At 37.1% G+C, this 72,089-nt stretch overlaps 5 protein-coding genes, 1 long non-coding RNA gene and 1 pseudogene across 7 annotated transcripts; 2 read left to right on the top strand and 5 right to left on the bottom strand.

Moving 5' to 3' along the window:
* Positions 1–26,199: 26,199 nt before the first annotated feature.
* On the bottom strand, positions 26,200–31,484 carry LOC114193661 (pentatricopeptide repeat-containing protein At1g09820-like). Of its 2 annotated transcripts, none has more exons than XM_028083546.1 (3): positions 31,216–31,484; positions 28,553–28,656; positions 26,200–28,218 (listed from the first exon to the last, which is right to left on the bottom strand). In XM_028083546.1, exons 2-3 carry the CDS (start codon positions 28,584–28,586, stop codon positions 26,504–26,506), a joined length of 1,749 nt encoding a protein of 582 aa, XP_027939347.1. In that variant the 5' UTR covers positions 28,587–28,656; positions 31,216–31,484; the 3' UTR covers positions 26,200–26,503. The 2 variants fall into 2 exon arrangements, with proteins under 2 accessions (XP_027939347.1, XP_027939348.1); XM_028083547.1 differs by lacking the exon at positions 31,216–31,484 and adding an exon at positions 29,221–29,308.
* LOC114193662 lies at positions 28,678–31,112 on the bottom strand (annotated as a pseudogene).
* A 920-nt stretch (positions 31,485–32,404) lies between the features above and the next one.
* On the bottom strand, positions 32,405–35,145 carry LOC114194852 (amino acid permease 2-like). The gene is made up of 4 exons (XM_028085261.1): positions 35,024–35,145; positions 33,300–33,409; positions 33,087–33,214; positions 32,405–32,980 (listed from the first exon to the last, which is right to left on the bottom strand). Exons 1-4 carry the CDS (start codon positions 35,143–35,145, stop codon positions 32,405–32,407), a joined length of 936 nt encoding a protein of 311 aa, XP_027941062.1.
* An 11,671-nt stretch (positions 35,146–46,816) lies between these two features.
* On the bottom strand, positions 46,817–47,917 carry LOC114193086. The gene is made up of 4 exons (XR_003606223.1): positions 47,659–47,917; positions 47,460–47,511; positions 47,337–47,381; positions 46,817–46,963 (listed from the first exon to the last, which is right to left on the bottom strand). It is a non-coding gene; the product is annotated as an uncharacterized LOC114193086 (long non-coding RNA).
* Positions 47,918–49,524: 1,607 nt separating this feature from the next.
* LOC114194049 (probable receptor-like protein kinase At1g11050) lies at positions 49,525–51,430 on the top strand. The gene has a single exon (XM_028084085.1). It carries the CDS (start codon positions 49,530–49,532, stop codon positions 51,357–51,359), a length of 1,830 nt encoding a protein of 609 aa, XP_027939886.1. The 5' UTR covers positions 49,525–49,529; the 3' UTR covers positions 51,360–51,430.
* Positions 51,431–52,611: 1,181 nt separating this feature from the next.
* LOC114194851 (acidic repeat-containing protein-like) lies at positions 52,612–53,667 on the top strand. Its single transcript, XM_028085260.1, has 2 exons — positions 52,612–52,623; positions 52,792–53,667. Exons 1-2 carry the CDS (start codon positions 52,612–52,614, stop codon positions 53,665–53,667), a joined length of 888 nt encoding a protein of 295 aa, XP_027941061.1.
* Positions 53,668–60,673: 7,006 nt separating this feature from the next.
* On the bottom strand, positions 60,674–61,822 carry LOC114194850. The gene has a single exon (XM_028085259.1). The coding sequence runs from the start codon at positions 61,820–61,822 to the stop codon at positions 60,674–60,676; it is 1,149 nt and encodes a 382-aa protein (XP_027941060.1).
* Positions 61,823–72,089: the final 10,267 nt, after the last annotated feature.

Below are 72,089 nucleotides of genomic sequence, written 5' to 3'. Positions count from 1 at the left end.
ATTATAATTGTTGGTATTACTAATGGTTGTTTATGCCATTTGTTTTTTGCTATTGGTATTCCTTTACTGATTGTTGGTGCTCAATGTATGCTATGTTATTAAATGTTTTTCTAAATATATTTGTTGCGTTATGTTATTTTTTTCTGTTTAATAATACTCAGAAATGTTGACCGTATTTTTAGGAATAATATCTGAATTTTAATTGCAGTTAGGAAATTTTACGAAACTAGTAGTGGGTCAGTTTTTTTTTTTTTTTTCATTTAATTTGTTAGTCCTAAGAGGTATGTTAATGTACTCTGCTATGAAGTATTTAACATAATACAAGGGGAAATTTGAGAGGAAAAATAGAGCCATTATGAATATGGTTCGGTCCATGTTGATAGGGATATGTGTTCCAAAAACTTTCTGGCCAGAGACAACTAAGTGGTGTGTTCATGTCCTAAACAAAGACCCTACAACAACAGTGCAAGATAAAACTTCTGAAGAAGTATGGAGTGGAGTGAAGCCATTTGTGGATTATTTAGGCTGTTTGGATGCATTGCTCACGTCCATACACCAGACCAACTACAGATTAAGTTGGATGGTAAAAGCAAGAGATGTGTTCTTCTTGGAGTTAGTGATGAATCAAAATCCTACAGATTATTGTGTTCGAAGAAGGAAAGTCCTGGAACTAGCAGAAAATTGACGACACAAACCACTAAGAGAATTTGAATGATAATGAGGCACAACAACAGGATGTTGAGGAGAATGAGCCAAACAATGCAAAACATGTAGCACAACAAATTGTAGAGCAATCTACATAACCACCGAGTGCAGGTAATGCTGGAAACAACTGTTCTAACTCTAGTGATAATGCAGGAGATATAGAAGAGAACCAGTTTGGATGGCTGACTATGAAGGGGAGATGGTCTATCAGATAATGAAAATAATGCTATGATGGTGACAAAAGATGATCATGTGACTTATGAAGAAGCTACCAAGAGTAAGACATGGAGAGATGCAATGAAAAAGGAGATGGAAGCCATAGAGAAGAACAATACTTGGGAATTAACAAAATTGGCAACAAGTATTGCCAAAATGGACACTATACGCATTTTATTATCCCTATCTGCTCAACACAGTTGGAGTATTTATCAACTTGATGTGAAAAGTGCATTCCTTCATGGAGAACTCAAAGAAGAGGTATATATACAACAACCCATTGGCTTCGTGAAATTAGGTGAAGAGGGAAAGGTTTGCAGATTAAGAAAGGTATTGTATGGGCTTAAGCAAGCACCAAGAGCATGGTACAACAAAATAGAGACATACTTTCTACACTAGAAATGATGAAAACATGTGCAATGATTTTAGATAATCTATGATGCTAGAATTTGACATGTCGGATCTAGGGAGGATGAGATATTTTCTTGGTATAGAAATCTTGCAAAACAATCATGGGATCTTTGTGTCAAAGAAAGTATGCTAGAGATATTTTAACATGATTTGGTATGCAAGATTGCAATGTAGTAAAAAACCCAATTGTGACGGGAATAAAGCCATTCATAAATGATGTGGCACCTAAAGTGGATGCCACACAATTCAAACAAGTAGTTGGAAGTCTAATGTATTTCACAACAACTAGGTCAAATTTAATGTTTGGAGTCTAATTAGCATATTTATGGCCAATCCTATAGAGACACATTGGTTCGCGACCAAGCAGATACTAAGATATTTGAAGGGAACAACATAGCTTGGTATATACTACAAAGAGAGGGAGAATACTAGAATAGTAGCATACATAAACAGTGATTTTGCTAGAGATATTGATGATAGGAAAAATACATCAGGTTTTGTATTGTTCTTAGGGAGTGGAGCAGTATCATGGTCATCGAAAAAGCAACTAGTACTAACATTGTCTACGACGAAAGCTGAATACATAGCAGCTGCCTCTTGCGCGTGCCAATGCATATGGATTAAGAGAATCATGGAGACTATCGATTTTAGTGATGATCATATGTTAGTTCTATGTGATGACAATTATATAATTCAATTATCAAAGAATCCAGTTTTCCACGGAAGAAGTAAACATATAGACGTACACTTTCATTTTTTAAGAGATGTTGTTAAAGATGGGAGCATTGAACTGAAGTATTGCAATTCACAGTCTTAAATCGCTGATATTATGACTAAGCCGTTGAAGCTGGATCAATTTTTAAACCTCAGAAGTATGCTGGGTTTGATTGAAGCATCAAAAGTAAACTAGATGCCAAGCAATTAGTTTAAGGGAGGGATTGTTAGTAGATGTTTTTCTGAATATATTTGTTGCGTTCTGTTATTTATTCTGTTTAATAATGGTCAGAAATGTTGACCGTGTTTTTAGGAAGAATAGCTAAATTTTAGCTATCAGATACTGCAGTTAGGAAATCCTACGAAACTAGTAGTTGGTCAGTTTTTTTTTTCCGCTTAATTTGCTAGTCCTAAGGGTTATATTAATGTACTCTGCTATGTAGTATTCAACATAATACAGGTAAGCATTTTCATAGCGGAAATTGATTCTTGCAGAAATGTCAATCTTTCGGAACCACTTACTTGTTTAGTTCAAACTTCAATAACTTTCAAGAATCTTGCTCTAGATACCAATTGTTAGATTTAAATGGTGATTTAAGTCAAGAAGGGTGGGTTTGAATTGGGTTTTAAAACTTTTTCAAAAGCTTAAAAACTCTTTTGGTTGAATCAAATAGACCACAAAATTCAAATACAAAAGTTGCAGAGTAGTACATTTTCAATCGGTAGAAAAATAAAACACCAGACTAATTTGTTCTTGAGCCTATGAATCAATTGATTAAAATTTCAAATCAATCGGCTAAAATCTTGGGAAATTATGCAAAATGCAGAATTCACAGATTTAACTCAAACAAAAAACTTTTACACACAAGACTTGTTCCAGCAAAGAATGATTTACTTGGTTTTCTTGAGTTTTTAAAGTGAATTAAAGTGAGTGAGATGAAGGGAAGCGGATGACACAATTGTTTTATACTGGTTCACTCAATCACAGAGCTACATCCAATTACCAGGACAACCTGAGCCTGGTTTCCATTATATTAAAAAATTTTACAAATCACACACCAAGATTACACTTTTGAACAAAGAAACACACCAAGATTTTTGACTCACACAAAAATCTAGCCTAACACCTTGCAAGAATCACACTCATAAACTTGGACTCACACTAGGTAAACAACCAGAGCCACAAGAACTACAAAACCTGATGGTGGCTCTCCCTAGCCAACCATACACGAGTTCTTCAAGCTAATCCCAAGCCAAAATGCCTCCAAGATCAACCAAGATCTTCAATTTTCACCTTGCAGCTATGTAATGTAGAGAGAGTTTTCTAGTGATGAATGACAAGTTTTCGCCCTAAAAAACTCAAAATCGTGCCTCTGCTCTCGAAAACACAACTTATATAGTCTGGTCTTAAGTTAAATCAATCAGTTGAATTTTTCGTACAATTTATTGATTTTACTTGACTTAAGTGAAATCAGTCGATTGGAAAATAATTCAACTGATTGAATACATTCAAACTAGAAATTATATACAACAAACCTTTTAACCTCTTAAAACTCATTTTAACAGATTAAAAAGAATACACTAAGACTAACAAAACATCTAATTTATGTCATAAAGCTTACCAACATGATTTAACACATCATTTACAAATTTAATACAATTGAAACATAATCTTCAAGCGGATCTTCATCAATTTTCATCAATCACATGAGATCTTCATGCACTTGCCTTTATCAAATCTTTGCTTCAGGCTTGCTTCTGCCAACAATTTCCCCTTGGTTTGATGAAGCCAACATCCCCGAGTTGAATTGATGAGCTAAGATCCATTGAGAAACCTAAAAAAGATTTTGCATACAAGATACCAACATACAAATACATATCCAAGCAAAAACACAAAAGCATTCAGATCCAGTTTGTAGTATTATTAAGTTCCAGTAGATTTAATTCCAGGTTTTCCATTTTACCCAATGTTACTCATTTTTAACTTAACTTTACTCATTTTTCTTCCCCTTTGGATTCATCAAATTAAAGATAATACATATATCATTTTGGAAAGAGTAAAATTTTCATTAATGCATCAAATATAGATACTATCAGAGCATCTGATAGTGGATACAAACACTGTAGAAACAAAACAGAAATAGAAAATACAATATGAAGTTGAGACTGATATAATCAGTCGATTGAAAGCGAAAAACAACCGATTAAAATACTGGAACAGACGAAAAAACACACAAATGCAATAGTAATATGCAATGTATGACCTATGAGTCATCCCCTTCACTCATCCCTGGGGTTGTCTCTATTGTAGACAGTGGAGAGGAGGTCATGAACATTATGGAGTTGATCATCCAAGTCTTGAAACCTTGTGCAATATGCATGGTGTGCATTTTGTGACATGTTCAAGTCTTGAAGTTGGTTGAGAACCACCCTTTCAAACTGGGAATATGCAGGTCCAGTGTTCTTAGGAGGTTGGTAGATCTCATTGGCCATGGGTTGTGGATCATCTTCTCCTTGGTTTGTTCCACTAGTTTTAGCCTCATGATCATTTGCTCCAACTTCAATGTTTGCAGCTTCTTCTCCTTCAACCAGCCATGGGTTGCCTATCTTGTGCATATTGAGTGTAGAAACATGGTTCAATAGGCCAGTGGACTCCTCAATCTCTCCTTCCAAATCAACACCAAAATGATCAATGAACTTGGATATGAGAACCACATATGGAAGCTTGAAATTATTTAGCCTCTTGAACTTCAATATATGGTCACGGATGGTGTATGTCCAATCAACTACCATACCATTTTGGATGCAATACATCACCACCAAGTCACCTTCATTTAAGGTTGCATGATTGCTCCCCCTAGGCATGATAATATTGGTCACCACCATGGCTAGCAACCTTTCCTCCACACGAAGCTTTCCCACATGGAAATTTTGAGTTTGCTCACCTTGATTGTTCACACATTGGTTGAAATATAGGACCTTATTGAATTCATCCATTGTAGTAGTTTCTCCTTTGCGAACTTGTATACCTCTTTGCCTTAGGCCAGCCACATCCTTCCATGTGTGCCTTTTGATCTCCATATCAACACCCTTGACACTTGATTTTAGGATGTCATTGTTGAACTTGAGGTTGGCATAGAAGACCTTCACTAAGTCCGAATATATCTTGCCCGAAAGTTTAACAAAAGTCTTTAATTTTTTAGACTCGAGGTGTTGCTCTAGAGTCCCAAAGTTTTCTGCCCTCAGCCATGATAGACGCAACACCTTAGGAAGGATCATTTGCTTCCTAGTAATCTCAATCAAGAAGGTTTGGATCCTATCTTCATACCCTTTGAATCATGCTTCAAGCCTTCCACGATTTAAGGCAATGAGAGAGGATGGTGTAGGTGGGGTGGAGTTTTCTTCATTTGAAGGGGTTGTTCTCTATCTGCGAGGCATGTTGAATCTAGGTCTGGCTCTTACTAGTAGATATAAGTGCCAATGCATGATGCTTATGCACGTATTTATAGAATCAACGTGTTAAATTTTGAAATCAATCAATTAATTTGCACAAATATTATGGATTCAATGCAGTATAAGGAATCACAACCAATTAAATGTAATGAAATTTGTATCAAAGCATTCAATAATGTGTTTCCCATGCGTTCTATGTTCTATCCACTAAAAAACAGTTCACAACACATGCATGGACATTGAAAATTGTAATATCCCGACCAGATATTATGGATTTTTATAATAAAATAAAGAAATAAATAATAAAACTTAATTTATTATAACTTATGTTCCCAAAACGCAGGAAAATTAAAACCTTATAGTAGTAATAAATAATCTCAAAACCTATACTATTACTCAAACATAAAATCCATAATAAAAACCAAGTTTAATAATATAAAATATTACAACTGTTCCAAAACATAATAAAAACTCTGATAAAAATTTTCTCCCAATACTAGCCCTGTTCCGCTTCTAGACCTCACCAGATCCACCTGCAATATAATCTGCTACAGTGTACCGCGTACACGATCATCGCCAAACACAAGCAAATAAGTTGAGCTAACAGAATAAACATATAAATAAACCATATATTTTCATCAGATAGTCACACAAGTACACCAAAGGAATTTCTATCCTTTGATTCCATAACACATAGTCATTACCATGTCAACCATGTTTTACGTCTTCTAGTGACTACCTAAAGATGTCTTGCTGCCATACCTATTGGCCACAACCGATAGAGCACGTACGGAAAACCATGCTACGGATCACACACCGTAACGCTAGATGGAGTTTTGAAATACAAACATAGTTCGTAACATCCCAAGACTACCAAACTCGTTAGCTAATCACTAAGGAGGGCAATCCATCTGGACCCATCCGTACTGGCCACAACCAGTACACTCACACCGGCAACACTCGCCAACCCGAGCTCAACTCAAAGGTTCCTTGTGTTCATTCGCCATCCTGAGCTCAACTCGAGGGATGTCATTTCGAGCTATACTTGAGGAATGCCACGTGCTTAACCCCTATCCCGAGCTCAACTCAAGGGATACGTTCTAAGCCATAACTCAAGGAACACCAACAAGCCGACCTTTAAGGCATTATTAAAGCTTTGTAGATCACGCACATCAAGAGTAAGAACACCAATACTGTTGCAGTAAAATCGCTTGGCGGGGGACGTGTACCGCCAAGCGCTGCCCGCTTCCAGACCGCCTAGAGGGTATGATGGGTCGAACCTTTGCTCTCATTAAGTGTTTAAATTTTGGGGATTTATTATCATTTTTGCTCTTAAGAATTGTATTTAGTTGCATACTTTATTATTGGATATTCTTGAGTTTAATAATGCAATTGTAATTTAATTTAAGTCCTTAAGAGTGTAAATTGTGAATATTTCAAGTCATAAAATAAGTCCCAAAATCAGAATTTTGGAGAGGAATAGTTTAGGTGCTAAATGCATCCCCAATTTTCATTTTGACACCCCCTTCTACAATTGGGATATCTATTTCTGAAAAGGAATATTTCTGGAGCTAAATGCACCTCCAATTTTCATTTTGTACACCCCTTTCTACAATTGGGTTATAACTTCTAAAAGGGATATTTCTGGAGCTAAATGAACCTCCAGTTTTCATTTTCACACCCACTTCTGCAAATAGCCATTTAATTATGAAAAGGAATATTTATGGAGCTAAATGCACCTCCAGTTTTTATTTTCCACACCCCTCCTGGAATTAGGTGTTCTGACTCTGTTTTGCATCCCTTATTTTTACTAATTTGCACTCCTAATATCACTTAACCTCCACTCAACCAGATTACACCACGTGGCAATCCTCCATTTACTAAAATAACCAATTAAAGTTTCCCATGTCCTCAATCCTCCACTCATTAACATAACCACTTATAATTTGTCGCGTCATCAATCCTCCACTTACTAAAATACCTAAAAAAACATGACACCTCATCACTTTCTCTTCATCACACCATCAGAAACCCTAACCCTAATTTCTTCTTCTTTCTTACCCTCACCATGCCGCAGCCACCGCGCCTAAGGCCAACCGTCACTGCACCGTCGTCAACTTCCTCCTCCACGCCTACAACTCGCCGGGATAGCCTCCTTTTCGTCAAGGTCATCCACCACAACCCAAATGACCTCCATTTCTTATAAGACCCGAGAAAATTAAATAATTAATTAAATAATTATTTAATAAATGTGGGTAATAGGAGCCTTTATGGCATTTAATACAAATATTTCTGATGTGGAAAAGTACTATCTCAAGTGGTTGAGAGTACTTTGATTGTGTGAAAGGACTTGGGTTTGAGTCCTATGTATGCTAATTGTATGTTTTTTTAATGGTGCAATTTTTTGTTATATATTGAATGGGATTAGTGATAATGTAATTCTAAGATTAGAGGAATTATCACGAAACATGACTTGGTTGAATTGGTTATGCCTTTACTTTGTAATTGCAGGGGTGTGTGTTCAAACCTTGTTCAGAACGAAATTAACCCTTTTATTTTTGCTAATATAATTGCGATGTGAATGTGAAAGGGTGGAAAACCCTAGAGGCAGCCAAGGGAGTTGGGAAAAAATAGCCCATAATGGTCTATGAAAGGCAATTATAGAGATTAAAAGGGCATTTTCGTTTTTTTTCATTAACCACAAATAGGGATCATATACAAAGGCAAAATAAACAATTAAAAGGGTTTTTGAGACTGAGAACTGAGATAGTGGTGAGGAGCACGAGTTTTGAGTGGAAAAGGGGTTTTTATAGAAAACTTGTGTGTGCCTTACACATGTGAGAGCTGAACTGTGGTAAGTAGCCAAAAAGGGAGGCTTTGGGAATCTTAAAGCAAAGGTTAGAAGATCATTATGAGCAAGGAATTTCCAGGTAAGGGGATCTATTTTTGTGTATTAGGTTATGTATATGATTAAGAGTTCTATTCTCATAATTTTATGCTTGCTTGCCATGAATTCTCGTGCCTATGTGTTGTGAATCGAAAAGATTGTTATTTGGATGTTTGTTGAACAATACCTTATACCTTGGTATGAATATGATAAAGGTATTATTTGTGTTGTATGATATGTTATGTTCAATCACAAAATTGGTGGTCAAATTGGGTTTAAATAATGTCCATACGATTTGTGCATTGTTTTGGATTGCTTGGTAAGGATTGAATGTGGTTTGGGTATAGGTTTTTTTGGTGTTTTTGTGCGTAAATAGAGGAGATGTTTGATATTTTCGCTCAGGCAAGTGAGGCTCGCCTAGGCGAAAATAGCAGAGACTCAACTCTGAAACTGCTCGAGCGTCTCGCTCAAGCGGAGATCCTAGGTTTTGGGCGACAAACCAGCTCGCTCAGGTGAGAGTTACTCGCCTCAGCGAGAAATCGTGAAGTTTGTGTGGTGATGTCGATTCGCCGCCTAGGCGAGGGAAGAGTGTTCTGGGCAAGGTGTATTCTCGCCTAAGCGACAAAGGTCTCGCCTAAGCGAGAATTCATACACTGTCACTGTCACCTGCTCGCCCAGGCGAGAAAGCCTAGCTTAAGCGAGTCAGGCTTGATCGCTTGAGCTAAAGCTTCTAGCCTAAGCGAGATTTGTGGTTTGTGGGTGTGGTTTGGATGCATTGGATGTGAACTTGGGTCAGGAGGTACTGTGCCATGAGCGGGTAAGTTCATGGATGATGGTGAACACGTGATGATATGGACGGGGAGGTTCATATCATGTTACTCTCATGTGAGGATACGAGCAAGGTAGGTTCGTATGGTTCAGCTCACACTTGAGAGATGTTGCGTGCGGGGAGGTACGTAGCTGGTGAATCACGTGTGTTGGACTACGGGCAGGTAGGTCCGTAGAGTAGGACTACGAGCGAGGAGGTTCGTAGAAGCAGGACCATGAGTGGGCAGGTTCTTGTGAGCATCATAAATCCTGAGTCCAAGGCTAACTATGTTATGTGAATTGAAGGTTGAAAAGCCTTGGGGAATTAGGAACTTGGCCAAGAACTAACTAGAATAGAATAAATGGGTGTACTATTGTTATTTCTGATATATTATATGTTATTTAATTATTTATAAGCTCACCCTTTTTGTTTGTGCTTGGCAATGATCATGTAATTCTTTACACGGGACCAGTTGATGATACAGGTGATGCTGCTAACACTTGAGACAGAGATAGGGGATAGCTTGGGATTTGAGCTAGGAACCTATTTATGTTTTTTGTTATTTTTATTTGATTTTGGAAATTGTAATATGACTATTTCTTTTTATGTAGCTTTAATTGAGTTTTTTTGCGCTTGAATAATTTATGAATTTTCCCGCGTTTGGGAATAATAAAAGTTTGATGTTCTTTTCTTAATTATTTATTTTAAATAAGTAATATCTAGTAGGGATGTTACATTTCTTCTTCATCGCGCCTCCCTCTTCCTCTGCCATTCATGCTGTCGGAAAACCTCCATTGACGTGTCACTCGAGCTCGCAAAGCCTTCATGCTCCGTGTTTGCAACTCGCCGGAGCAACCCAAAACCACCGGCAGCACCGCACCAACGCGCACCAGCACCTACGACAACCTCCATTGATGGAGCACGAGACCTTGAAGCGCGCATCAGCACTTGCACTCGCGCCACACCTTCTTCCTTGCAGGAACCGTCGTGCTCGACGTTGCCACCACACGAAACCACCACATCCGCACCTGTGCTCGCCAGAAAATACAGCCACCACTGCTGCATCATCGGAGTTCGCGAGCGTCATCTTCTCCGTGCATCACGTTGGGATCGCCATGGATGCACCTTCATCTTTGCGGTAGTGTTCATCGTAGCACCATGCTCGAACGCGAAGTCACCGCACTCGATCCCTCAATGGTAGCACCACCTTGACCTGCAGCCGCGAGCCATTCATGCGACCACCACTGCGTTTCTGGAACGTGAACCCATCCCCACCTTTTCACAACAGCCATGGACCCAGCCCCTCCGGCATTTCCGCCGCCACCGCGTCAACCACCGTAACCTTTGCACAGCCACGCACGACAGTCAAAGCCTAATGGAGAGAAAGGGACTACTCTGACACGTGACAACCTGTCAATGGTTTGTCAAAGAGTCAAGACTGGTCAACCAGTCAACTCTGGGCAAGGGCGGGTCAATGTTGGTCAAACATGCTATTTTACACTATACTTGGTAGGTGGTTCCTCTACAGGAACCCTAAATGGCCAGAAAAGGAAAGAATCATCTGGCAGCAGTTCATTGTCGGCCAGACAGTTCTGGAAAATTCCAGAAATACTAACTTAATGGAATAAAATCTTAGGCATAATCATACTAAATTTAGCATGCCAATCAGACTTAATCGTAAAATTAACACATAAAGTTACTCTATTTAGCATTTCAGACTTAAAATCAAATTAACGCGTAGAGTTACTCTATTTAGCATTTTAGACTTAAAATCAAATTAACACGTAGGGTTACTCTATTTAGCATTTCACACTTAAAATCAAATTAACGCGTAGAGTTACTCTATTTAGCATGCCAATCAGATTTAAACATGGAATTAATGCGTAAGGTTACTTTATTTAGCATGTTAATCAAACTTAAAATAAAATTAACGCGTAAAGCTCTTCTAACTTGGATTTCTTTGCTAAAAATGGAGATTCTTGGGAGTTCCTCTTTGATCACTCTCCAATTTCGTATTCCTTTGACTATGACACAAAGACAAGCACATAAACCCTTCATCTCACCCAAAATTTGTCTTTTAATGACACCTTAATGCACTAAAACGAAAATTGCCATTAACTAGAGTTTAATTACCATTCAAGGTCCATTTAATGGCTATTTTCCAACCTCCCTTCGCTGCCCATTGTCAACTAGGGTTTCTCTACCCTTTCACCTTCATGCCAAACTAATTTTAGCAAATTACAGAAATCATGCAATTAAAGTTTTTTATGATCAATGCAATCTGAAAAGTTGGTTTTTAGCTGATGTAATAGTTGTTATTTGATGTTACAACAGTCCAAACAAGGTCATGTGATTGATAATTTGACTGGGTCAATCAATTAAAATCAATTCGAGCAAATCCACATCAGCATAAGTGAAACCAATACATAAAAATATAGAGTCAGTCGATTAAAAATGCACTAGGTCACATTTTTTGTGTAATGACAGTTCTAAGTGAAATCTATATGTCATTTTCACAAATTTAACTGACTAAAAATTTCAGATCACAGGAAATTCACACTATAACAGTTTAAGTGAAATTTTTGTGTTGTTTTTTGAGGATTAGTTTATTGAAACAGTGTCAGAACACAAATTATGCAAATTTTGACAGTTGAAGTGAAATCTATGTACTGATTTTGACACTGGTAGTTCACATATTATGCATAATTTAACACTTTAAATGCAACAAGCACATGGTCTAATAAAAATAACAATCCAAATAGATATCAACACACATTCTTCATGTTTAGAAAACTTAATTTAGTTCTAAGCTTGTTGAATCTATCATGTGCAAGTTGTTTAGCGAATAAGTCAACTAATTTGTTTTTAGTTTTCACAAACTTTATTTCAATTTCACCTCTTTGAATATGATCCCTTATGAAATGATACTTGATTTCAATTTGTTTAGTTTTGGAATGCTAAATTGGATTCTTAGTTAGGTTGATTGCACTTGTATTATCACAATATAGTGGTACCTTTTCTTACTTTATGTATGACCCGAGAAAATTAAATAATTATTTAATAAATGCGGGTATATGAGCCTTTATGGCATTTAATATAAATGTGTGTGACGTGGAAAAGTACTAGCTCAAATGGTTGGGAGTAGTTGGTTGTGTGTGAAAGGACTTGGGTTCGAGTCCTATGTATGCCAATTATGTGTTATTTATTTGTTATATATTGAATGAGATTAGTGATAATGTAATTCTAAGATTAGAGGAATTATCACAAAACATGACTTGGTTGAATTGGTTGTGTCTTGACTTTGTAATTGCAGGGGTGTGTGAAAACCATAAAGGCCATGGGCAGCCAGAGAAGCTGAATTTTGAGTGGGAAGGTGAGTTTTGGGATTGAAAGCAAAGCTGAATTTTGTTTTGGGGGAAAGTAGAGGAGGGTTCTTAGTTATCACAAAGACAAGGTTAGACAATCATTTGGAGCAAGGATTTCCAAGTAAGGGGAGCTAATTTCGTGTCTTATGTATGCATATGAATGAGAATTCTGTTCTCATGATGTTTCTGATTGTGGTCTTGAATTTTCGTGCTCAATGTGAGTGATTTTGAGTATTATTATTTTAGATGGTTGCTGGAACAATAACTCATGCAATTGTATGGAAATAACGAGGGTTTCACTATATTGTATGATTGCTTGCACTAATCTTGATTTTGAGTGGTTTATTTGAGTTAGAACATGTTTATGCGAATTGCCATTGCTATAGAATTATTTTGTGATGTTGGGAAAGTGGTTTGGCAATTGTTTCTGGTGTGGTGAGTGCGTAAACAGGGAAAACCTCTGATATTCTTGCCCAAGCGAGCTAGGCTCGCCTAGGCGAAAGTGGCAGCGGCTCAACTTTGATTATGCTCGAGCCTCTCGCTCAAGCGGAGAGCCCAACGTTTTGGACGATAGAGTATCTCGCTTAGGCGAGAGTCACTCGCCTAAGTGAGAAATCGTGTGGGACTGGCTTGTTTTGCTCGAATCGTTGCCTAAGCGATGGATTTCGGTTGTGGGCGAGGAGTAATCTCGCCTAAGCGAGGGAGGTCTCGCCTAAGCCAGCCTTCGTGAATTTTCAATGTGGTGCATTCGCTCAGGCGAGAAAGCCAGCTTAAGCGAGTCAGGCCTGATCGCTTGAGTGAAGACTTTTAGCCTAAGCGAGATTAGTGCACTTTGTATGTTGTTGAACGCATTGATTCGGGCTTGGATAAGGAGATGTTGTGCCATGAGCGGGTATGTTCATGGATGGTTGTGAACATGTGATGATATGGGCAGGGAGGTTCATATCCAGTTATTCTTGTGTGAGGATACGGGCGAGGTAGGTTCGTATGGTTCGGCTCACACTTGAGAGATGTTGCGTTCGGGGAGGTACGTAACTGGTGGATCACGTGTGTTGGACTATGGACGTGTAGGTCCGTAGAGTAGGACTACGAGCGGGGAGGTTCGTAGAAGCAGGACCACGAGCGGGCAGGTTCGTATGAGCATCATAAATCCTGAGTCCAAGGCTAACTATGTTATGTGAATTAAAGGTTGAAAAACCTTGGGAAAATAGGAACTTGGCCAAGAACTAACTAGAATAGAACAAATGGGTGTACGGTTGTTATATTTGATATATTATATGTTGTTTAATCATTTATAAGCTCATCCTTTTTGTTTGTGCTTGGCGATGATCGTGTAATTCTTCACACAGGAGCAGTTGATGATAGAAGTGATGCTGCTAACACTTAAGACGGAGAGAAGGGCTAGCTTGGGATTTGAACTAGGAATCTATTTATGTTTTCTGTTCTTTTATTTGTTTTTTTTTTTTGAAATTATAATAAGACTATTTCTTTTGTATAACTTTAATTGTTGTTTAGCGCTTGAATAATGTTTTAAATTTTCCCGCGTTTGGGAATAATAAAAGTTTGATGTTCTTTTCTTAATTATTTATTTTAAATAAGTAATATCTAGTAGGGATGTTACACTTTACACCATAATTCTTGAGTTAATGCTTAAGCCAAATTATTTGTGCACATCCATGTCAAGTGATGAAGGAATGACCCCAACCAAGAATGGAGGCACATGCTTAAGAAGACTAAGCATGTTTAGAGAGGAAGTTCACTAATCATTCATCCCTTTCATTTGTGTGTGTTATTTTTGATTCCCTAAGTTGACTTAGTTGAATCAACTTTAGTTGACTTGTTGACCTTTGACTAGGTTTGACTTGTTGACTATAGTTGACTTGACTTAAGCCAACATGCTAATCTCTCATTTTTTGTAACCTTATTTGACCTAGTTTCTAGAAGCTAGGGTTAGGTTTTTATAGAGCCATCCTTATGTATCTTTTATTTGCTTAGAAGCCCCTAAGTTCTTCTATATAAGGGGTGCTCCTAGACATGTAAAAGGGTTAAACATTTTGAAGTAAAAACACTCTTGTGTCTCAACCATTTGTGAGAGTTTCCTCCCTTGGGAGTGAAACTTTTAAGCCTTATCTTGCATAGCAAGTGGCGGCACACATCCATTCATCTTCAAGGTTGCCATGGCTTCTAGCCTAGCCTTGTAGTGGCGTGCTTCTCACATTTTTACCATTTCTTTCTTTTCCATTTTATGTTTTCTTCTTCCTTTAATTGTTCTTGCTTTTCTATGGTTTATATGCTTTCCATTTCCTTTTTGTTTTGAATCAATCCATCATCTTCTTCTCATGAGCTTTGTGAAATGAACCTTCACATCTAGATAGCTTGCTATCTTAATGTCTAGTGGGGATTTCACTTAGCTTTTTTAATCAACTCACACCATATTCAATAATCTTAAAAAGGAATAAGATAATCCTTCATCATTTGGTATCAGAGCTAGGTTATCTTGAATATGATGTTTTTCATGTGCTAACCTTGTCTTGTTGTAGCTATCTTTGTATGGTTCAAATCCACTTCCATTACACACAAAAACAGTGCTGTTAGAAAACGTGACGATTTTAAAACATTAAACTGCACCAGTTTAGTGGTCCACAAATTACGTTTTGGGTGTCAAAAGAAAGCTCTTTGAGTCTAGTTTCCAGAAAAAAAGAACCAACGCATTTGGAGTTTTGTGGAGAAAGTTATGATCAAATTAGTAAGCAAAGGTCAGATCTGCCAAGAATACGTGAGTCAGCGTTTTCAGGTTCTGTTGTGGCAGTTTGGCTACGGTTGGATAACATGTCTTTGGATGCTTAGTCTTTGAGCCTCAAATCCATGAGTTTAAATGCATGATAGCTACATGTTTGTGTCTTTGTGTATGTCATGTTGAGTCTTTAAATGTGTTTAACTTTTGCTTGAGTCATATGTCATATGTTAACTTGAAGTTTTCTTATTCTTGTTTTTCCAAGTATTTGAATCTTGCTTTCACTTTATGTCTTGCTTGATGTATGCTCCATGAAATTGATTTTGGCCTAAAACTTGAGGAACTAAGTGTCCAAGCCACCTAAAATTCTTTCTCTCTATTTTATGAAACTAGTTGTGGATAGAAAAAAATTTTGCACCAATTTTTGCCTAAAAACCGAGAGCAACCTTGCTCCTTGGTGAACTAAAAATGTGTTTTTCACTAGGTGTTATGCTACTAGTTTTTCATACTTGAGAATTTGGTGATATTGGCTAATTAGTTCCATGCTTTAACTTGGTTATGATCTTTCTTGGTGTATGCATGATTTAAGACTTCAAGATGCTTGTCAAGTACTTTCCATAGAGTCTTTAAAATGTGTTTTTCTTATTTTAGTCTTGTTAAAGGTTGTCTCAAACTTTTCTTCTTTAGAGTTTAGCTTTCCTTGTTTTTATGCTTTTCTTTCTTGTTACTAGGTGTTCTTTGTTTTGTCTTAATAGTTTTCTTTTCTTGAAACTCTTGGGGTGTTATGGCCGAATCACTTGTCTTGCATTTGAAAGGTTTTGAACAAGTTTTTAAAAGTTGCTTCACTCCTTTGGTGGATTTTGAGTGCTATCCTTGCCTTGTTACTCTGGGAGAGTGATCTAAACACTTGGGTTACATTTTGGATTGGATTTGGTCTTGGTTTTCATGTTGTCTAACCTCTAATCCATTTATTTTGTCTCGGATTTGAGTGTTTTTGTTGTAGGAATCATGGCAAGTTCATCAAATGCACCTACTCCAAACAAAAACAATACATTGATGAGATTGCTTCGAGATTTGAAGTTATCTAGGAAGGAGTCCTTTGAACAATTGAGAAAAGAAAAGGACCACAATGACCTAAGAATCCAAGAGCACATTCAAAGGCTTGAAGCTAAAGAGCAAGAAAGAGAGGCTAGGAAAAGAAGGCATTCTAGGCACAACCCAACACAAGAGAAGCAAACTCCAAAGATTCCTAAGTTCTATGGTGGAAGTGATCCCAAAATCTTCCTTGATTGGGAAGCTAAAGTTGATCCAATTTTCAATGAAAATCATGTAAATGATCAAGCACAAGTTGATCTAGTAGTTTTAGGATTTTTGGAGTATGCCAATACTTGGTGGCATAAAGTTTGTAAGAATTATGACCAAGGGCCACCTGCGGCTTCTTGGATGGGCATTAAAACTCTTATGCACGCTAGATTTGTTCCTCCCTCTTATAGGAAGGAACTTCTTTTGAAGCTCCAAAGGCTTCACCAAGGTCCTATGAGTGTGAGTGAGTACTTTAAAGAATTAGAGTCTCAAATGCGTAGGGTTGAAATAAAAGAAACTAACAAAGAGAAAATAAAAAGATTTGTGAGTGGTCTTAGGAGAGACATACAAGACCAAGTAGAGTTGTATGAGTACTCCACTCTTGAAGATGTTTTCACACTTGCCCTTGGGATTGAAATTCAATTGAAAAGAAAAAAAGGGCAAAGAAGAGTTACTCACCCAACCACTACTTTAGTCACTCATGGAAGGGAAATGATATAAAGAAACATGATAAATTCCCTTCTAACTCATCAAGAACCACCAAGTAAAAATAAGTCACCAAGTGATCACATTCACCATTCCACTTCTCAAAGATCAAGTTCCATTAAATGTTTTAAATGTTTGGGTTATAATCATATTGCTTTAAATTGCCCAACCAAAAGGATCATGATCTTAAAGAAGAGTAATGATGTTGAAAGTGAACACTCATCTCCCCTTTCTCTTTCAAAAGAATCTTCTTCCTCTTGTAAAACTAAAATTTTTTAGAAAGACCCTATGTTATTAAGGCGCATGATAGGTCAAGATCAATGTGAGCTTGAGCCAACTCAAAGAGAAAACATTTTTCAATCTAGATGCAGAATTAACAAATGGGTTTGCTCTCTAATTATTGATGGAGGAAGTAGTACCAATGTAACTAGCACAAGGTTGGTGGAAAAGCTTAGCTTAGAGACCATTCCTCATGCTAAGCCCTACAAGCTTGCTTGGATAAGTAAAGAGGGAGAAATAGATGTCAATAAACAAGTCCTAATTAACTTCTCTATAGGAAGCTACAAAGATGAAGTGTTATGTGATGTTGTTCCCAGGGAAGTCACACATATCTTACTAGGTAGGCCATGGCAATTTGATAAACAAACTTTACATGATGGTCATACCAACCAATACATTTTCTTCATAAATGGGAAAAAGACCACTTTACAACCTCTATCACCTCAAGAAGTTAATAAGGATAGAAATATAATAAGAAAAGATAAAGAAGAAAAACAAAAGGGGCAAGCTTTCACCAAGGTGTTACTTGCCTACAAAAAAAATTTTCCAAAGCAAGATGTGCATCACCCTTCCTTCTCTTCCCAAGCCAAAAAAAAAGGCCCAAAACACAAGCAAGAGAGGAAGAGTACTCTAGAAAATAAAAATGACCTAACCAAAGCTAGGGGTAATACCCTTAGAAAGAATCGAACAAGAGCTCATAAAAGGGAGGTGCAAATCCTCCCCCAAATCAAGTTAAGCTCCATCTACAAAGGCTTAAAGAATTTCTGGTCAAATTCTCTCCAAGGAGGGGAGGATGATGAAGGATTGACCCCAACCAAGGATGGAGGCACATGCTTAAGAAGACTAAGCATGTTTAGAAAGGAAGTTCACTAATCATTCATCCATTTCATTTGTGTGTGTTAATTTTTATTCCCTAAGTTGACTTAGTTGAATCAACTTTAGTTGACTTGTTGACCTTTGACTAGGTTTGACTTGTTGACTATAGTTGACTTGACTTAAGCCAACATGCTAATCTATGTTTATTTGCTTTGTAGGTTAATTAGGAGTAAGAAAGCAATGCTAGGTGGCGCATAGTGATTGGGGAGCATAAATGATGTGGAAGATAGAGTAAAGCAAAGGCATAAAGCATAAAGTAAAAAGCATGAAGCAAGTGTAGCTATGTACCTTTGGTCTCCTTTGTTTTTAGCACACTTTGGCCACTTTTTTGGAGACATATGAGACACATTCTTTGTCTCCTTTTGTGCTAGAACGAAATTAGCCTTGCACACACCATAGTTAGCTCTTTTGTCTCTCATTTTTTGTAACCTTATTTGACCTAGTTTCTAGAAGCTAGGGTTAGGTTTTTGTAGAGTCATCCTTATGTATCTTTTATTTGCTTAGAAGCCCCTAAGTTCTTCTATATAAGGGGTGCTCCTAGACATGTAAAAGGGTTGAACATTTTGAAGTAAAAACACTCTTGTGTCTCAACCATTTGTGAGAGTTTCCTCCCTTGGGAGTGAAACTTTTAAGCCTTATCTTGCATAGCAAGTGGCGGTACACATCCACTCATCTTCAAGGTTGCCATGGCTTCTATCCTAGCCTTGTAGTGGCGTGCTTCTCACATTTTTACCATTTCTTTCCTTTCCATTTTATGTTTTCTTCTTCCTTTAATTGTTCTTGGTTTTCTATGGTTTATATGCTTTCCATTTCCTTTTTGTTTTGAATCAATCCATCATCTTCTTCTCTTGAGCTTTGTGAAAGGAACCTTAACATTTAGATAGCTTGATATCTTAATGTCCAGCGGGGATTTCACTTAGCTTTCTTAATCAACTCACACCATATTCAATAATTTTAAAAAGGAACAAGATAATCCTTCATCATCAAGCTACTATATACTCAATTTCAGTAATAGAGAGTGTTGCACATACTTGAGTCTTACTATTCCATGAGATTAGAGTTGATTCAAGTAGATGACATGTACCATTGGTGCTTTTCCAATCCAATTTGCATCCTGCATAGTTAGAATCTGAAAAACCACTAAGAACAATTTTAGAATCACTAGGATACCATAATCCAACATTGGTTTTCCCTTTTAGATAATTAAGAATCCTCTTTGCAGCTTTAAAGTACGATTCCTTTGGATTGGATTGAAACCTTGCACACAAGCATACACTAAATTGAATATATGGCCTACTAGCTATTTGATATAGCAAAGAACCAATCAATCCTCTATATTTGGTTGAATCAACTTGTTGTCCAACTTCATCTACATCCATAAGGAAATTCATGGCAGTTGGAGTGGCAGCCTCTTTGCAATCCTCCATTTTGAACTTTTTCAGCAGGTCAAAACAGTATTTTGACTAGCTCAAAAATGTCCCATGCTTGAGTTGCTTCACTTGCAGCCCTAGGAAGTAGGTTAGCTCACCCATCATAGACATTTCAAATTCCTCATGCATAGCTAAACAAACTCTTCACACATGGAGTTATTATTTGAGCCAAAGGTTATATCATCAACATACACTTGAACAAGTATCACATCACTTGCATTTTTTTAATGAAAATTGTTTTATCAACAACACCTCTAGCATAACCTTTTGATAAATAAAAATTTCTTAGCCTCTCATACCATTGTCGCAGTGCTTATTCAAACCATACAAGGCATTTTTCAATTTGAAGACATGGTTAGTATAAAGGTGATCTTCAAAGGCAAGAGGTTATGATACATACACTTCTTCATTTAAGAAACCATTCAAGAAGGCACTTTTCACATGCATTTGAGAAAATTTTGAAATTACATATGCAAGCATATGCCAATAATAATCTCACAGCTTCTAGCCTAGCTACATGTGCATATGTTTCATCAAAATCAATACGTTCCTCTGGATTATAACCTTTAGCATCTAGCCTAGCTTTAATCCTAACTATGTTACCATCTTCATCCATTTTATTCCTAAACAACCATTTAGTACCAATCACATTCATTACATTAGTTCTAGGAACAAGAGACCATACATCATTTCTTGTGAATTGATTAAGACCATCTTGAATAGCAACAACCCAGTTACTATCACCTAATGCATCATTCACATTCTTAGGTTCAATTTGAGACACAAATGCAACATGGTCAAAGAATACAAGCTTGCGTCTAATGGATACTCCCTGTCTGATATCACTAATTATGTTGGCCTTTGATAATCCCTTGGGTTTAATCCACTCCTTGGGTAAGTTGTTGTTTGTAGCTTTTTCATCCGACTGAATTTCCTTTTCAACTGACTAATTTCCTGCAACAAATTGCTTTTCCAACAACATATCTTCATCATCTATAGTCTTATGCCTTTGATTTATCAAATTGTGCTTTAACCCTTCAATTAGAAGCACGTTGTGGATGTTGAATGAGGCTCCATTACTTATGACTCCACTTCTAAGTATCCTTCCTTTGTTGTTGTCACCATAAGTCACAAAGCTTTCATCCTTTAGCTCCAACTTTGCAAACTTGGACTTGTCACCCATCATTTGCCTCGAGCAACCAATATCTAGGTACCATAGGTCTTTCTTTTCATGTTTTAGGACCTACAAAACAAAGTAGCATTACATGGTACCCTTTGATAGTTTGGGTCCAACATGGTTATACCTTTCTAGATCCTTTTGGGATCCATTTCATAAACCCTCTTGGAATATTATATTTTCTAGCATAGCAATTCTTAAGCACATGACCTTTCTTCATACAATAGTTGCGAGAAATGAATGACATAGCATTTAACTCATTTTTGGAAAAGAAACTAGAGAACTTCTCAGCTTTCTTTTCAAGGATAGAATTATAACCAAGTTCAGCCTTCCCAAAAACACAATTTTGAGAACCAATAACAGCTTCTAGGTTTTCTTTTCCTCTTATGAACTTTGCACAAGTTTTCAAAAGATATTTCACTTGATTTTTCAAAACAGTGCAGTTTTCACAAGGTTTTGTAGCTAGCTAGTTTTCAGAATAATCGATTGAATTATCTATAAATCATTTATAAATGTTCGAAATTAGTTTTTAAATTGGTTGTTTCTGATTCCAGTTGACTAACTCTGTTTTTCAGCCAATTATATATTCCTTTTAACCGATTGTTCCTGACAACAATTTTGTTAGCCTCATTATACAACTCTTCAAAGTCATGCAACAATTGATAATAGTCATTTTTATCTTTGGATGACAAGGAACTCACTTGGCTTGATGAGGATGATTCATATCCAATCATGAGGCATATGTTTGCTTCCTCACTTCCTTCTTAAGATGAACTACTTGTTGAATCATCATTGTCCTCCTAAGCTATGTAAGCACATCTTTCCTTAGTCTTTTTCTCCTTTTTCCTACACCAAACTTTTCCTTCTCTTTGTTATTGTTAGGACATTCAATCTTGATCAGTGACAAATATTGCTTAATATTTTAGGGGAGCCAAAATAATACAATCAAATTTATATATTTAATGATTGTAGGCCAAGATAATGAATACATAATTTAGTATAACCATAACTATATAAAGAAATAATAATTATTGTCATTTGTTCTTTTATATTCTTGAACTCATCAATAATTGGACCAAAACTAAAATTTCCAACTATTTCTTTTTCAATGTAAATAAACAAATTGTCAGCAAAAAATTCACCTTCCATCTTTATTCAACAATCTTGATTTGATAATCTTCATTAGAAAAAACAATTTTTCTATTATAGTAATGACTCACATGTAATTGCATAAATTATAAAAAAATTTAAAATGTTTTGGCATACATAATTTAAAAAACTTTAAAAAATTTAAATACATAAATTTAAAAAAATTAAAATTTTTGGGCGGCCATGGCCTTGTGCCCCTATATAGTATGCCACTGATCTTTATATGTCCTTACTTTCCACGATTATAACATGAGAAATTTGAAGTATTACTTAAATCATTTTGTTTAAAAATGTATTTCATTTGATTACCTTTGTCGCTTTTTCTCTTAAGATACTTTCCAAACCTCTTGACTAGTAGATTCAAGTTCTTATTGTCACTTGATTCAGTTACCTCTTCCTTGGGTTCATCACTTCTCTTGGATAGTCTTCAAGGCTATGATTTTCACCTTTTTCTCACTTGATTCAAGCTTACTTAACATTTGCATCTCAATTTCATGCTCTCTTAGCTTGCCAAACAATGTAGTTTGTGGTGATGATAGATAAATCCTTTGATTATGAGATGACAGTCACCTTAGGTTGCCAACTTCTATCAAGACACTTTAGTTATGATTTTCTTTTAACAAGATTTTTTAAAATAACTTTCAAATATATTTTTTTAAATTACTTTTAAATTACACAATTAAAATATAGTTTTAAAATTCCCTAATTTATAATTAGTTTTCAAATCTTATCGAACGATTTTTCTCAAGTTTACTGCTCCTATAAAATGTTTTGACAAATATGTGACCAGCGTATTAGAATTTGGTTCTAGTATAACCCTTTGACGTTCCAAACTTTCCACTTCCATCTCTACAATTTTTTTCATTGTATCCTTTTTAACAATGTAGAAATTAAAAAAAAAATACAATTCAAAAGCAAAAAATGACTTCTAAATTACAAAATATAAAATTTATTTAATTTTAAATGATATAAATGAAAAGTTAAAATGACTTTGAGATTGTATAATTAAAAATCTATCTTTTATTTTAAAAAAATAACGTTTAAAATATACAATTAAGAAAAATTATTATGAAAAAAAAGACAATCATATGGATGCAGAAAGAAAGTGGGCATAAGAAAACCTGCACAACTTTATACACATTACCGACCACTTTTGCCACCTATTTTAACGATATGAATGAGAAATTTAATATTGAAAACTAAACAATACATAACTTATATTGCGTCTCAAATGGACAACTGATGACTATTTTGGCATTGCTATATATTTTACTATTGTTTTGATGGTCTAAACTGAAGTCATACATGGACGTCGTTATGTTAGGATTTTAAGGTGAGGTAGAAATTCTCATTAGATAAAGTGAGAAATATGAATGATAAATAATTAGGAGATTCATAAATTTATTAGGTTAAAAAAATTTTATATAGACTTTACTTTATTTTTACTGATGTTAAATCTTTTTATGTTCCCTCTCAAAAAAATATTACGGTGATATCAGAGTTAGGTTTATCTTGAGAAAGGTTCGATTTAAAATAAATAAAAAATTCTAAAGTTTAAAGATTTATTATAATCATTTCAAAAGAAAGTGTATTTTATTGTAAAAATTGTGAAACCACACCGTAAAAGAATAGTTATTACTAAAATGCTTACCCTTGAGAAAAAAAATTCCCGATATAAAAAAACTCACACTCACTGACGGACCATTTTATGACGTAGGGAAGTCATGCTCCCAAAAACAATTCATATATATTTTAAAATTACTTATATTTTATTATATTATTTATATTTATTTTTTAAATATTTTCTTAAAATTTCATGCGTAATCTCTTTCTTTTTTTTCTTTGTTTTGTTTTTCTCTTTTTAATCTCTTTTTTTTCTTTGTTTTGTTTTTCATTTTTATACCTTGATTATTTTTCAGCTTTCTCTTTTTATCTCGATTTTCACTTTGAATCTCTCATCCTTTTTAAAATTACACTACAATAAAATTAAAGAGTCAATGAACATTTTAGACCAATCAATTTCTTTTTTTGAATAAGTTCATTTTATAAATTTGTTTGCTTATTGCATGTGATAAATTTGTCAATTATGTACCATTGGGTGGTGATAAATTAATTTTTTTCTAAATAGGTGAAAGATAATAAATTTATATTAAAAAAATTATAATAAAAAGAATTTATTTTTTTTTCAAAGAAAAGTTTGTGATGAAGATGGCAAAAATTGAATCAATACCAATTAAATTTGAAAAAAAAATTAATATGACATTCCTAAATTTTTTATTCAAGTTCTATCACCGCTCACACTTGAATTATCTAATTTAATATTTTAGGTTAGAAAATGACATACATTCTCTTTTATGAACTTGCTCACTATTCAATGTGATGAATCTTCGATTTCAGACTTTATGAATCAACAAATACACAGAACATTCACAACATTTATATTTGATCATCTAACCCATATATAATTTTTGTTTAAAGTTTACTCCACGACACGATAAGTTTTGTTTGCGTATTTAATATAGCAAGTAAAATTTTGTCGTACATTTTTTAAATTTAATTATGTGAGTTATACTGTCTTTATATATTAAAAAATCACACACATACACACATATATAATTGAATTTAAAAATAGTTATTCAAATATATATTTGAAATTTCTATAAGTTCAATGAAATTTTAAAAAAAATATTTAATTGAAATTTTTATTCACATAATTATTTTAAAATTCATTAATTATAATATTAAATTTGCAATTTCTTTGATGATTACATTTTTTTAAATATAAAATGTCAACTAAAACAATTACAAATTTTAAATTTTTAAGTGTTTTAACAACCAAAATCTTTTTTATAAAGACACCAGTGTAACCTTGATTTTTTATATTGAGATTGAAAATAAGCAGAACTCAAATAAATGTTTTTACAATTTTTTTTAAATGATGAATTAAGGAATAATTTTATATTTTACATAATTTTATTTGATTCTAGGATAAAAATAAATATTTTAAAAATTACAGTAACTTTGTAATTAAAGGTAACTATGTTAAGATGAAGGAGGTAATATATTCCTTAGGCATAGTTGAATTTGGAGGACAAAGTTAGTTTAAAAACCTTATATTTTTTTTTTAAGTTTTCTTCATAATATTTTCAGTAAATGAAGGTAATTTTTTTTAATTAATCTTATGTTGTCATAATTTGGTTGCGACATAGGGATCTTTCTGGTTTTGATCAAAACAAGAATTGACGCATTCGCATATGTTTAAAGTGGAAGATGGGTGAAGAATAGGGAGTTAGGGACAGTGCAAATAATTTGAGCATACATGTTTCCTGCAAATGCACAAGTTTTTGAAATGTAGAGTAACACAGAATCAGGATTTCCTGAGATGAACTCATGCAATCTAATCAAATATTACACCATTGTTCACAAAATTACTCGCAATGACTAAACCGATATTACTCCCATTTTTTCAATCTACGTTCTCCATTATAAGCATTTAACAATTCCAATTAATAATAAGATATTGAATTAAGTTATTTAATTCGAATGTTAATTAAATTATTAAATAAAAAATTGGCCAAAAATTGTTGTAAGAGTGGAGTATAAATCTTGAAAGGGTGTCAATATATATAACTTCTCAATTGTCAGTGGATGTATGAAATGTCATCGTGAAAATATAAATTGAATTAGAGATTTCTGATACATAAATTGCATTAGAGGTTTCTGCTTCACTTCTAAGTTTAGACCAGGGTAATTCTAAATAAATACGCTATCGGCAATGAAGAAATCTAGGTTAATATATAAAATCTCGGTTTTCTAATATCCATAAATAAAAATCATAAAAATAAATTATAATAATTATAATATTATTTTTCTATTAATGCGGTCACAGAAATATCTTTTACACAGATATTTTAGTAACTCTAATGTATATTACTAACAAAATATGTTAACCAAACACTTTTTAATTATTCTGGAAATAGAAAAATATCCGCACATACTTTAATTTTTTAATCAAACACATTTTAAAACTTCCAAAAGAGTTATTCCTAATGTTCTACCTAGGAATAAAAGTAGATAACATGAAACAAACACTCTAGTGCTTTCTTCCATTACGTGGCCGAACAATTGATGTTCTACCCAGGAAATTGTTCACATCATACTTATAGTTACAGGTCTAAAAGTTACATTATTTCACCGTTCAAACAAACATTTTCCAACAAAAATCAGTCTTTTTCAATGTAAATGATGTAAAACTTACCCAAACAAAATGAAACGGACTTCAAACTTCAATACAACAAACGATGAATGTCCATTCATGCTGTCAAAATCGTAACAGTAACTCCAAGTTGCCAACATTCAACTACTACTCTACAAGGTAACGCTGTATAAAACTTATCCAAGAGAGAAAAAGGCCGAAAGTAAGATTTGTAAACATTCTAAATATTCCAATTCAGTAAAATCTGTTTCATGAAGCCCAACTCTAATACACTAATAATGAAATTTCTTTCATGTCAAGACATGCTAGAAATATTATATAAATGCCCTTCTATATCTGGAATGAAACCTTTATCCAACATTTCCAATCTTACAATATCGTAGGTAGTTCGATTCGGATTCAAACCTTTTTCCAACATCTCATTAAGAAGCCTGCTTGCATCCTCTAGCTTGCCTGTTCTACAAAATCCTTTAATCAGTACATTATATGTAGCAACATTTACCCGCTTCCCTTCTTTCTCCATCTGGGTCCTGACCTTCAATGCTGCCTTCACATTTCTCTCCATGCAATATCCATCCATCAGAGTATTATACGTTATATGATTAGGTTTGACACCAAGGTTGACCATTTCACCAAGTAATTTTTCTCCCTCACTTGATTCATTGTCTTTGCAACATCCATCTATTAAGATGTTATATGTTATAACATCAGCTTTCCGGCCATAGGTCAGCATTTCATTAAGTTCCTTTGCAGCTCTCCCGTTCTGGTTCCTGCACAAGCCTGCAATTAAGGTATTATAGGTTGAAACATTTGGAAAAATCCCTTCTTCTCGCATCGATTTATGCAGAGCAAATGCGTCTTCCACCATCCCGTCTTTGCAGAATGCATCAATCAATGTATTAAATGTTATTGCATTGGGTACCAAACCTTGCTTAGCTATATCATCAAAGAGTTTTCTTGCTTCCCACGTCATCTTCATCTTACAAAGTCCATTCATAAGAACATTATAAGTAACAATATTTGGCTTCAAACCTATGCCATCCATCTTATCCCACAAAGCAATGGCCTCATCCAGCTTCCCGTTTTTAGATAAACCATTTATCAGTGAGTTATAAGTAACTAAATTAGGTTTTAGTCCCAGTCTTTGCATCTCTTCTAAAGCCTTTTTTGCAGCCAACACATTCTCATCCTTACAAAAACCATCAATAAGAGAATTAAAGGATCTCTCATTTGGGGAAATTTTATTAGCAAGCATTTCCTTCAAAATGGCCTCAGCTCTGTACATTTTTCCAGCACTTCCCTTCTTGGAATGCCCACCAATCAGAGTGTTATAAGTAACTACATTTGGAGAAAATCCCCAGGCTTTAATGTCTTCAATGACATCCTCTGCCTTATTCAACTTACCAGCTTTACAGAGACCATTGATATAAATATTAAATGTTATCAAGTTAGGCATAACTCTCCTTTTTATCATTTCCTTGTACACGTATTCCATTTCTCCTGTTTCATTCTCCTTCACCAGACCACTCAACAACGAATTGCATGAATTCAGTGATAACTTATATCCATAATCATGAGATCGCCTAAATGTTTCACAGGCAGCACGAATTTGTAAATTTCTTGCATATGCTAGGATCAACATATCAATTATTAGAGCATTTGTACACGGCCGGACACTGACCGACAAGAGAGAGTGAAAAACAGAAGAAACTGTATGTTTCTCGTTCTTCACAAATTTATCCAAAAAGGACCTGACTTTAGAGTACCTTTTTGAATTTGCTAGAAGATGTAAAATTTTGGCAGTAGTTTCAAGACCATATGAAATTCTAAACTCTTTCTGAGACCACTGAAAGAACCTTAAAACAAGCTCTGAATCAACCCCCGCATTGAACAATTGGTCAATGAATATTGCAGGTTTGGTTGTTTTAAAAAGGGGTCTGAGCTCTGACCAGTGTTGTTTACTCAAAAGCTCTGAAATTGTAGATATGCTCAACGACTGAAAGGCTAAACCTGTGAGTTAAAAGAAACAATATAGAGCACAGGATGGATAACTAAATTATCAGCTGATGAGGAGAGATGATTGTCAAAGGGACACACATTAGCATTATTCAAGAATATTGAGTAGTTAAAAATATTCTCATTTATCAAGAATTGATGGAAACAAAGAGAGAACAGTCAAAAGAAAACAGATCCGCAGATAAAATTTTGATGTAATAATAACAAAAAAAAAAATATGAAGGTTTATAAAAAAAGAATCAAATCCTAAGCATCACATGGATTATTTACTATATTACACATACGCTGAAGCACAGTTACAACTTAAGGATGGAAAAAGTTTTCTTACCTTGAACAGATCCAGTAAATTTGTCTATAACCATTGCTCAATGAATCCTTCCCTTGAAGGTCAGTTAATAAATAGTAGAGATCATCATTGATGGCAAACATAAACTGCAATGAGTTGTGTTTGTATCAGAAACAGAATAATACATCAGAACTAATAAGAAAATCACAGCTAGTTGGTATATATCATCAGATCAGAGGAAATCAAATTATGCATATTTTTTATTCACTAGAAATGATTGAATTTGTTTTCGACGATTCGGTGTTTCATTAATACTTTCTTGTTTAATGGTTTAGTACACTTTGTATAATAATTTACCGCCCATTACTCATACAACAAAACACAGATTATATCTCATAATCGTTTCAAGCCGCAATATAAAACCAAATTATACCGAAAACAAAAATAATGTGAATGGAGGAGAGTGACATAACACAGCCAAAAAAAATAGAAATATAAATTATTACAGCATAACACAACAAATGAAAGAAGATAAATTCAGAAAAAACAAATTATATCAGAGCACACACACCCAAGTGGACGAAATTGTCAATTAACATTGTGATGCTTTAGCACTACAATTGTATTAAAAAATATTATAACTATGAGAAAGCTAAGAAATATCCAGTATAAAAAGAGGGTTAAATAGTTTATTTAGGAAAGTTTATCACATTCAGTCATATCAATTTGGCTGTGTCCAACTTGCTTAGAAACATGCAAGTCAGTCATTTCACTCCTTATTCGCTCAACCTCATCCCATCTCTCAGCTTCAGCATAAATGTTAGATAACAATACATAATCTCCGTCTGTTAGACTTTTCAGGTTGGCAAGTTGTTGGAATGACACCTGAGCCAACTCCATTTTCCCTTGTGTCCAACAAGCACCCAACAATGTTCTCCATAAAATGGCTCTATTTTGGAAAGGAGAAGTCGTGATCATCTGATGTGTCTCTTCGAGCAAACCAAATCTACTAAATAGATCAACCATGCAACCATAATGCTTGATTTCGGGCATAAGTTTATGCTTCTTCACCATATGATCAAAATACCATCTTGCTTTATCTACCCAACCCTTGTGACTACAAGCAATCAAAACACCAACAAATGTTACTCAATTCGGCCTAACAGTACCAAGCCCGCATTCCATCTCTGAAAACAACGTCAGAGCTTCCTCACAGTAACCATGGACAGCCAAACCAAAAATCATAGCATTCCAACAACTTGTAGTCTTTATCTTCATCCCTCTAAATACCTCCCAAGCTGAACTCAAATTCCCACATTTAGAATACATATTCAGAAGGGCATTTCCCAAATACCCTTCAATCTTATGCTCACACGCTTTGAGAGACTCGTGTATTTTGCTTCCCATTTCCAGTGCACCAGTTTCAGCACAGGCACCCAGAACTGAAATAAACGTCACTTCAGTGGGTCTTACTTCAGCATTTTGTATCTCAGAAAACAGTGTCAATGCTTCTGCATAATCCTTAACGGACACAAAAGCAGCAATCATAGAATTCCAGGACACAACATCCCTCTCAGGCATAACTTGGAACACCCTTGTTGCACCCTCAATATCACTTGACCTGATGTACCTTCCAATGACAGTGTTCCATCAAACAACATTCTTGAGTGGCATCTATTCAAGGAGGTAATCAGCTAACTTAGAATTGTTGACACGATGGTATGCCAATATCATGATATTCCAAGAAACCAAGCTTCTGTTACTGATTTCATCAAACAAGTGTTGGGCAACATGGACCAATCCACATTGAGAGTACATGTAGAGCAAAGAGTTCTGAATAGTGGGGTCTTGATCAAACCCCAGTTTGAGAACAGTACAGTGAACTTCACCCCCTTTGGAAACGATAGTGATCTCATCGCACTCAACAAATTCTCGAGCAAACTTGTATGCTCTAGAGCAAGCCTTGAGCACAAAGTTGTAGGTGAAATGGTTAGATACAACATATGAGGTCTGCATGTGGCTTATATAGAGCTTGAAGAGGGAAGGAAGACTTGGCAAAGGCTCGAATCATACTGTTGCAAAGGAAGGAGTAGTTCATAGAAGTTTGTAGGAAGAGGTAATGAGCATGGCAGAGGTCTCCCATAGGAGAACGTACAGAAAAGAATATTAACCTATCAATGAAAGGAGTATGGGTTTGAAAGCCTGCTTTGGTGATAATGGCTTGGACTTGTTTCAGTTCCAACATGGAACAGAGGTGCTCAAGCACATACCTTATGCGCGAAGAATATGTTCCCAACATTCGTGCTGTGTCTCGCTGTCACTACAAGTATTCATATAAATAAACTATAAGTATTCATATGAAAATTGAGAGTGGTATTTATATGAAAAAAAAGAAAGATTCTATAAACAAGACTGAGTATCGTCAAGGTTGAGGATGTGGAAAGTTGAAAAACCAAATTACTATGGATTTGAACTAGACATGGGTGGGTGCATAGTCCGGTTAGCCTGTTTAAGCCGCACAACATTCTAAGAAAAAAAAAAACGCTTTCCTATTAAACCCAACTGCAAGCACCCTCTTCGGAACTTCTTATGCTACTCGGCATTTACATTGCAATTGATTCATATTTCAAAAATTAGGAGCAATAAAAAGCTACAATAAATGTAAGCAGACATTGAGCACCAACAATCAGTAAAGGAAAACCAACCTAGGAAGCTCCGACCTCGGAGCCGCGCTTCCCCGCTTCGGAAGCGTGTCGGACACGGACACTCGTCGGAAGCGTGCACGACACGGTGTCAGACACAGTTATTTGAACCTGACACGACCTTGTTTCTGGACGCGCGGAGAAGACACAGAATGCATGCATGGGAAAAGCGCTTGAGAAAGGTTGAAGTTCACACTGCGGACACGGTGGCCTTGCAGTTGCAGAGGGAAGGGGGCGTGAAGGAAAAGAATAATCTGAAACAAAAACTTAACTTTTTTTCTTATTAATTTAATATTTTAGTTAGATTATTTGGTAAGGAGGTTTGGTTTTACGATCCCAATCCAATCCTTTTCACCAATCAAATTTTCACTTTATCAATCTTTTATTCTTTTTTTCAATACAATTATGCAAAGAAATTTCAATATATTTTATTAATATAATTATTTTAGTTTAAATAATTGAATTAATTAAAAATATCAAACATATATACTTAAAAATTAAATTAATGTTAAAATAATTTTAAAAAATGATAATAAACATTATTTTAAAAATTAATTGTCACAAATTAAATAAAATAAAATTACAAATATAAAAATCAAATAATTAAGAATATTAAAATATCTATACTTATTAAATAGAATTTAAATAATTGAGAAATTATACATATTAAAATATTTCTATTTATTTCAGAAATATTAAATATTTAAATTAATACAAAATATTAAAAACAGATTTTAAATAAATTGATGATCCTTAAAAATGAATCGAAACATATTCTTCAGAACAAAATTGCTAATCAATTCTTACCGATTTCTTATTAGCAATTAGAAAAAAGAGAGATTCATGATGCTGAGAAATTGGTTTCTAAATAATCGATTTCTTATCTTTAGAAGATTTGGTTAACTTCGTAAATTAATTCAAAAGTAGGTTATTTCAGTAAATAAAAATAAAAGAAACTGGATATTAGGAACCATAAATCCGGAAAACCCATAATTTGAAAGCTTATGTATCTGGCACTCCGTTTTTTTTTTTTTCATTGGAAATTAGGAAGCAGAACAAATTACACGACATGAACACTCAGGAATAAACAAGATCACCTCCTATAGATTTCAAATTAGCAAAAAGTCACCTTTTTTTCGAAAATTGCTGATGAAATCTCTAACAATGATGTTAACAGATAAATGGCAGTCAACTAGTAATTGGTCATGAATGACTCGTAAACTTTAAGATCATCAACAACTCCAGCAATGGAACCTACTGTAGCTACCATTGTCAAGACGAAGCACGCAGCACTAAGCATATGCAGGCATATCCATTTTCTGCTCCATTTTGGTAATTTAGTTTGCACAATATACATCTCCACTGGAAAATACACGGTGAGTGGCCAATATGCAATGGCACCAATAAGCCCCACAATGTCATTGAAGAATGGTAGCACCATTGCTATCACAGTACAGCAGATCACAAAACTTGTCCTCCAAACCAACCTGAAGAGGTTGAGCTTCAAGGGTTTGCAACCAGGGATTGGTACTTCAAATTCCTTCGTCATAAAATCACTCTCTGGGAATTTTCGTGCTGCGTTGTTTTCAATAAATTTGAACAAGGGTTGGCAGCAACCTTGGTATGAACCAAGAAGGTGGACAACAATGGCAACATTGGCTATGTCAAGGAGCCAATATGGGTTATAGAAGCCAAAACCAGTGAGCAGGTTCCCAGGGCTTTCATCTCCAAAAGCTGCTACCATAATTGAGTTGGGTAGCATGCATACCTAGATGGGATCGAACAGCATCCATGCAAGTGTAGTTTCTTTTGCCAATGACTTGGTCTCTAGTACGGTAACAAGCAGCTAGAAGAAGTGAGGTGTAATAAGTGACCACAGAGAACAGAATCATTGTAGCAGGACCAGCAATCCAACCAAGCTGAGCAATAGCCCAAGCCAGAGACGGCACTCCAGAACCAATAACAGCAGTTATTATGTGGGCACTTGCACTCCAAACAGTTCCTGTTTTATGAAGCTCAAAGTCAGTGTGTTTGAAATGACTACTTACCAATAACCAACACAATTTGTTTTGTTTGTTTTTTGAGACCTGCTAGTTGAATCGTGCCATTGGAGGCTTCGAATGCCTCTTCATAAGTTCTGCTTGCACCTTTTTCCAACATCATGCTTTGAGAGAGAGAGACACCAACCCAAGTTTGGCTATAGAGTCCAATATATGCAGCCTCAGATTGTGCTCACTGTTCAGTAGGATTGTTATGTATGATTATGATCAGTTAAATGACTCTCAGTTAGCCAGTCCTATTTATACTTAAGTGCTGTTGGATTTTGTTTGAAAATGGTCTACTATTTGATAGAAGACAATAGGGGTCACTGATACAGCACAAGACAAAGGAAAAAAAAAACACTAATTCAAGTTTCTTTGGATGGTGTTCCTGCATAGAACAAACAAGATGAGTTAGGCACAAGCGTCACCTTACCATGTAGTCCACTATCTCCTCAGTTGGCCTCTTCCCGGTTGATACATGTTAGCTTGGACCCAGGAGGGGTTACCTGCAGAAGAGTCTCCGAAGCTCAAGTAAGTCAAAACTCTTAGAAGGTCAAATCAGTGATTAATGAATGCGTACCTTTAATTACTGGGGTCCACGCATATTTATAGAGCATTAATGATGTCTGGTTATCTCGTGGGCCGGACCTTGACTTGGGCTCTAGCTTGGGCTGTGAGTGGGCCTGGGCCCTAACCCAGGCCCTTAAGGCCTATCTAACGCGGGGGGTTTCCATTTTACTAAGTCTTCGAGAGCGGTCTGATCCGTTTACTTCTTGACTTGTCAGATGTTGTCCTTGGCCGCACACTGTCCTAGGTTGACTGCTTTGTTGTTACCTTAGTCCTTATTCAGCTATGAGTTTGATTCCATGGTGGCCCAAGTCGTGTACTTGGGTTGTTTCCGACATGGGCGTGAGAGTTTCCATTTATATGTATATGGTTAAGTTGACCAGGTCCGATACAAGTTAGGCTGACTCGGAATAGGCTGAATACTTGGTTGCCTTGGTGCATTGTTTACTTATCTGGTTGGGTTTGGTTAGATGTGGTACACCAGTCCCCCAGCCTTGTCCGATATGAGTTGTCGGTCAAGGGTGATATGTGTTGGTATACTAGTGGAACCGGCTAGGTGTGATACACCAGTCCCCCAGCCTTTAAGTGTGATGAATAGTGTTAAGGCTAAAAAGTGGTAACCGTCTGAAGGTAGGTGAAGGGGTGTCAGGGGTCAAATCAAGAAGTTTTGGCGCCGTCGTTTTTAAAAGTCGTATCTTTCGCAATGATGGTGTCGATTGGTCTGGGGTATTATTTTGGCGGGAAGAGTTTTCGTCGTTTGGGATCCTGGACTATAAATATAGGTTTCAAAACGGATGAGGGGTTACTTGGTTCATTTGCGAGAGTTTTGCATTCAGAGGTCTTGTGTGCGCATCATACTGTCTGACTAGTTCCCAAATTCAGCCGACATCTCCCCGTAAACACGAAAACAGGTATGTCTAGTAGTGATAGTATATCGTTATCTACGTCTAGTAGTAGTGAGAGTACGGAATCAGAGAGAAGTAGGGGTAGACAATTTGATGAAGAGGGTACAAGTTATGGGGGCGTGACAAGTGGGATTCCAATGGAGACTGTGAGAGAGGTTCGAGAAGATCCCCCCTAAGAGTTGGCGGAAAGTGACTGGCCGGCAAAAGGTGGCTATGGGTAGGCGGCTGCCGACGTCCGCAACCAATCATCTTTGTTCCGGTGGTCTCGTCTACTGAACTCTTGGCTAAACTACACACCTGTCATCTCCAAGGGCGTCAATGGGGACATTGTTTCCCTGGAGAGGGTTAGCGCCATCGACCGGGTATGCCATGGGCAGGAGGGTGCTATCGAGAAGTTTTTCTACATGTATATGTGCCATTTCTCTCAACTGCACGTGCGATTGCCGTTAGACGGTTTCACTATGGGCGTATTGCGGACATTGAATGTGGCACCTACGCAGCTATATCCGAATAGTTGGGCCTACTTGCAGGCCTTCTGCATCTTGTGCCAGTCCTTATATTTGGAGCTCACTCCTTATGCTTTTTTGTATTTTTACGATACCAGACCCCGGCGGCCGGCTACTTGGCTATCTTTGATAAGTCGCCCTAGTATCAGCAGACTGGATGCATTTTCCCAGTCTTTCAAGCATTTCAAGGACGGGTACTTCAAGGTTGTCGTTAAAGAAGGAGGCAAAGCCCATTTTTTGAATGCAGATGGGAGTACCAAATTTCCTTTCAGTTGGACGAGCAATCCTTCTCGGTATAAAGACATGGGGATGGATGAGTTGTCGGCTGGTGATAAGGAGGTGGTGGAGATTATGTTGAAGTTTGTTGATAAGTTGCCCACTAAGGGCCTAGTTAGAGTTTATAATTCGGTGCATCCGATAATATATATCGAATGTATCTGTTTATTACTTAAATTGTGTTAATAATTCTAAGTTGTTTTGATCCGAATTGTAATGTATTATTGTATGGCATATGGCGCAGTCTGGAAAGAAGAACTTAGCTCTTTTCCAAACGCTGAGGAAGGAGATGGCCGCTGAGGCCAAGGCAGCTGGAAAGACTGATGTTCCCAACTTGCAAGAGTCTGTGGTGGAGGTGCATGTGCACGGCGGGACGAAGAGGAAGGCTGAGTTGCCACCTCGACCTGGGAAAGGAAAAGATGTGAAGAAAGTAAGGGTGGTCCTGCTCGGAACGGGGTCGGCTAGTTGGGCAGGGTCAGCCAGTGGAGAGAAAGGGCCGGAATCTGGGTTGATTGAATTGCCGGAGATATCCGTGAGGAAGGACATTTCAATTACCCTCTCGGATACCAATGTAAATTCTATTGACGGCATGGATACGGACAACCTTGTGAGGACAATGGTCGAGTTTGGAAGCAAGGCTTTAGTGTTGAGCCGGCGTGTGGGGTCTCTTTACAAGAGGGAAGTGAAGGAGGGGGGTCGGGAAAAGGTGGAGGAGCTGCAGGGGAAGGTGGACAAGTTGGAAGAAGAAAAAGTTGCGTTGGAGAAGGCAAAGGAGAGTTGGGATGCAGAGAGAAAGAGGTTGGTTACTTGGAGGGTCCGTTGCTTGGATTCTAAGGAGAAATTGAATAAGAGAATAGGGGAATTGGAAGAGGACTATGAGGACTTGAAGGATAAGTATGATGGAGCTGTTGGTGAGCTCGATGATCTGAAGAATAGCATCATATAGGAACACATCAACGGTTTTGAGAAGGGGTTGTGTCAAGCGGCATTTTTTCATAAGGAGGTGGATGTCATGGTCGTGAAGTTTGATGTCAACAAGGATGTTATTGACGGAAGGCTGGTGAATGAAGACGATGGTAGTGTTGGCGAGGAAGCGGAAGTGAGGGTGGAGGATAAAGCGGCTGAAGGGGTTTTTGACACGGTTGCTACTAGAGAGGTGGGAGCTAACGCGGCAGAATAGGACTTTAGCTTTTATTGTTCTGAAAATATTTGAGCCCATGTCTGTAATAACCGGTACATTATTTTACGTTGGTATACTTTGCGTTTATGTTTAATGTGATTAATGTTCTGTATGTTATTATGTATGCCGAGTTGTGATAATATGTGGTGTGTGTGTGTGTGTGTCGCGATAAGTTGTATGTTAAGGGTGTTCGACCCAGGCCGCTTACTTGGGGTAAGGATAGGAAACTTAAACGAATTAATCATAAGATAAGGGTGTTCGACCCAGGCCGCTTACTCGGGGTAAGGGTGGGGAACTTAAACGAATTAATCATAAGATAAGGGTGTTCGACCCAGGCCGCTTACTTGGAGTAAGGGTGGGGAACTTAGACGAATTAATCATAAGATACGGGTGTTCGACCCAGGCCGCTTACTTAGGGTAAGGGTGGGGAACTTAAACGAATTAATCATAAGATACGGGTGTTTGATCCAGGCCGCTTACTTGGGGTAAGGGTGGGGAACTTAAACGAATTAATCATAAGGTAAGGGTGTTCGACCCAGGCCGCTTACTTGGGGTAAGGGTGGGGAACTTAAACGAATTAATCATAAGGTAAGGGTGTTCGACCCAGGCCGCTTACTTGGGGTAAGGGTGGGGAACTTAAACGAATTAATCATAAGATACGGGTGTTCGACCTAGGCCGCTTACTTGGGGTAAGGGTGGGGAACTTAAACGAATTAATCATAAGGTATGGGTGTTCGACCCAGGTCGCTTACTTGGGGTAAGGGTGGGGAATTTAAACAAATTAATCATAAGATAAGGGTGTTCGACCCAGGCCGCTTACTTGGGGTAAGGGTGGGGAACTTAAACAAATATGAAAGAAACACATGGGAGAGTCGTATAGTTGGGAACCCTTCTTTTTATTTATTGAATAGGGGTGCCTCGTTAAAACCTCCCTGGCCAAAACCCTCCTTAGGGAAAAAAGACCAGGTGAGGAAAAAGAGTACACCCGGGGTTACAAGTATCGATTCGATTACAATATACGTTCAGCTGAAGTAGAACTTGAGGTGGGATACATTCCAGGTGTTGGGAATCTCTTCCCCAGATAAGTGTTCTAGGCGATATGCTCCTCCTCCTACATCTTCGCGTATGCGATATGGGCCGTCCCAATTGGCGGAGAACTTGTCATCCTTCTTTCTAGCACTGTTGGCCATTCTCCATACTAGGTCCCCGATGACGAACGATCGTGGACACAGATTTGCATTATATTTCCTGGCAGCTCGTTGTTTGGCAGCTAAATTGCATATCTGGGCTTTTTCTTTGAGTTCGGGTAGAAGGTCGAGATGTAAGGCCATGTTTTGGTGATTGTGGGTTGGGTCGTACAGTTCTCGGCGCAGGGATGGTTCGCCAATTTCTACTGGTATCATGGCGTCTGCGCCGTAGACTAGACTGAATGGGGATTCATTTGTTGATGATTGAAGGGTGCATCTGTAAGCCCATAGTACTTCTATTAATTCTTCGGGCCGTCGGCCTTTGGCGGTATCCAATCTCTTGCGCAGCTCCATGAGGATAACTTTATTTACCGCCTCTGCTTGTCCATTGGTTTGTGGATGTTCTACAGAACTTGTGATGTGCTTGATGCCTAGACCAGTGTAGAATTTGGCTAACTCTTTGTCAATAAATTGTCGGCCATTGTCTGTGATAATGGTATGTGGCACGCCATATCTGCATATAATGTCCTTCCACACAAATTGTTGAACTTGTTGGGCCGTGATGGTAGTTAGCGGCTTGGCTTATATCCATTTAGTGAAGTAATCGACGGCTACAATTAGGAATTTTACCTGGCCCTTGCCGGGTGAAAAGGGGCCGAGAATGTCCATTCCCCACTTAGCGAATGGCCATGGGGATAGTATGTGGTGTAGTTGTTCTTGTTTCTGGTGAATAAGGTTGCCATGTTTCTGACATGGTTTGCATTTTCTGACATGATCCTAGCAATCTGCTTCTATGGTCGGCCAGAAATATTCGGCTCTGAGAACTCTGGTAGCCATGGTGCGTGCGCCGGAATGATAACCACAAATGCCTTCGTGTAGCTCTTTGATAATATATTGCGCTTGTTCTGCCGTGATGCACTTAAGGAGGGGTTGGCCATATTTGCGTTTGTAGAGGTCATCGCCTATCATGGTGTACCTGGCGGCCTTAGCCAGCCAAGTTTTGTCCAGTTTTGTCTTTCGGAGGGGATGACGTCGCTGGCTAGGGTGTGGGTTAAATTTTGACAAGTGTGTGTGATGGAAGGCGTGGATAGTGTTTGCTGTAGTAAGGATCAGTGACGGTTTTTTAGCTTGGTGCTGGCCAGTTTGGAGAGGATGTCGGCCCTGATGTTGTCGGTCCTTGGGATGTGTTTGATGCGGACTTATTCGAAGGCGGATTGAATGACTGCTCGGACCAGATGGTAATACTGTAGAAGGATGGGGTCTTTGATCTGGAACTCGTCATTTAGATGGCCTACAGTGAGTTTGGAGTCGATTTTTCACGTTAATCTCTTGACGCCTACCTCACGGGCTAGGGAGAGGCCGGCAAGGATGGCTTCATATTCGGCTTGGTTATTTGACATTTTGAAGGCAAATTGAAGGGATTTTTCGATGAGGATGTCGTTAGGGCCTTCTAAGACGATGTCGGCGCCGACACCCCTTGGATTTGAGGAACCATCTACATGAAGCGTCCACTGGTCCTCTATAGGTGTTTGTTGTAGGTCGTTAACGAAGTATAAGAGACACTGGGCTTTAATGGGGTCGTGGTTTTCATAACGGATGTTGAATTCTGGCAATTCGACGGCCCATGATGACATGCGTCCGGCTAGATCTGGTTTTTGCAATATTTTTTGTATTGGGTAGTCGGTTTTAATGGTTATGGTGTGGTTTTGGAAATATGGGCATAGGCGGCGTGCCACATGGACCAAAGATAGGGCCAACTTTTCTACCATCTCATATCTGGTTTCAGGATCTTGCAACGTTCTGCTCACAAAATACACTGGATGCTGCGTGCCTTCTATTTCTTGGACGAGCGCGGCGTTGACGGTATAATCGGTGGCTGTGATGTATACAAGCAGGGGTTGATGGGTGTCCGGCTTGTGGAGAATAGGTGTGGAGGATAGGGTTGTTTTTAGTTTTTGGAAAATTTGTTCACAATCATTAGTCCACGTGAACCGGGTGGATTTCTTTAGGAGTTGGATTATGGGTTGGGTTTGTTCGGCTAGTTTGGGTAGGAAGCGGGAAATGGTTGTGAGACGGCTAATGAGACGTTGGACCTCTTTAATAGTAGTGGGGCTACGCATTTCGATGATGGCCTTGCATTTTTCAGGGTTGGCCTCTATGCCGCGTTGGGTTAACATAAAACCAAGGAATTTACCCTGATCAACGCCGAATACGCACTTGTCAAGGTTTAGGCGAAGGTAGTACTGGCGTAGTGCGAAGAAGACTGCCGACAGGTCCTCGGCATGTTGGTGATGACTTGGGGACTTGATAACCATGTCGTCGACGTATACTTCGACACAGTGTCCCATTAGGTGGCTAAAAACCTTGTCCATGAGTCGTTGGTAAGTCGTTCCAGCGTTTTTGAGGCCAAAGGGCATGACCTTGTAGAAGTAATTGGCATCGTCCGTGATGAAGGCGGTTTTGTGCATGTCTGATGCGGCCATGGGAATTTGGTTATACCTAGAATATGCATCCAGGAAACTAAGCACCTTGTTCCCTGCTGCGCCGTCCACGAGTCGATCAATGTTGGGTAAGGGATAAGCGTCACGAGGGCAAGCCTTGTTCAGGTCCGTGTAATCTACGCACATCCGCCATTTGCCATTGGCTTTCTTTACCAAGACAACGTTAGAAAGTCAAGTGGTGTACTGAGCTTCTTCTATAAATCCTGCGCTTAGTAACTTGTCGGCTTTGACCTTGGCTGCTTGGCGACGTTCTTCGCCAAACTTGCATTTTTTCTGGGATACATAGCGGGCTTCTTTATATATGGATAGTTTGTGGGATGCGGCCTATTCTAGGGTCAAGATCCTTGCCGGATAGGGCTATGCTAGAGCCAGGGGGTCGTTCGATATGGTTGGTTTGTTGGATTGAGAGTTGTGGGCGCAAGCTGGCCATGTAGCATTTGCGTGCCAAGCGTTGGTCGCAGTGGATTGTAAGGATGTCGCTGGATGGGGCAGGGAACTTCATGGCTAGGTGAGGGGTGGAAACGACGGCGCTGAGAGTATTGAGGGAAGGACGGCCTAGCAGGATGTTGTAAGATGTTGGCGCATCGACGATAAGGAAGCGGATTGGGATGGTTTTAGTCTGGGTCCCCTCCCGAAAGACGGTGTGGAGGTCGATGTAGCCCCGGGTGGATACCTGTTCACCGGAAAAGCCATATATTGGCTCGTCATATGGGACCATGGCGGTGTCAGGAAGTTGAAGTTTCTGGTAGGTGTCCCAATAGAGGATATCAACAGAGCTGCCTTGATCAACGAGGACTTTCTTGACAGCGTAATTTTTGATTTCAACGGTGATAACCATTGGGTCATCTTGTTGATGGTCGAGGCCGTGAAAGTCATCCTCTGTGAAGACGATGGGAGGCATACGGCGTCTGTGGTGGGAATGGGTGATGTGATTGATAGATTGGATATGGCGGAGGTGTCTTTTTCTGGCAGAGGAAGTGAATCCTCCGCTAGCAAAGCCACCAGAGATGGTGTTAATAGTGCCACGTAGGGGAGGGTCGGCAGGGGCGATGTCGGTGCGGACCGGCTCCGGTTCTTGGTTGGTGGGTTGGGCGGGGTGTCTGTCGTGATAGAAGTCATGTGGTGGACGTCTGTGATCAGATCAAGGAGGGTGGCGGGATCGAGAGGAGGAGGAATGGTCGTCTCTACGGATGAAGCGACGAAAGTGGCCAGCACGGACCAGTTCTTCTATTTTATCCTGGAGTACTTGGCATTCTTCTGTAGTGTGGCCATGGTTGCGGTGGTAGCGGCAATATTTGGTCATATCAGCGTTGGGAGGTGTAGTTGTCTTGCGTGGTGGAGGGATTAGATCAGTTTGTAGGGCTTCGTCGAGGATGCGGGAGCGGGCTACGGTAAGAGGGGCGTATCTTGTGAAGCGAGGTTGGCGGGGTTCGCGTGGGCAGGTATCAGGACGTGGGTTAGGCTGTGGGGTGGGGTTGGCGGTGGTGGCTGCGTAGTCGTTGCAGAATTTGGTGTGAAGTGTTTGCATTTCCTCCATGCGGACATAGTCAGTTGCACGCAACTTGAGTTCGTGCATGGAGGCAGGTGGGTGGAGATAGACGTCGTTGACGAAGGGGCCGGGTTGTAAGGTAAGGGCCATGCACTAGAGGATCATCTCCTGATTGAGGTGTGGTGTACGAAGAGCTGCCTTATTGAAGCGATCTATGAACGCTCTGAGTGGTTCGTTTTGTTCTTGTCTAATGCCCAGGAGGGATATGGTGGTAGTTTGATGTGGGTGGCTGCCGGCGAAATGGGTGGAAAACATGTGGGAGAGGACGTCGAAACTGTCGATGGAGTAAGGCGGAAGGGTTGTGAACCATTCTAGGGCAAGGCCCTTGAGGGTGGTGGGGAAAGCTTTGCAAAAGACTGCGTCTTGGGATGTGTACAGGACGACATGGGTGATGTAGACTTTAAGGTGCTCGTCAGGGTCGGTTTCATCAGTATAGCGATCCAGGGTGAAAGGTTCCCACTGGCCGGAAGAGGGGTGTTGGTGATAAAGTCAGTGAAGGGGTGACGGCGTCTGGGCTGGTGGGGAGGGAGCATGTGAGGTGGGACGGGATGGTTGATCATAGTAGGGAAGGTGGAGGTGATGTTGTGAGGGGGGATGTAGGTTGTCGGAAGGTATTGTGGGTTGTAAGGTGGAATATGTGTGGTGTGTAGGGTAGTGGGTATGTTGTAGGGGATCTGGGTGGTAGGGAGGGTAGCGGCAGGGGTTGGGGGTGCGGTGAGCCCCGATTGACCAGATGGGAAGTGAAGGGAATGGGTAGAGGTAAGGGGTGTTTGTTGGGTGGTGGTGAAGGTGTGAGGAGTGGGGTTGTACTCGCTTTCTTCCTCTTTGGGCTGGAAGGCTGGAGACTTCGCAGCTTCAGAGGTTTCTTTGGCTTTTCCTTTCAGGTTGGGATCAGCTTCGATTCTTCGCCTACGGCGAGAGTTCTCTTGTCGCAGCGCCTCCATCTCATCAGCACTGCGCTTTTTCAGGTCTGTCAATTCTTGTTGCATCTTCGCTTGGCCGTCTAGGATCGCGGCCAGGTCACGGGTGATGCCAGCAGGTCCTGAGGGACCAGCATCTGCCTGCTTGTTCACTCCAGCTTTGCTGCGGGTGGAAACCATCTTCAGAGAAAAACGGGTACTAAAGGTGTTCGTCTCGTGCCCCACGGTGGGCGCTAATTGTTCCTGCAGAGAACAAACAAGATGAGTTAGGCACAAGCGTCACCTTACCATGTAGTCCGCTATCTCCTTAGTTGGCCTCTTCCCGGTTGATACATGTTAGCTTGGACCCAAGAGGGGTTACCTGCAGAAGAGTCTCTGAAGCTCAAGTAAGTCAAAACTCTCAGAAGGTCAAATCAGTGATTAATGAATGTGTACCTTTAATTACTGGGGTCCACGCGTATTTATAGAGCATTAATGATGTCTAGTTATCTCGTGGGCCGGACCTTGACTTGGGCTCTAGCTTGGGCTGTGAGTAGGCCTGAGCCCTAACCTAGGCCCTTAAGGCCTATCTAACGCGGGGGGCTTCCATTTTACTAAGTCTTCGAGAGCAGTTTGATTCGTTTACTTCTTGACTTGTCAGATGTCGTCCTTGGCCGCACACTGTCCTAGGTTGACTGCTTTGTTGTTTCCTTAGTCCTTATTCAACTATGAGTTTGATTCCATGGTGGCCCAAGTCGTGTACTTGGGTTGTTTCCGGCATGGGCGTGAGAGTTGCCATTTATATGTATATGGTTAAGTTGACTAGGTCCGATACAAGTTAGGCTGACTCGGAATAGGCTGAATACTTGGCTGCCTTAATGCATTGTTTACTTATCTGGTTGGGTTTGGTTAGATGTGGTACAGATGGCTTAACACAATGTCGCCAAGGAGAATGATATCTCTCTCTCTCTCTTTCTTTCTTTTTTCTTAATTGATTATCAATTAACTTCCAAGTTACTTTTTTTCTGGGTTAAAATATATTTTTGTCTCTATTTTCGTTGAATTTTTGTCCTAATATTATTTCAATCAAGTCCCAATTTTCGTAAATTTAGTCTTTTTTTTAACGCCGTTTGAATAATTAACTATAATGAACTGTGTATGTTTTGTGTCATTTCGTTTTTTTTTTTATTTAAAAACAAATCCACATGGCAATCCAACATCAAGTCACATATCAAAGTTGATGTTTTATATTCAATTTGGTCCTATATTTGTTATTTTATTTAATTTAATCCAAATTTTGTTTAAAATTGAACAATTTTGTCCCTTTCGAAATTAATACCAAATTTAATTTTTATATAAAACTTAGAATAATAATTTTATTAAAATTCACATTTTTATTAAATATTTCTTGTTTAAAGTTATAATTAATTTAAAATTACAACGAAAATTTTAAGGATGACAATTAACACCTAAAATTTTAAAATTAGTCCTCATTCTTACGATTTTCATTCTAATTTTAAACTAATTATGACTAAAATATTTAATAAAAATGTGAATTTTAATAAAAATATCATTATAACATTTATATATAAAAAAAAAATTGTCTCAACTCGTAGAGGTACACAATTTTTTCATTTTAAATAAAATTGAGATTAAATTGAACAAAAATAATAAATATAAAAATTAATTTAAATATAAAACATTGACTCCGACACGCCCTCCTTAATTGACATATGGACTTTTTTAGAATAAAAAAAAATTGAAAAAAAAAATAATACTTCGGTCATTGTTGGTCTCTCGCTTTTAAAGGGTGAATGGTAAAGTTGATGACTCATAATTTAGCAATCACTTCTAAACTGAAGGGGGCTTGCTATTTTAAAACCTATTTTGTATGTTCTAATGGCATGGCTACATTTGTGGTTTGTGCTCCTTTTATTTTAACTAAGAAAGAAGAGAATGATAATTTTGCTGTAAAATAACGTTTTTGAATTCTTCTTTTGCAGACATTGATATAGATTGTTATTTCATATGAGAAAAAAAAAAATGGAGTTTGGAAAATCACCGCTAGATTTGTCAACTCCAGTGAAGAGTTGATTCACATATCCACTAAGTCGCTACATGGTTTTAGTTCAATCTCTCTAACAAAAATGAAGCTACTCTGTTTGGCATGTAACTTTCTCGCTTTCTCTCCCCGCGTATTCTTCTCTTGTATTTTAAACAAAAGTTTGATGTTGACCTAGCTTTTGTCCAATGTGATTTCATTTGCACATAACGTTTGTCAAAACGTAGGGGTTGAGCAAAGTCAAATGAAGTAGTGTTGTATTTTAACGATATTTGTTAAGAAATATTAAATATCGAAAATATATTTGTTTTATTCTAAACTAAAAGTCATTTTTATTTGATAATTTATTTTCTAAATGTTTACTAAGACTAAATTATGCTTCTAAGTATGTATTATTTAAAAAGAAATGATAATTCTATAAATTTTAAATCAAAGCACCAAATAACAATTAGATTATAAATATTCAGATAATTAGATCACTTATAAGCTTATATTTTATCCTTGTGCTTCTAATAACTAACTTATACATTCTTATAGCTAATCCATGACCTAGTTTTGAGTTTTTTCTTTTACAGCAATATTTAGTGTTTTATTTGGAATTCGAGTTCGAGAGTATACAGCTAATACTCGTAAATTCAAAATTTACCAACTAGAGTATCAGATTCATACAAAATAAGGAATTTCTAAAACTTCTTCCTTTTATAAAGCTATCGTCAAACATCTTATACCTTTCAAATCTCATAAACTTTTTCTAGCTTTTAAACTTTTCACACTATTATTCATGTTCAAATTTGTGTTAACCCACAGCTACAGTTTAGTATTAGCGGAGAAAAAAGTTAACAAAGGAACCGAACTATAGCAATTAAAAAAAACAGCTTAAAAAAATTTAAACAACCCGTTAAAATCAAACATTAATCGTAATAAAACATGCTAACAAACTTTGTCAAAGTTAAAAGGAAAGGATAAACGATAAAAGAAATTTCAATAGCCTGTTTGATTAGAAAAAATGATTTACATCAAATAAAAAAACAATTGGGATATACTGGCTTACTTGTATTTGTTCTCTGTTTCCATCTGTAATGTTCGATATGGTTCAGTAAGCTTCTTTCTTGATGCTTTTCTTATGATTATGTGTCAACAAGCTCACTATGATTGACAATAGTCTGATGAAAAGAGTTACACCATATTCAGGACGCTATAATGTTAAGACTAGAATTTTGCCGAGTGCACAGTTCCATTACACCAATATTATAGCCATATTATAGCAGCAACATATTATCACTTAATCATATCAGACTAGAGAAATTAACCTATAAAAAATTGAGTAAAGGTATTTTAATATTTAAATTTAAAATTTCAAGATTCCTAGGACACATGAAACATGCAAAATTAACCTATCAACAATTTAGGATAAAGTTCCTTAAATAATTTAAATTTTCAAAATTAGTTATGCAACATCAACTTCTATCACTTCACAAACGTTGAATGAGAATACAGTTCGGTTTTTTATTTTTATCCTTTTCTTCTGCTTGATGGTTGTGATCTCAATGCATATTAAATTGGCTATTTCAATGGAAATATTTACCTCTTAAACTTTCTAGTCTCTTCAACCATACCCTGCACCTATAGCACCATAAGCACCACCAACCCATACTATAACCAACATGAGCTGAATGAGTGGGAAGTAAGGCTGACTTCTGTTGATTTTTTCCCCAGATGAGTTCTGATCAGTTTGTGGCTTCGCTAGTGAAAACTCCAATGTTTGTCCTGTTCATCCCCAAAGAAAACAATGCTTACCATTCGTAATAGTCTAGTCCACTATTTTTAAAATATCAGAAAGAATGTATCATAAAACAATAAAATAAACTACCATCAATTTCATATTTCTCTATGTTCTTCAATGCCTTCATGGCACTTGATCTTTCAGCAAAGTGCACAAACCGTATTTGCTCTTTTCTTGGCCAGCTTTAGAAGAAGGGGCAATCACTTTTGTGATTTTTCCATAATGTTCAAGCAACTCCTTGAGACGATCCTGAGTAATGTTTCCTGGAAGGTTCTTTACATACAATGTTTTTACCTGTAAGAGGCATTGAAATTATAAAACTCTAAAGCATAACTAAAATATAAGAAGTATTCCACGAGGAAAACCACAGAAAAATTAATCCCATTCTCACAACAGCTGCACGGACAATATAACATGAAACAGAACAACCAAAGATAGAGGAAATTTAATCCCATGGACAGCCCAACAGTTAAGACAAAGAAACTCACTTTCTAAAGTGTGAGTTTGTTCAAGTTCAACCCTCTGAGTAGCCCCTCATTTTTTTTATGCCAATTTTTAGAGTTAACAATTACCATTCATTCACACAATCAACTAGTAAATTTTAGGGAAATGTAAAAGCAGAAGGAAAAATCGAGGTCAAATTCAATCTGATGTCAACAGCGCGTACCTCCATGACAACCAATATGACGAACACAAGCAACATTTGTATTTCCTGAGAGAGGGGAACAAGTAAAGTAAGTAATCTGTAATGAAACCAGTGTGAGAGAGAGAAAGGGAAAGAAAAATTTACACGACGAAGGAGACATTGGATGGGATGAGGCACAAGAACTTCGGAAGCAGAGCTGCGAATGATGAAATAGGAGAAGAAAGTTAAGAAATGGAAGAGGTAATAAGAAAGCATGCGATTCAAAATCTCAGAACCCTAACCAATAACAATTTCAAACGCAAATATGCATCAAAATAAACAAATGTGTTACACAGTGCTCGACCTCCACAAAAACAGTTCTCCACCTCCACAGAAACAGTGCTGGACCTCCTCACCAGTGGGTTTAAGCTTCTCAGATTTTGAGCTGAAGATTCGGGCTTCACACACCGGCTGAGTTTGGGAGGAGCTATATTAAGGCTTCGTACTGGGTTTGGGAGCTTTGTGATAACAGCGATATAGGGATAGGATGGAGAACGAGGAACAGGGAAGAAATATAGAAAAAAAGGAACAACTGAATTCAGTTTAATGAGGAAAAATGAGAATGAGGGAAAGTTACTCTATCTACTTGGAAATGAATCGAGAGGGAAGGTAACAAATTTAAATTCATTTATATTTTGTTTATCTTAAAAAGTGTTGGCAGACCGACGCTTGAATATGTTTTTCTAATGATATGTTTCATTAGCGTTCGTCAGACCGACGTTATAATTGATATATTCATTTTTATTTTTAACGTGGATTAGGCTGATGTAATTTATTTTTAATTAATATTATTACTTTAATATTTTGACTGTCATAAATAAAATAATATTACTTTTTTAGCATGGCACTCTACTCTATTATTCATATTTTATTTTTTATCATTTTAAATTTGGTTTGACCGAAAGTATTTTTTGTCGACAACAAAAAATAATAAATAAAAGAATATATATTAATTTTATGGAGTGTTTTAAAGTCACTCTTTTATGACAGCCAAATACAAACATTCTTCTAGTGTTTAACTTGTTTTTTGTTGTTGTACTTTAAGAAACATATAAAACTTAAACAAGCTTTAGCATATTCCTATTTGTGGAAAAGAAGAATTGCATAAACTATGGACTAATTTGTTGCACGTGACAGAAGACTTAAACTAAATAATAAATATGGTACATCATTTAATGTAACGTTGATAAAAGATTTTTGTGTTGCACGCTATAATATTATCTTATTTGTATGCAAAAGACGAATTGAATTTGACTACTATCATCCAAAAATCTCTTTTTCCCTTGTTCATTTCATTTTTTATCTCTTGACTTCTAATAACTTATACATTTTTATAGCTAATTCATGACCTAGTTTGAGTTTTTTCTTTCACAACAATATGTAGTGTTTTATTTGTCATTCGAGTTCGAGAGTATAATGCTAATTATAATCGTAATTTCAAAATTTACCAACTAGAGTATCAGATTTATACAAAATAAGGAACTTTTAAAACTTTTTCCTTTTGTAAAACTATCATCAAAGATCTCATACCTTTCAAATCTCATCAACTTTTTCCAGCTTTTAAACTTTTCACACTGTCATGCATGTTCAAATTTGTGTTAACCCACAGCCACAGTTGAGTATTAGCGAAGAAAAAAGTTAACAAAGGAACTGAACTATAATAATTATAAAAAAGTTTAACAAAATTTAAACAAACCGTTAAAATCAAACATTAACCGTAATAAGACATGCTAACAAATTCTTTGCTGAATAATGACAAGTAGTTTTTACTATTTGAATTCTGTGATGAAATTACTCTTCTTAAAGTTACCTTTTAAAATTTGTTGACCCCTTTTAATTACATTATACATATTTGTTTGTTTTTAATTTTGAATTTTCATTTTTTTTTCACATATACACGTACATTTAGAAAATATTTCACGAAAAAGACTAACTACCACTCTTACCCAATGAAAACAAAGTCAAATGCGACCACCAAACACCACACCACCGGTCAATTAACCGCCAGAAGCGACTTTTTAAAGCAAAACATAAGTTTTCGAAGTGGCTTTAGACCCATTGAACTGACCAACGCAATCTAAGTTTGACTGGTACAACATTGTTTCTCTGATATCTACGTTAAAACGCTTCAAATCTAATGTTTCAAAAACCATTGTTTAAACACCATAGATCTCAATGGAAAACCACGTCACATTACTCCTTCTCTTCCTCTTCATCACCATTCTCTTACCAGGTGCTGCTCCTTCATCTTGTCCAATCAACTTCACCTACGTTCAAACCTTCCCCTGGAACACTTCAACTTGCACAAACAAAACCAACACACAACCCTGTTGCTCAACCCTCAAAACCATCTTCCACATAGGCCTCTCCCAACATCTCAAACAAACATCTTTTTTTCAACTTCCCAATGAAAACACTTCCTCCGTTTGCTTACAAGATTTCCAAGAAAAGCTCACAACCTTGTCAATTCACCCATCTCTGGTCTCTTCTTGTTTCCCTGACCCCTCTCAGTTCGTCACAAACTCTTCCACTTGTGCAGGTGTTGTGACTTCTCGAGATTGGGAACTGAAGGTGAACTTGGTTAGACTTAGCCCGGTGCAAACTTTCTGCAAAGACCTTCATGACCAAACTAGCTGCCACAATTGCATAGCAGCAAGCTTGAAAGTGGCTCTTCAACTTACTAGTGATAACCCAAATGCTACAGAGAGGGATTGTTTCTCCTTCGCATCGCTGTATGCTGCAGCGGTGGTTAATCCAGAAGGCACAAATGATGTCACCACGATCGGTTGCATATTGGGCGTGCAACTTTCTAGCGAAGTGATGGCAAAAGGGTCATCGAATAAGAGAGGAAAAGTTCTGAAGGTGGTTTTTACGTTATTGGGTGCTGCTGTTGGGGTTATTATTGTTTTTGTGGTGGTGGTGGTTATGTACAGGAAGTGGGAGAGGAGAAGGAAGGAAAATGTTTATCACAGGGAAATCGAAAACGGTGTGAGGAACAGTGTTTTGACGAACACTGGTGCGAAATGGTTTCACATATCGGAGCTTGAGCGTGCCACTAACAGATTTTCGAGGAGGAATAAGGTTGGTCAAGGTGGTGATGGGGTTGTGTACAAAGGGAAACTTGCGGATGGCACTTTGATTGGTGTTAAGGAGAGTTTGAATTTGCAAAGTAAAGGGGATGAAGAGTTCTGCTATGAGGTGGATATCATAAGCAAAATAAAGCACAGGAATCTTCTTGCTCTTCGTGGTTGTTGCATTTCAAGTGATAGTTTCAAAGGTAAGAGGAGGTTTCTGGTTTATGATTTCATGCCAAATGGAAACCTGAGTTACCAACTTTCAGTTGGTGGATTAACATGGCCACAAAGGAAGAACGTGATCCTTGATGTGGCTAAGGGGCTTGCTTATTTGCACTATGAAATCAAACCACCGGTTTATCATCGTGACATAAAGCCTACAAACATACTTTTGGACTCCAAAATGAATGCTAAATTGGCAGATTTTGGGTTGGCCATGCAAGGTAGTGAGGACCAGAGTCCTCTCGCCACAAGGGTTGCTGGCACATATGGTTATGTGGCACCTGAGTATGCTTTATATGGGAAACTCACTGAGAAGAGTGATGTGTATAGTTTTGGTATTGTGATTCTGGAAATCATGAGTGGAAGAAAAGTGCTTGATACTTTGAATTCATCTGCTGATGCAATCACGGATTGGGTGTGGACACTAGCAGAATCGGGAAAGATGAGGGAAATTTTTGATGAGTCAATAAGAGAAGGGCCAGGGAAAGTTATGGAAAGGTATGTTCATGTGGGAATGCTTTGTGCTCATGCAATGGCTGCTTTGAGACCTACCATTGCTGAGGCTCTTAAGATGTTAGAGGGTGACACTGATGTTCCTGAATTACCAGATAGGCCTGTGCCTTTGGGTCATGCGTCCTTTCAATCTTCTCTGTTGCATGGTTTGCAAGGAAGTGGAAGATCTATGCAACATGTTTCATCCTATTCATAACATTTGGTTGATACTCATAACATTTCTTAGGCGTAGGATTAACCCTTAGTGAGAGTTTTTTTTTTTTTTTTTCATACAACAATTTCAATTTGTGACATGAAAAGATCAATTTGTATCACTTGATAATTAAAGTGTAATAATTATTTATGTCCAGGATATGATTCATTGTAAGTAGGAAAATATACACTACTAGATATATAATGTTTAGTAACCCTAAAAAAAAATTACTAAATCATGAGAAATGTTACTGATAATATTTATTAACATTTCATGTTACGTATTCTCTATGTTATTATTTATTTTATGTAATATTTATACATATTAATAGAGATATTTATATAAATGTTATTAAAAAATTTTAAGTGACATTTATTTAATAAAAGTGTAACATTTTTAAAATGTTACTGAAATTCTATAGTAGCATTTTTTTTTTATAGAAAAGTAACATTACAAAACTGTTACGAGAAACTTTTAGTAACCTTTGTTGAGGTACCAAAGACTTTAAGACATTCTTTCCTAAGGTGAGCTCCTCCACAGCTATAACATTGCAGCCTTCTAGATGAAGATTGCGGACAACTGTAGAGCTTCTTCTGCTGTCGGGTGTCAAGAGTGTTCTTCTACGATCTAACTACTTTGTTGGGTCCCATCTCCAGCTGCTCCACCGATTTGGCCTGCTCAACCAATACTATGAATCTCTGACCCTCATTGGTACAAGGAATCTGCGCAACTCATGTTTATGGTCTACATATGCCTGCACCATCATGCTCCCTTGCTATAGTGTGAGGAACTTAGCTTCCCTCTCATGTTTTGCGTTATTAGAGAAGTATTTCTCCAGGAACCCCGTCCTGAAAGTAGCCCAGGTCACTTCTTCTGCAACAAGTCTACATCTGTTGTTGCATCCCCATCCACCAATACTCAGCATTAGTCACCAGGAGGAAGGTGGCGAAGGTGCGTTTCTGCGCATCTATGCAGTCAATCACCCTGAAGATCTTCTTAGACTCCCTCAGCCACGCATCTACCTCATCCAGAGTGGCCTTGCCAGTGAATTTAGTTGGTTTGTGCCTCATGAAATCCTTCATGGTCGCCACCCGAGTTGGTGGAATCATAGCTCTCGGTTGCGCTACAGTAGGCTGCATCATGTCAACCATCTGATGGATTACGTGTGCAATCCCATCCGCTCCGGCATTATTCATTTGCCTCTTGTTTGCCATAGCTCCATTTTATCAGCTATTAACATTAAATAACTTGAGTTATGACTAGATGTGTCAATTTGGCCCAGCCCACAGGGCTTGGCCTTCGCCTATGTGGGCTAGGGCCAAAAAAGCCCACATTGAAAAAAAGCCCCCATCAAAGAAGTCCATAGGCCAACCCATGGGTTTTCATCTTCCACATGAAAAATATATTATTTTTTAAAATATATTACTATCTGTAGGACAGGCCCAACGAACCGGACAAGCATGACGACCCGAATAGGTCGAACGACGCAGACCTGCCCGACGACCTCGACAAGAACAACGACTCGAACGGGCCCGATGATCAAGACAGGCCCAAAGACCCGAATGAGCTTGACAACCCAAATGGGCCCAACGACAAGGACGGGCCCGAAAGCACGGACGAACCTGATATTCCGGATGGTTCCAATGACCCAGACAGGCTTGACGATCTGGAAGGGCTTGACGACTCGGACAGGCCCGATGACTCGAACGGGCCTGACGACCCGAACCGGCACGACGACCAGGACGGACCCGACGACCAGGACGGACCCGACGACCGGGACGAGCTCGACGACCAGGATGGGCCCGACCACACAAACAGACCCGACGACTCGGACAAGCCCGAAGACCCAAACGTGCCAGACGCTAACGATGAGCCCAACGACCCAAACGAGCACGATGATACAGACAGGCCCAACGACCCGGACGAACGCAACGACCCAGACAGGCGCGACGACCCACACGGGCCCGACGACCCAGACGAACCTGAGGACACGGACGGGTCCGATGACCTGGATGGGCCCGACGACCCGGACAGACCCGATTACTCAGACCAGATGACCCAGACGTGCGCTACGACACAGACGGACCCGATGACCCGAACAGGCCCGTTGATCCAGACAGGCCAAACGACCCGAACAAGCTTGACAACCGGGAAAAGCCCGGTGACTCGAATGGGCTCGACGACCCGGACATGCCCAATAACCAGGACGGGCTCGATGACAAGGAATGGTCGTACGACCAGGACGGGTCGTACGACCAAAACGAGCTTGACGAAACACGGACGAGCCTTACGACCTGGAAGACCTCGATGACCCGTACGGGCTCGACGAAATGGACGGGCTCAACGACCAAGACGAGCTTGACGATGCAGACGAGCCCGACGACAAAGTAGGCACGTCTGTGTGGTCGAGCCCGTCCGAATTGTTGAGCCCTCCTGGGTCATCAGGCCTGTCTCGGTCGTCTCGTTCATCGGGCCGGTTTGGGTTGTCAGGCCCGTCGACGTGGTCGGGCCCGTCCAGGTGGTCGGCCCTTTCCGGTAATCGGGCCCTTTCTGGTCATCGTGCCCGTCCAGGTCATCGGTCTCGTCTGGGTCGTTGGGCCCGTCCATGTCGTCATGCCCGTCCGGGTCGTCGGTCCCGTCCGAGTCGTCGGTCCCGTCCAGGTCATCGGGCTCGTCCGGGTAGTCGGGCCAAATTGACACCTCTAGTTATGACTATGCAAACAATTTTAACAATTAATAGCAACATATCAATCTCGCAATCGAAACACGACAAGCTCACTCCCCAAAGACCCCAAAATCTTTTTGAAATCAAAGCTCTGATACCAAACGTAACATCATGCCCGAATATTACTAATTAAAATAAAATAAAATAATATGATAATAAAATTCGCAATAAATATTCAAACTATTCCCTAAAACGCGAGAAATTTCAAAACTTTATTTAATACTTAAAAACTAAAGTACGTAAAGTATCTCAATGTTTATAAAATCCAATAACTGTGCATAATTGACATTTTACAACATGCTAGCCCCTTTCTGACTCTATGTCTCACCAGCTCCACCTGCAACATCATCTGCTCCCATGTGATGAATTACACGACCATTGTCTAACATAAGCAAATAGGGTGAGCTAACAACATAAATAACTCAATGATAAAAAATAAAGTGCACACACACTCTCACACACACACACACTCATCGAAGAATCAGTATCCTCAAACTCTAGATAACATGACCACCATCATGTTAATCCACGTTGTACATCCTTAGAAGATGACCTTAAGATGTCTTTTGCTGCCACAAGCCACAACTCGTGGTTCCACCATCTACAAGCCACAACTCGTAGATACACATGCAGAACTATCCTGTTATGAACCACCATTTGTAACGCTAGGTGGTGTTCCCAATATGAACCACAATTCGTACTCTTACATAAGATCAATAACACCACTGGCCATAACCCGTGATTGCCAAATCAATTGGAGACCCTCCATACGAGGCACAACTCGCACACTCACACCGGTTACCAATATCACCAGGCCACAACTTGGGATCGCCACGTGTTTACCCTACATTCCGAGTCACCACTCAAGGAATGTCATTCTGAGCCTCAACTCATGGAATGCTTCAGCAAACTCCAGACTTAAGGTATCATACAAAGCCTTGTAGAACATACATAACTCCAAAGTGAAAAGCCTTGTCCACTAGCTATCGTCTAATGCTGCCTAAGCATCGTTGGGTGAAATTCAATTGTAGATCACCTAGCGGAAGCCTCTCGCCGCCAAGTGCCACACGCCTTAGAAATACTAGGTGTTTTTTAGAAATTGTCTGTCGGAACCACTCTTATCGCTAAACGCCACTAGCACTAGTGGCCGCTGTTTTTGCCACTATCGCCTAGCGGAATTAACCCAACCGCAAAGCACTGTGCGTTCCAGGTACTTCCTAATTTGTGGCTATCGCATGGCGATCACCTCTAAACCGCCAAGTACCACACCAGTATTGCGTCTTGTATTGGTTTTTAGGCACTCCAACAAGTTTTAACACATCAATCACGCAATTACATACCTCTAGAGCACGAAATTCCTCCCATGTTAACACTACATGTCCTCAATATTCCACTCCATAATGGATACCTACCATTCTATGATGATTCATATGTACTCCACTATTTTAATCCAACTTTATCATTCCTTTATTAACTGATAAACAATGCCTAATCTCATCAAGTATAACAACAACATTGTCCCAACATTACTCAATTTTCCATTTAATCCCCTACCATATGTCACAACCGAAATCGCGACGGGATGACGAACCCAAAAAACAACAAATTTTTTAAAAACAGAGTTTGGAGTCGCCACCATAGTTATTATAGGAAACTATGGAAAACCATAAAAAAGAGCAAGGTCTACGAAAACAGAGATTGGGGGTACGGGAGTTAATTACGCGTAGGGAAGGTGTTAGCACCCTACAACGCCCATCCTTAACACGGTACCTTTAATTAAAATACAAATTGATGTGGTCTCCTTTAAATATTTATTTAAAAAAAAAAGAAATAAAATAAAATAAATAAATAAAACAAAATAAAAATTAATAAATTAATAAATTACCAATAATAAAAATAAATAAATAAATAAATAAAGATGAGAAAGAAAAACAAAGGAAACAAAAACAATTTTTTGTTTTTTAGGCCCGACAAGGATTACTCCTTGCTCCTACGTATCTCCATTCATAATGGAGAATCAGGGTCACGTAGTTCTTTATGAAAAAGACTTTTTGAAAACAAATTGTTCAAAGATGTTGATATCACTCTTTTTTAATATTTGTAAATTTTGTATTTTTTAATAATCTTATAGGAAAGCGAAGGTATTAAGTACTAAGTCGACGCGAGCGGTCACACGAGCACTTATACCTTTTAAAAGTTAAAAAGGTATTTAAATTATTTATTTGTTATTACCTCCTTTAGAAAAAAAAACTTTCAAAATAAGACATTGATACCCAACAAAATTTGACTATTTTATTATTCACAATTTATGAAAACATTAGGAAAAGAAAAAAAATGAATAAAAGATTAGGAAATAACGTTCTAGGATTAAACATATTATCTTAATATGAAAAAAAATACAACCCTTAACATGAAAAAATATGGCACGACATATTCATACAACGTCAAAACATGATATCTCTCACTTACTCGCGCAACAATGTTCACAACCCAAAGCAATCAACAAAACCTTAATTATAAAACTAATGAACCCCAAAAAGTATGACAGTAATGTTTTTTTATATCAAAAGAAATACTGAAAACATCAAATTCAACCAAGATAAAAAACACATATCGAGAAATATTGCATAACACAATAAAAAATTAATTTTGCCAAGCTGGACGGGAGATCAGACTTACAATAGTTGCGTTGGAACACTAAGAAGCACGTGGGGGTGGCTATTGATGGTGAGTGGGTTTTTGTATGTGTGAGGGTTAAAAGAGAATGTGTGCTTAGAGTGAGAGAGGGCTCTAGAAATTTTTGAGAGAGAAAAATTAATTTCTTCTTCTTTTTCTAATGGGTTTATATACATAACATTATAAATCTAATGTAATCTCGTAATAAATGTCTGCTTTAATTACAACGAGTTTTAAAAGGCAAGAACTGGTCTTAAAATTATTACAAAATGAGAATCAAATCATATAAAAAACAGAGCACAAAATCAAACGTGATCAGTAAAATTAATTTTAATTAGTAAAAGAGATATTGTTTTGAATTATATTACTACTTTCTCTATCTGGAAAAAAAAAAGCGTCATAAAATCAGAGCACAAAATCAGAGTAAATAATTCTAAATATTAGAACATATTCTGTTTCTAATTATTAGACTAACTTTTTAACCTGGAGCAGAAACGACAAAGCATAAAGTGGGGGTGTGAAAATTAAATTTTGGGCTACCATTAGTTGCAAGAAAAACGGTGTGGGTGTATAGAGTATTTTGGCCTAAAATAGAAACAAAAGCCTCAAAAGAAAATACATACAAGATTAAAACAAAGTTTTGTTTTTCTTTTTATTTATTTATTTATTATTATTATTATTATTATTATTATTCTGTTATTATTATTATTTAGACAAAGCAAAAAAAATAAAGAGAAAACTTATTTATTTTTTATTATTTTTTTTACCTTTTTCTGAAAAAAAAACAAATTATTATTATTTATTCTATTATTTATTTAGCCGGACGAAATTGGGTGTTGACAGCTGCCCCTCTTTACTTAGATTTTGCTTGATAATATGAGAATTTTACATTTTCATATTCTCAAAGAAATATAAGTAAAGATAAAGACACTAATTTCGTCCGGTTTCAAAAGAAACAAAGGCAAGACATGAAATCAAAGGTCACAAATCGACAACCACAATTCCAAAGGATTCAATGACCATTACCACGTAGAGGGCCTTGATCCAGAAAGTCATAAACTTTTTGCAAACTAAAACTTTTTGAGAAAGATTAGACCAGTCTCGAGGAGAGGGTCTACATCCAACGGATTCGGTGACCATTACCATGTAGAGGGCCCGATACCCAAAACACATACTTTTTGCCGATATAATTTCTTTTTGAAAAGATTAGACCAATCCTGAGGAGATGGTCTACATCTAAAGGATTCGATGACCATTACCACGTAGAGGGCCTCGATCCCAAAAACAAAAAACCTTTTGCCAATATAATTTCTTTTTCAAAAGATTAGACCAATCCCGAGGAGAGGGTCTACATCTAAAGGATTCGGCGACCATTACCACGTAGAGGGCCTCGATCCAAAAACAAAAACTCTTTGTAAACTAAAACTTTTTTAGAAAGATTAGACCAATCCCGATGAGATGGTCTACATCTAAAGGATTCGGAGACCATTACCATGTAGATGGCCTTGATCCAAAAACATAAACTTTTTGTAAACTAAAACTTTTTGAGAAAGATTAGACCAATCCCGAGGAGAAGGTCTACATCCAAAGGATTAAGCGACCATTACTATGTAGAGGGCCCCGATCCCAAAACATATACTTTTTGCAAATATGATTTCTTTGTGAAAAGATTAGACCAATCCCGAGGAGAGGGTCTACATCTAAAGGAGAACCTGAATATCGATTTAAACGTAGACAAACACAACGTGAATGCCTTTTAAAAAAGAAGTAAAGTGAGCCCAACTGAAAACCTGCCCCTGTGGGCCCTTATTTTCCTTTCCAAACTTTTCAAAATATGTTTTGATGATAAAAAAGGTATGATGTGATGAGGGTGCATGAATGCATGGATGCACAAAACCCGTACTTTTCCTTCCTTTCCTTTCCTCATTTTTTTATATTTACATTGTATTTCTTTTGGCCACCACGACACCCTTTAGGAGCTAGTATGCATCTAGCGAATATACCCGTGATGTTTTCTTTACACAAATATACATTTTTACCAAATATTTTTAATTACCAGCTCAGTGTGAAAACTTTTACAACACATTTATGAAAACCCAAATGATATATTTTTTATCAAATAAAACAAAATACAAAAATCTTGAAAACAATGTCGATATCCTTAGTTGCATCCTCTATTATGGAATCATCATGCATAAAAATTTTTAACCGCATCAGAGTTGACTGGCAACGATAACTCCTCCCCATTCATCCTTATGAGAATTAGTGCCCCACTAGAGAATGCTTTCTTCACCACATACGGGCCTTCATAATTTGGAGTCCATTTGCCTCTATGGTCCCTTTGTACAGGTAAGATTTTTTTAAAACTAGATCGCCTTCATGGAACTCTCTGGGACACACCTTTTTGTCAAACGCTTTCTTCATTCTTCTTTGGTATAATTGTCCATGACACACCGCAGTTAACCTTTTTTCCTCAATGTGGTTAAGCTGGTCAAGTCTGGCATGAACCCATTCTGCTTCTTCTAATTGGGTTTTCATCAATACTTGCAAGGATGGAATCTCTACTTCAAAAGGGAGTACTGCCTCCATTCCATATACTAGAGAGAAAGGTGTTGCCCCAGTTGAAGTATGTATTGATGTAAGCATCTCATGCCAATCCTTATACATGACCAACATCTTTTATATAATCTTCTTTATATTTTTATTAGCAACCTCAATTGCCTCATTCATCTGTAGATAGTAAGGAGAAGGTTCTCAGTCATCCTCATTATCATCTTCCATATTATCAACAGAGTGCTCAAAAAATAGGAATATCGACATTAATATTTTTAAAACATTCATCATCATATTTGCATCATTTAAGTTTATAAAACGAAAAAAATAAGTCGAAAACAATCAAAAATAAATTATAAATGTTTTGTATTGTCACACTAAGCATAAAAAAAAATTAAGTCATCTCGTAAAGTCCCTCCGGGTAAAGCAAAACGATAAACTAAAAGAATTACATTTTCTTCAAATTAAACATCACGGGTAATTCGTTATCTCTCAACTATTCAACTATATGTCTGGAGGACAGGACCGCACAAAGTCTAAGCTTTCCAATCCATTTCCATCCTCGATGGGTGATATCTGACAAGCGTTAATCCATCTAACACTGCGAAAGCTCTCTTTAATGTCACTGATGCAAATCTTCCCTTTCTTTCGTTCTCGTCCTTCTATGCAAGCTAGGCTTAGCTCATTCTTTTCTTCTACCAGCCTCCTCTTGTCATCTTTGTCCCCACAACATACTTGCACGAAGTTCTTGTCGATCAAATTTTGTAGAAAATTTTCAAACTTTTTGCACGCCTCGATGGAATGTTCAGCACCTGGATGGAACCCGCATGCATCCCTTAAGTTATATTCACCTTCCAATAATCTTACTGTTAGTAGTGTCTCAAAAATAAACCTTCGGGAACTCTTAATTTCGCTCACATTCTTCGTGCAACTCTTAATTTCCCTCGACATCAATAGCATTTATTGAAGCATTATCATGCCCAGAGAGGGGATTGACCTTAATGTTGGGTTTATTCTCTTGAAATTTTAACCACCCTGAGTCGATTAAAGCTTGCACTTTGTGTTTGTAAGACAAAAATTTCTCAGTAGAGTGACTAATGGCTCCCCCATGATAATCACATGTGGCATTTACATCAAAATACTTAGGGTATGGTGGCTCCAAAGGCTTCATCGGGCAGATAGCTACCAAAGCATTACGGAGTAGATCCGACAATAACTCTGTGTAAGTCACAGGAATAGGAGTGAAATGAATATAATTCTTTTCTTGATTCCTTCTAGGACTAGTGATTTGCCCCAAAGACTAGTTGGGATTTGTGTTAGCCTCAGTTTTCCAAGTGTTATTGTGTTGTGATTGATATGATCCCTATTGTAGAGATTGTGCTTGGTAAGCAAGAGTCTGATTTTCCCACTTAGGTATTGTTGATGCTGCGTGCACCTCTACTTCCATCTTCTTCCCAAGACTGAAATCGGGCTTTTTAGGAGTTGTAGCCGCAAGCGGGCTATATGTAATTTTTCCATTTTTTAGCCCAATCTTTATCCTTTCACCTATGATGATGATATCAGAAAAATTTGAGGATACATTCCCTACCATGTGCTCACAGAATGGTGGTTGCAACATGTTCACAAACATTGCCACCATTTCCTTATCATGAAGAGGAGGTTCCACTTGAGAAGCAAGCTCTCTCCATCGTTGTGCATACTCCTTAAAGGATTCAGCATCCTTTTTGGCCATGTTTTGTAATTGCAACCGATCTGGTGCAATATCCATGTTATACTTGTACTGTTTCAAAAAGGCATCTACCAAATCCATCCAAGAACAAATGTGAGACGCTTCCAAGTGTGTATACCAACTCAATGCTACCCCAGCCAAACTGTCTTGGAAGAAGTGGATTAGCAATTTGTCATCATAAGCATAGGCAGCCATCTTTCGACAATACATGGTTAGATGGCTTCTAGGGCATGTGGTACCCTTATACTTTTCGAACTCCGGAACTTTAAACTTGTGAGGTATTGTGACATCACGAACTAGGCTTAAACTGGCAATTTCGCCAAACCCATAGTTTCCACCTCCCTCAATAGCTCGTAGTCGTTCTTCTAAAATTTCCAATTTAGTTTTGGTTCCCTCAACATCAACGAATATGGCTTGCATAGTAGGGTGTGGTGTAATCTTGCCCAAAGAGTCATCACCAACAGTTGTGTTTAAAGGCTTGAGTATTACAGTCACTCGTGGTTCCGCAAAGGTAGTTGCTTCATTCCTTGAAGTATTGATTGGGAATGAGAGGGAAGCATGTTCAGCCTCTGAATATTCTCCAACAGGTGTGGTGTAACCCGATGGCAATCCGTACGTTGGAAAAGAAATAATAACGTCGTGAGTGCTTTCCTCACCCTTTACTGATGAAGCTTCTCCTGAAACCCTTAAGGACTTCAAGGCCCCCAAGATTTGACCTACTTGGTCCTTTAGCTGATTGATATCTGCTTTTATTGTCTCTTGTGCGGTTTCCCAGTCCTCCATGTTTTTACTATTTGCTCGCGTCCTGTAAGGGTGCCTTGGCCTTGCCGTATTTTTTTATTATTATTTTTGCTCTATTATTTTTATTGAACAAAAAAAAGATAAGAAAAGAAAAGGAAGGAAAAACATAATGCAAATCGTTTATTTTATTAAGAAATTATAAAGTTGTGAGTAATAGAAATTGACATGGAAAAAAGTCCACACAAACCCACCCTCTAAAAAGCTCATAAATCAAATGCAAAAGAAAGAAAATCCTAATTTCTAGCCCTAGATATCATGCTCTTCATCTCTTCTATAACCCTAAAGGATAATTTTTTTTCTTCAAAGCATCAAAATCTAACTTTCCCCCAACTCCAAATTCCATGTTAATTTGCCATTTCTTTTTAAACTTAATCACAACTTTATAATTTCGGACCTAAAATTAGATAAATATGATGATGACATGATAAATACATGGATGCAATAATATGTTATGCATGATTTTATTACTAATTCAAAAATCAAAAGGAAAGAGAATAAATAAATAAATAAAATAAAAATAAAAAACCAAGGAATAATAAAAAAAGTGTATATCTCCCTTTGTGCCTTAACAAAGGTTTGACACCTAATGGATCTAAGGTAAAATACATGCGCTTACCAGGATGGTTTCCTAATACCTAAATATCAAGGTCACTAGAGCTATGACCCACTTCATGGCATTTCCCACGACAGTTGGTAAACAACAAGAGGTGAAAGTACCAATGAAGCAAACAAACTCTAGTTGGGGTTCTCACAATGACCACTTGGGAAGTACATCCACTGTGACACTGCTACACAATCCCCTCTATTTCTAAAGTTACTCAGGCCCGGGTATAGGGCCCCACTCATGTCATGCACATAGTGTGTATGTGTGAAGGGAGGATAATGCATACCAAACCCCTTCCTACAAACAAACAGAGAAAAAAAAAACAGACAAATATATATAATAAAGTCACTTATCCTAGGATTCAAAATTCAAGCATAAGAATAAAGTAATATGAACAATAAATAAATAAATAAAATAAAAATCATCCAAAATTAACAAAAATAATAAATAATGAGAAATAAAATAAAATAAAATAAAACAAATAAATATAAGACGAAAAAAAAATGAGAAAGAAGAGAAAAAATAATAAAACAAAACAAACAAAAATTGAAACAACCACATCAATTTTATATATTTAATTAAATGGCCTAACTCTCAAGTCCCCAATGGAGTCGCCATCTGTCACAACCGAAATCGCGACGGGATGACAAACCCAAAAAACAACAAATTTTGTAAAAACAGAGTTTGGAGTTGCCACCATAGTTATTATAGGAAACTATGGAAAACCATAAAAAAGAGCAAGGTCTACGAAAACAGAGATTGGGGGTACGGGAGTTAATTACGCGTAGGGAAGGTGTTAGCACCCTACAACGCCCATCCTTAAGACGATACCTTTAATTAAAATACAAATTGATGTGGTCTCCTTTAAATATTTATTTAAAAAAAAGAAATAAAATAAAATAAATAAATAAAACAAAATAAAAATTAATAAATTAATAAATTACCAATAATAAAAATAAATAAATAAATAAATAAAGATGAGAAAGAAAAACAAAGGAAACAAAAACAATTTTTTGTTTTTTAGGCCCGACAAGGATTACTCCTTGCTCCTACGTATCTCCATTCATAATGGAGAATCAGGGTCACGTAGTTCTTTATGAAAAAGACTTTTTGAAAACAAATTGTTTAAAGATGTTGATATCACTCTTTTTTAATATTTGCAAATTTTGTATTTTTTAATAATCTTATAGGAAAGCGAAGGTATTAAGTACTAAGTCGACGCGAGCGGTCACACGAGCACTTATACCTTTTAAAAGTTAAAAAGGTATTTAAATTATTTATTTGTTATTACCTCCTTTAGAAAAAAACTTTCAAAATAAGACATTGATACCCAACAAAATTTGACTATTTTATTATTCACAATTTATGAAAACATTAGGAAAAGAAAAAAAATGAATAAAAGATTAGGAAATAACGTTCTAGGATTAAACATATTATCTTAATATGAAAAAAAATACAACCCTTAACATGAAAAAATATGGCACGACATATTCATACAACGTCAAAACATGATATCTCTCACTTACTCGCGCAACAATGTTCACAACCCAAAGCAATCAACAAAACCTTAATTATAAAACTAATGAACCCCAAAAAGTATGACAGTAATGTTTTTTTATATCAAAAGAAATACTGAAAACATCAAATTCAACCAAGATAAAAAACACATATCGAGAAATATTGCATAACACAATAAAAAATTAATTTTGCGAAGCTGGACGGGAGATCAGACTTACAGTAGTTGCTTTGGAACACTAAGAAGCACGTGGGGGTGGCTATTGATGGTGAGTGGGTTTTTGTATGTGTGAGGGTTAAAAGATAATGTGTGCTTAGAGTGAGAGAGGGCTCTAGAAATTTTTGAGAGAGAAAAATTAATTTCTTCTTCTTTTTCTGATGGGTTTATATACACAACATTATAAATCTAATGTAATCTCGTAATAAATGTCTGCTTTAATTACAACGAGTTTTAAAAGGCAAGAACTGGTCTTAAAATTATTACAAAATGAGAATCAAATCATATAAAAAACAGAGCACAAAATCAAACGTGATCAGTAAAATTAATTTTAATTAGTAAAAGAGATATTGTTTTGAATTATATTACTACTTTCTCTATCTGAAAAAAAAAAGCGTCATAAAATCAGAGCACAAAATCAGAGTAAATAATTCTAAATATTAGAACATATTCTGTTTCTAATTATTAGACTAACTTTTTAACCTGGAGCAGAAACGACAAAGCATAGAGTGGGGGTGTGAAAATTAAATTTTGGGCTACCATTAGTTGCAAGAAAAACGGTGTGGGTGTATAGAGTATTTTGGCCTAAAATAGAAACAAAAGCCTCAAAAGAAAATACATACAAGATTAAAACAAAGTTTTGTTTTTCTTTTTATTTATTTATTTATTATTATTATTATTATTATTATTATTCTGTTATTATTATTATTTAGACAAAGCAAAAAAAATAAAGAGAAAACTTATTTATTTTTTATTATTTTTTTTACCTTTTTCTGAAAAAAAACAAATTATTATTATTTATTCTATTATTTATTTAGCCGGACGAAATTGGGTGTTGACAGCTGCCCCTCTTTACTTAGATTTTGCTTGATAATATGAGAATTTTACATTTTCATATTCTCAAAGAAATATAAGTAAAGATAAAGACACTAATTTCGTCCGGTTTCAAAAGAAACAAAGGCAAGACATGAAATCAAAGGTCACAAATCGACAACCACAATTCCAAAGGATTCAATGACCATTACCACGTAGAGGGCCTTGATCCAGAAAGTCATAAACTTTTTGCAAACTAAAACTTTTTGAGAAAGATTAGACCAGTCTCGAGGAGAGGGTCTACATCCAACGGATTCGGTGACCATTACCATGTAGAGGGCCCGATACCCAAAACACATACTTTTTGCCGATATAATTTCTTTTTGAAAAGATTAGACCAATCCTGAGGAGATGGTCTACATCTAAAGGATTCGATGACCATTACCACGTAGAGGGCCTCGATCCCAAAAACAAAAAACCTTTTGCCAATATAATTTCTTTTTCAAAAGATTAGACCAATCCCGAGGAGAGGGTCTACATCTAAAGGATTCGGCGACCATTACCACGTAGAGGGCCTCGATCCAAAAACAAAAACTCTTTGTAAACTAAAACTTTTTTAGAAAGATTAGACCAATCCCGATGAGATGGTCTACATCTAAAGGATTCGGAGACCATTACCATGTAGATGGCCTTGATCCAAAAACATAAACTTTTTGTAAACTAAAACTTTTTGAGAAAGATTAGACCAATCCCGAGGAGAAGGTCTACATCCAAAGGATTAAGCGACCATTACTATGTAGAGGGCCCCGATCCCAAAACATATACTTTTTGCAAATATGATTTCTTTGTGAAAAGATTAGACCAATCCCGAGGAGAGGGTCTACATCTAAAGGAGAACCTGAATATCGATTTAAACGTAGACAAACACAACGTGAATGCCTTTTAAAAAAGAAGTAAAGTGAGCCCAACTGAAAACCTGCCCCTGTGGGCCCTTATTTTCCTTTCCAAACTTTTCAAAATATGTTTTGATGATAAAAAAGGTATGATGTGATGAGGGTGCATGAATGCATGGATGCACAAAACCCGTACTTTTCCTTCCTTTCCTTTCCTCATTTTTTTATATTTACATTGTATTTCTTTTGGCCACCACGACACCCTTTAGGAGCTAGTATGCATCTAGCGAATATACCCGTGATGTTTTCTTTACACAAATATACATTTTTACCAAATATTTTTAATTACCAGCTCAGTGTGAAAACTTTTACAACACATTTATGAAAACCCAAATGATATATTTTTTATCAAATAAAACAAAATACAAAAATCTTGAAAACAATGTCGATATCCTTAGTTGCATCCTCTATTATGGAATCATCATGCATAAAAATTTTTAACCGCATCAGAGTTGACTGGCAACGATAACTCCTCCCCATTCATCCTTATGAGAATTAGTGCCCCACTAGAGAATGCTTTCTTCACCACATACGGGCCTTCATAATTTGGAGTCCATTTGCCTCTATGGTCCCTTTGTACAGGTAAGATTTTTTTAAAACTAGATCGCCTTCATGGAACTCTCTGGGACACACCTTTTTGTCAAACGCTTTCTTCATTCTTCTTTGGTATAATTGTCCATGACACACCGCAGTTAACCTTTTTTCCTCAATGTGGTTAAGCTGGTCAAGTCTGGCATGAACCCATTCTGCTTCTTCTAATTGGGTTTTCATCAATACTTGCAAGGATGGAATCTCTACTTCAAAAGGGAGTACTGCCTCCATTCCATATACTAGAGAGAAAGGTGTTGCCCCAGTTGAAGTATGTATTGATGTAAGCATCTCATGCCAATCCTTATACATGACCAACATCTTTTATATAATCTTCTTTATATTTTTATTAGCAACCTCAATTGCCTCATTCATCTGTAGATAGTAAGGAGAAGGTTCTCAGTCATCCTCATTATCATCTTCCATATTATCAACAGAGTGCTCAAAAAATAGGAATATCGACATTAATATTTTTAAAACATTCATCATCATATTTGCATCATTTAAGTTTATAAAACGAAAAAAATAAGTCGAAAACAATCAAAAACAAATTATAAATGTTTTGTATTGTCACACTAAGCATAAAAAAAAATTAAGTCATCTCGTAAAGTCCCTCCGGGTAAAGCAAAACGATAAACTAAAAGAATTACATTTTCTTCAAATTAAACATCACGGGTAATTCGTTATCTCTCAACTATTCAACTATATGTCTGGAGGACAGGACCGCACAAAGTCTAAGCTTTCCAATCCATTTCCATCCTCGATGGGTGATATCTGACAAGCGTTAATCCATCTAACACTGCGAAAGCTCTCTTTAATGTCACTGATGCAAATCTTCCCTTTCTTTCGTTCTCGTCCTTCTATGCAAGCTAAGCTTAGCTCATTCTTTTCTTCTACCAGCCTCCTCTTGTCATCTTTGTCCCCACAACATACTTGCACGAAGTTCTTGTCGATCAAATTTTGTAGAAAATTTTCAAACTTTTTGCACGCCTCGATGGAATGTTCAGCACCTGGATGGAACCCGCATGCATCCCTTAAGTTATATTCACCTTCCAATAATCCTACTGTTAGTAGTGTCTCAAAAATAAACCTTCGGGAACTCTTAATTTCGCTCACATTTTTCGTGCAACTCTTAATTTCCCTCGACATCAATAGCATTTATTGAAGCATTATCATGCCCAGAGAGGGGATTGACCTTAATGTTGGGTTTATTCTCTTGAAATTTTAACCACCCTGAGTCGATTAAAGCTTGCACTTTGTGTTTGTAAGACAAAAATTTCTCAGTAGAGTGACCAATGGCTCCCCCGTGATAATCACATGTGGCATTTACATCAAAATACTTAGGGTATGGTGGCTCCAAAGGCTTCATCGAGCAGATAGCTACCAAAGCATTACGGAGTAGATCCGACAATAACTCTGTGTAAGTCACAGGAATAGGAGTGAAATGAATATAATTCTTTTCTTGATTCCTTCTAGGACTAGTGATTTGCCCCAAAGACTAGTTGGGATTTGTGTTAGCCTCAGTTTTCCAAGTGTTATTGTGTTGTGATTGATATGATCCCTATTGTAGAGATTGTGCTTGGTAAGCAAGAGTCTGATTTTCCCACTTAGGTATTGTTGATGCTGCGTGCACCTCTACTTCCATCTTCTTCCCAAGACTGAAATCGGGCTTTTTAGGAGTTGTAGCCGCAAGCGGGCTATATGTAATTTTTCCATTTTTTAGCCCAATCTTTATCCTTTCACCTATGATGATGATATCAGAAAAATTTGAGGATACATTCCCTACCATGTGCTCACAGAATGATGGTTGCAACATGTTCACAAACATTGCCACCATTTCCTTATCATGAAGAGGAGGTTCCACTTGAGAAGCAAGCTCTCTCCATCGTTGTGCATACTCCTTAAAGGATTCAGCATCCTTTTTGGCCATGTTTTGTAATTGCAACCGATCTGGTGCAATATCCATGTTATACTTGTACTGTTTCAAAAAGGCATCTACCAAATCCATCCAAGAACGAATGTGAGACGCTTCCAAGTGTGTATACCAACTCAATGCTACCCCAGCCAAACTGTCTTGGAAGAAGTGGATTAGCAATTTGTCATCATAAGCATAGGCAGCCATCTTTCGACAATACATGGTTAGATGGCTTCTAGGGCATGTGGTACCCTTATACTTTTCGAACTCCGGAACTTTAAACTTGTGAGGTATTGTGACATCACGAACTAGGCTTAAACTGGCAATTTCGCCAAACCCATAGTTTCCACCTCCCTCAATAGCTCGTAGTCGTTCTTCTAAAATTTCCAATTTAGTTTTGGTTCCCTCAACATCAACGAATATGGCTTGCATAGTAGGGTGTAGTGTAATCTTGCCCAAAGAGTCATCACCAACAGTTGTGTTTAAAGGCTTGGGTATTACAGTCACTCGTGGTTCCGCAAAGGTAGTTGCTTCATTCCTTGAAGTATTGATTGGGAATGAGAGGGAAGCATGTTCAGCCTCTGAATATTCTCCAACAGGTGTGGTGTAACCCGATGGCAATCCGTACGTTGGAAAAGAAATAATAACGTCGTGAGTGCTTTCCTCACCCTTTACTGATGAAGCTTCTCCTGAAACCCTTAAGGACTTCAAGGCCCCCAAGATTTGACCTACTTGGTCCTTTAGCTGATTGATATCTGCTTTTATTGTCTCTTGTGCGGTTTCCCAGTCCTCCATGTTTTTACTATTTGCTCGCGTCCTGTAAGGGTGCCTTGGCCTTGCCGTATTTTTTTATTATTATTTTTGCTCTATTATTTTTATTGAACAAAAAAAAGATAAGAAAAGAAAAGGAAGGAAAAACATAATGCAAATCGTTTATTTTATTAAGAAATTATAAAGTTGTGAGTAATAGAAATTGACATGGAAAAAAGTCCACACAAACCCACCCTCTAAAAAGCTCATAAATCAAATGCAAAAGAAAGAAAATCCTAATTTCTAACCCTAGATATCATGCTCTTCATCTCTTCTATAACCCTAAAGGATAATTTTTTTTTCTTCAAAGCATCAAAATCTAACTTTCCCCCAACTCCAAATTCCATGTTAATTTGCCATTTCTTTTTAAACTTAATCACAACTTTATAATTTCGGACCTAAAATTAGATAAATATGATGATGACATGATAAATACATGGATGCAATAATATGTTATGCATGATTTTATTACTAATTCAAAAATCAAAAGGAAAGAGAATAAATAAATAAATAAAATAAAAATAAAAAACCAAGGAATAATAAAAAAAGTGTATATCTCCCTTTGTGCCTTAACAAAGGTTTGACACCTAATGGATCTAAGGTAAAATACATGCGCTTACCAGGATGGTTTCCTAATACCTAAATATCAAGGTCACTAGAGCTATGGCCCACTTCATGGCATTTCCCACGACAGTTGGTAAACAACAAGAGGTGAGAGTACCAATGAAGCAAACAAACTCTAGTTGGGGTTCTCACAATGACCACTTGGGAAGTACATCCACTGTGACACTGCTACACAATCCCCTCTATTTCTAAAGTTACTCAGGCCCGGGTATAGGGCCCCACTCATGTCATGCACATAGTGTGTATGTGTGAAGGGAGGATAATGCATACCAAACCCCTTCCTACAAACAAACAGAGAAAAAAAAAACAGACAAATATATATAATAAAGTCACTTATCCTAGGATTCAAAATTCAAGCATAAGAATAAAGTAATATGAACAATAAATAAATAAATAAAATAAAAATCATCCAAAATTAACAAAAATAAAAAATAATGAGAAATAAAATAAAATAAAATAAAACAAATAAATATAAGACGAAAAAAAATGAGAAAGAAGAGAAAAAAATAATAAAACAAAACAAACAAAAAAATTGAAACAACCACATCAATTTTATATATTTAATTAAATGGCCTAACTCTCAAGTCCCCAATGGAGTCGCCATCTGTCACAACCGAAATCGCGACGGGATGACGAACCCAAAAAACAACAAATTTTGTAAAAACAGAGTTTGGAGTCGCCACCATAGTTATTATAGGAAACTATGGAAAACCATAAAAAAGAGCAAGGTCTACGAAAACAGAGATTGGGGGTACGGGAGTTAATTACGCGTAGGGAAGGTGTTAGCACCCTACAACGCCCATCCTTAAGACGATACCTTTAATTAAAATACAAATTGATGTGGTCTCCTTTAAATATTTATTTAAAAAAAAGAAATAAAATAAAATAAATAAATAAAACAAAATAAAATAAAAATTAATAAATTAATAAATTACCAATAATAAAAATAAATAAATAAATAAATAAAGATGAGAAAGAAAAACAAAGGAAACAAAAACAATTTTTTGTTTTTTAGGCCCGACAAGGATTACTCCTTGCTCCTACGTATCTCCATTCATAATGGAGAATCAGGGTCACGTAGTTCTTTATGAAAAAGACTTTTTGAAAACAAATTGTTCAAAGATGTTGATATCACTCTTTTTTAATATTTGCAAATTTTGTATTTTTTAATAATCTTATAGGAAAGCGAAGGTATTAAGTACTAAGTCGACGCGAGCGGTCACACGAGCACTTATACCTTTTAAAAGTTAAAAAGGTATTTAAATTATTTATTTGTTATTACCTCCTTTAGAAAAAAAACTTTGAAAATAAGACATTGATACCCAACAAAATTTGACTATTTTATTATTCACAATTTATGAAAACATTAGGAAAAGAAAAAAAAATGAATAAAAGATTAGGAAATAACGTTCTAGGATTAAACATATTATCTTAATATGAAAAAAAATACAACCCTTAACATGAAAAAATATGGCACGACATATTCATACAACGTCAAAACATGATATCTCTCACTTACTCGCGCAACAATGTTCACAACCCAAAGCAATCAACAAAACCTTAATTATAAAACTAATGAACCCCAAAAAGTATGACAGTAATGTTTTTTTATATCAAAAGAAATACTGAAAACATCAAATTCAACCAAGATAAAAAACACATATCGAGAAATATTGCATAACACAATAAAAAATTAATTTTGCGAAGCTGGACGGGAGATCAGACTTACAATAGTTGCGTTGGAACACTAAGAAGCACGTGGGGGTGGCTATTGATGGTGAGTGGGTTTTTGTATGTGTGAGGGTTAAAAGAGAATGTGTGCTTAGAGTGAGAGAGGGCTCTAGAAATTTTTGAGAGAGAAAAATTAATTTCTTCTTCTTTTTCTGATGGGTTTATATACACAACATTATAAATCTAATGTAATCTCGTAATAAATGTCTGCTTTAATTACAACGAGTTTTAAAAGGCAAGAATTGGTCTTAAAATTATTACAAAATGAGAATCAAATCATATAAAAAACAGAGCACAAAATCAAACGTGATCAGTAAAATTAATTTTAATTAGTAAAAGAGATATTGTTTTGAATTATATTACTACTTTCTCTATCTGGAAAAAAAAAAGCGTCATAAAATCAGAGCACAAAATCAGAGTAAATAATTCTAAATATTAGAACATATTCTGTTTCTAATTATTAGACTAACTTTTTAACC

The sequence above is a fragment of the Vigna unguiculata genome, chromosome 8 (genome assembly GCF_004118075.2).
Source record: "Vigna unguiculata cultivar IT97K-499-35 chromosome 8, ASM411807v1, whole genome shotgun sequence".
In the NCBI taxonomy this organism is placed as follows: Eukaryota; Viridiplantae; Streptophyta; class Magnoliopsida; order Fabales; family Fabaceae; genus Vigna; species Vigna unguiculata.
This window is presented reverse-complemented; position numbering and strand designations above follow the sequence as displayed.

What these genes read in the sequence shown, in the direction of transcription:
- LOC114193661 (XM_028083546.1), bottom strand. Translation starts at nt 28,586, where the DNA reads ATGGTTATAGACAAATTTACTGGATCTGTTCAAG. An exon ending in ATTTACTGGATCTGTTCAAG is followed by an intron (nt 28,219 to 28,552) that starts GTAAGAAAACTT and finishes TTTAACTCACAG; the next exon opens with GTTTAGCCTTTCAGTCGTTG.
- LOC114194852 (XM_028085261.1), bottom strand. Translation starts at nt 35,145, where the DNA reads ATGGCACATATACATGTAGAAAAACTTCTCGATAGCACCCTCCTGCCC. An exon ending in GACGCCCTTGGAGATGACAG is followed by an intron (nt 33,410 to 35,023) that starts GTGTGTAGTTTA and finishes TGGACTCTATAG; the next exon opens with CCAAACTTGGGTTGGTGTCT. An exon ending in CAATGATTCTGTTCTCTGTG is followed by an intron (nt 32,981 to 33,086) that starts GTCACTTATTAC and finishes GATCCCATCTAG; the next exon opens with GTATGCATGCTACCCAACTC.
- LOC114194049 (XM_028084085.1), top strand. Translation starts at nt 49,530, where the DNA reads ATGGAAAACCACGTCACATTACTCCTTCTCTTCCTCTTCATCACCATT.
- LOC114194850 (XM_028085259.1), bottom strand. Translation starts at nt 61,822, where the DNA reads ATGGAGGACTGGGAAACCGCACAAGAGACAATAAAAGCAGATATCAAT.